The sequence below is a fragment of the Urocitellus parryii genome, chromosome 12 (genome assembly GCF_045843805.1).
Source record: "Urocitellus parryii isolate mUroPar1 chromosome 12, mUroPar1.hap1, whole genome shotgun sequence".
Taxonomy (NCBI): domain Eukaryota; kingdom Metazoa; phylum Chordata; class Mammalia; order Rodentia; family Sciuridae; genus Urocitellus; species Urocitellus parryii.
This window is the reverse complement of record NC_135542.1, coordinates 84169028-84229975: the sequence shown is the minus strand read 5'-3', so window position 1 is coordinate 84229975 and position 60948 is coordinate 84169028. Positions and strand designations below refer to the sequence as shown.

Below are 60948 nucleotides of genomic sequence, written 5' to 3'. Positions count from 1 at the left end.
TGCCCAGAGTCACACAGCAAGCGAGTGGCAGAGCTGGGACTGGAGCCCTATGCTCCTCCTGGCTGCATGGCTTATGCTGCTCCTGGAGGTAAGTGAAAGTTCCTTTGAGAAGGATCCTGATCCAACAGACCAGCGCACTTCCTGGTCACCTAGGCAGAGGCAGCTGAGTGTGTGGAACTGCTGCTTTTGATTTGGCTATTTAAAACAAAACAAAACAAAACTCCATCAGTAGGCACTAACCCAGCCTTCAAGCACTCTCCACAGGAGAGAATCAAGGCAACCACAGGCCAGGGTAGGAATGCAAATTAATATTTGTCAAAGGCCACACTAGGCCTTTGATCTGTGCAAAGTCTCTCTCCTCATCCTTTGTGCCTTTCCCAGAAATTAAAATTGGTTTCCATATTCTATGACAAGCTGGAAGTATCCAGGTTGGAACAGGCATCTGTTTCTTCAGAGCAGAGGAATGGAGGGCTTCCAGTATGAGCTTGCAGGATAATCCTTTTATTAGAGGCTTCTAGAATTCCTAATTGTGCTGGAATGTGGTGTCACTGAAAACAAGATACAAAAGAACGGCTGGGTGTGGTGGGGACCATGGTAGAGGCATGGGCAACTAACTGCCCACCCTTAGGGACTGTCTCAGTAGTTCTATGGCCTGGGGCATTCTTCTTTGTTGTTCCTGGCTTGGCGCTTGGCTAACTGTAGATGCTCAGTTAAGGCCTGCAACCTAGTTGTCCTGACAAGACTTAATTTTATGGAGGTATGTGGCAAACAACACACTTTTTTTTTTTTTTTGGTACCCGGATTGAACTCAGGGGCACTTGACCACTGAGCCACATCCCCAGCCCTATTTTGTATTTTATTTAGAGACAGGGTCTCACTGAGTTGCTTAATACCTTGTTTTTCAGAGGCTGGCTTTTGAACTGGTGATCCTCCTGCCTCAGCCTCCCAAGCCGTTGGGATTACAGGCATGAGCCACCACACCTGGCTAACAACACACTTTTTTGCATGAACCCTGATAGTGTAGATGGGAGGCCCCAGGCAGCTTGATGTTCACCCATGTAAGCTGGTGGCAACAGAAGGATCAGTGGCAACTGTCTCTGAAGCTTTGCCCACCGGAGCCAGCCTATCCTGCTTCAGGGGCTCATGCTGGCTGAAAGGAGCAGGGAAAAAATTCCACTCCGTCCTCCCAAGCCACCCCTAGAACAAATGCCTTTTCAAACACAAGACAGGAACAAAGGACTCGTAGACACCAGTAGAAATGCTGTATTCATTTTTGAGGACTGTGCTACTTTTAAGGCAAGTGTCACACATACAAAACAGAGATGAACAGTTTTTATGACATGTTAGAAAGAGAGTGGTGGGGGGAGACATTTCAGACAGGGTGTAGTGGGATTTTCCCTGGTCGGTGACCCCTGGTCCACTGTTGCCTCTGCAGACTGAGAAACAGGAGACATGGCCCCTTCTTTGTTCTCTTCCAGTCTCCAAGGGGAGGGTCGTCTGCCCATCACATGGAAGCAGGCTTCTCCAGGTGGCAGCAGCAGAACTGTCCTTATGGCAGGGCTACGTTAGGACATGAGTGTTCAACCAATGGGCCTCACCGTAACCTGTGCACTTTGTAAGATTCATCTTTAGAAATGGAAAAGCAGGAAGCCAAAGACATATACTTTTAAGTTAGTTCTCTATCCAAATTTAAACTACCTTGGATTGGAGGTAAAACTAACACACAGGTACACGTGCATACACAAATGCGCGCACACACACACATAGTATATATACATACTAGTATATATACCTGCACACATTTGTACACGGAAGTCTGTAAAGTGGTGGATATTCATTTACAGTATGGAATCCCACAATGCAATTGTCCCCCCCCCACCCCCTTTGAAAACAGAAGGCATTGGCAACCAGCTCTAGCCACAGGCTAGAAGTTTCCAGGTACCTCTTCTCAGTTCCTGGTCACTCCTGGATTCACAGGATACTGGAGTGGTTTAGCTGGTTTCGAGAGAGCAGGCTTTCCCACAGAGCAGGTCATCTCTGAGCCCCATGGCTTCCCCCTACCCCATCCACTCAGGCACAGACACCCTATTCTAAAATGGAGGGGTATTTCTCTGTCTGTCCTTCTCATGGTAATGGCAGATGCATCATAAAGATGTTTACCTGTAAGACCTGGTGACACAAACAGGGAAACCAAGAGTGAACGAGACTGAGCATTTGGGGACTTTAATGGCCTGATGTGTGTATTGGGGAGGTGGCCCAAACAGTGGCTGGGCCTGGGGATCACACAGAAGACAGGCACCCAGAAATGTGGTGGGAGGTGGGGAGTAAATTCATCCCAGCCTAAAGGACCTCAGGAGAGGCTGCATGGGATGTTACCAAATAACAACTCAGAGAACAGGTCAGAGGCAGGATAGAGGATCTCCTGCTCAGGAGAACTGTCTCCACCAGAAGGTGGCCTCCACAGAAGGAAGCTGTCACTTAGGTAGATAAGAAGTACACATGGGTTAGCATTTGCTCTCCAAAACCCCCAAATGATGAAATGGTCATTTTCACGGATTTCATTCGCCTCACCAGATCCCTCTGAGGTAGGTTAAGAGGCAGGTGACATTAGCCCCATTTTATAAATGGGGTAAAGTGAGGCCCAGGACTTGTCACATCAACAGCCATGGTAAAGGAGCAGACTCAGGTCTTCCCTCCAACCAGCAACACCCTCTCTTCTAAGAGAACCCTTCCCTGGACTAAAACTGGGGCACAGTATCTGGAGGAATGTGGACCACTTTGCTGGTAATTTTAAACTTTGATGCGCCAGCAGGAAAGGAGTTCTCATCTATGGAAATCAGCCAAAGCTTGGGGACCGGGGAGTAGGGGCATCCCACCCCAATTAGAGCATGGATTTATTGGTGGGGGGCAGGTGGTTTTTGTAGTTTTGTTTTTTTCTGCTGTGTGACATTTTAGGGTCTAGTTAAAAATTAAAATTAGATTAATAAACCAACATGGATTGTGAATGTGATGACCACATCTCACCTCCCCAGAGAAAGAGGCCCCTCTGGCCCATTGTCAAATCAGAGTGGATGGAGATAAAGCTGAAGTATTGTCAGAGGCTCAGGCCTCAGAAGCAGAAAGGTACCTCAGCCTGGGATGGGAACAGGGCAGATGTGTTTGCCCTGTCCTTAGCAGGGTCCCCACCCTCACCCCCAGGGTGTACTCCCTTGCCTTTCTTTGATCTGGGAAATTAGAGTTCCTTAGTGATACTGACCAGGCACCCCAGCAGTGCTAACACCACCTAGAGTATTTTTCTTTCTTTCTTTTTTTTTTGTGGTACTGGGAATTGAAACCAGGGTCGTGTGCATGCTACGCAAGCACTGTACCACTGAGCTACATCCCCAGCCCCGACTTGGAGTATTTCTAACTTGACACTGGGCAGTACCTCGGGTCCCCTAGAAGCCACCCACACTTAGTTGGAGCATAAACTCTTGAAACACCTGAGTTGCAGCTCAGCAAATTCCAGCCAAGGTTAAGAATTTGGGAATTTTTCCAATTACTACTGTCCATAAGGCAACGTGACAGGTGACCACAAAGGCCCTTGGTTTGCCCAGAGAGCATCTGATGACCCCTGACCGGGGGCAATGAAGAATACATCCACATTTTTCCAGGCTTTACCCAGAGGCCCCCGAGAGCCCACGATCTTCCCAAGCCTGGCAGCTTGAGGGGGTGTTTCCAAACAGAGTCCTGGTGCCAAATGTCCGTGTCCTGGTCCTTGGGAACCCGTTCTCACTGGGGAGCCCAACGCCTGTGCTGAGGTAATTCCTCTAACTAGTGACTAGGCCAAAGCATTGCTTGGAAATTAAAAGTCCATGAGGGCTGTGACTGTGTCAAACAGGGTGGGAGCAGGGCGGGGTGAAGGCCCAGCCCCCTCACAGAACCGACTCCTTGGATTCCAGTTCTGGGGCGCTGGCTACAGGGCCTACAGGGTTCTGGTGTGTCACCAGAGGTGATGTCTCCTCCTCAGACTTGGAGTTGGCAACAGCTTCCACTTTCACCTCGCTCAGTTCCTGCTCCCCTTTCTTCATGGCCTTCTGATTCAGGTGGTGGAGGATGCCCGCACCCAGGGCGTCCCCTTCCACGTTCACCACGGTGGTGGTCCGGTCCCTGGTAGGAAAAGCAAAGGGCAAGAGTCACATCCAGTATCACCACTGGTAGCTAGCAGGGAGCTGGCCCTGTCCCAGGCAGGCTGGACAGCCCTGGGGAAGTAATGAGGAGGGCTGCCTTGTTATTTCCTGAAGGGTATGCTACTAAGGGTCTTGCTCGAAGTTGATCTTACATCCCAGCAAATCAGGAGGCTGAGGTAAGAGTCTTGCAAATTCAAGGCTCAGAAACTTAGTGAAACCCTGTCTCAAAATAAAAAATAAAAAGGACCAGGGGGGCCAGGAGCAGTGTTGCATGCCTGTAACCCCAGTGACTCGGGAGGCCGAAGCAGGAGAATCGCAAACTCAAAGCTAACCTCAGCAACTAAGTGAGGCCCTAAGCAACCTAATGAGACCCTGTCTCAAAAAATAGAAAGGGCTGGGGCTGGGGATGGAGCTCAGTAAAGCACTCCTGGGTTCAATCCACAATACCAAAAAAAAAAAAAAAAAAAAAAAAAAAAGGAAAAGAAAAGAAAAAGAAGTATAAAGAAGCAAACAAGTTACCCATATTCCAAACTCTGAATGAGTCCAGAGTAACGCTGCGATCTAGCTCCTTCCAGACATCTTTCTATAAATGTCGTTTATATGTAATAGACACCATCGTATAAAATTCCATAAAGTTGGGAGAGTAGAGTAGACATGGCTTTGTGTTCAGCTCTTCTCCCCTCAGTGTCACACTGAGCTGTTCTCATTTTGGCCCAGCTTCACTAATGGGACCTTCCTGTGCATTCCATGGCTGTTGGCAAACGCCCTCTCACAGAACGACAGCACTATCCTTTCTAGCTTATCTACCACAGGTGAGTCCAATATCTATCTTCGTTCAAAGAAGGAACTGTGTCCATATTGAAGAGAGGGGAGAAAATGTGATCTTCTCAGGGGGCACGAGAGGACACAAGCCATGGGTGCAGGATCATAGGGCATGGGTGGCTGGAGGGCTTGGTGGGTCAGCTGGCATGGGCCCTATTTCTTCCCTGGCTAAGTACCACTGATGTCCTTTCTCCTTGCACCAGAGGCAGCTGCATGAGCTCTGATATGACTCTGGTTCTATCCAAGTTGCCAGCTTGGGGACAGAATTCCTTTTGATGGAGGATCTGGACAACAGGCATCTACAGGACATTTTACCCTCATTTCACTAAGGGTGTTAAGTTGGAAAAACTGATCCCGACCATCCAACCACCCAACCACCATGGGTAGATCTGAGAGCTCAGTGCCAGGTTCCTGTATTCAGGTCTTCTCACGCCTGGCTATGACTAGCCTGGCAGGAATGTCTTCACTGTATCTATCAAATGCTTTCCCATGTGCCCAGTGTTCTGTGTGCTTTGCATGTGTGGATTTATTTAACCCTCACTGCAGCTGCGATGGAGCTTCTGTTATGATTCCCATTTTACAGATGAGCAGACCAAAGCACAGAGGAGCTCACGTTACTCAACTGCTACACGGTGAAGCCAGGACTTGAACCCAAGTGCCTGGGCTTCTGGATGCTACAAGCAAGTTCTCAGTGTTGGCATCTCATGGTCATTCATTGATGTTCATGTGCATTTGACTCTAATATTTTCACTTTTCTAGTTCAGTTTCTTGCCCATGTGCTCTCCTATCTCAACATCAGCATCTCAGCTGACCCTCCCTACACAGTGGGATATTATTTACAGCTGCAAAAGGTATCACAAGATTCAAGAAATCGACATTTAGAAACTCTCGCATTCACAGAGTTCACTTTCTTTCCTGCCACAGAAATTGATCCTTAGACATTTCCAGGTGAAGGACAACCATTCCTGAAGGATCACCGCTCCGACTACTTATCTCTCATCTGCAGCCAACAACCTCCATGGCCCCTGTGCCCCCTGGGCCTGTGCTGGGAGCCTTGGCCCTGAATCCTCACTGTATTGGATGCTACAAGCAAGTTCTCAGTACTAGCATCTCATGGTTGTTCATGGATGATCCTGGGCATTGGGTCTCATATTGTTTAACTTTTCCTAGCTCTAAATCTGGACTTGCCAGGTTTACTGTAGGCTACTTCACAAGGCAGGGAGTGTGTTTTAGGTTTCTTTGCATGCCCCAGGCCTAGCAGAGAGTCAAGCTCCCAAGGAACTACACAAAAGACTTTTCTGGTTTTGGTGTCCTTAGGACTTGCTACTTACACAATCCAGTCCACAGCCAGGATCAGAGAGAGGTCATGGGTGGGCAGCCCAATGGCCTCCAGGATAATGGCGATGGTGAGGACCCCTCCAGCTGGCACGCCCGCTGCTCCAACACTGGACGCGGTGGCAGTCACTCTAGGGGATGGCAAAGCAGGGTCAGCCCTTAACATAGATATGCAGAATATGGCAGTCATAGTGGAGAAACTGAAAACCACACCACCGTGGATTCTGGGGCCTGAAGAGAAGAGCCATTCTGCAAGTGCAGTCAGCTACCTTAGGCCCAGGTTCTACCTCCATGGATTCAACCAACCACGGATCAAAATGTAAATTCTTAAAGATTTCTTCTTTACTGAACATGGAGACTTTTCCTTGTCATGATTCCCTGAACACTACAGTCTAACAACCAGTTACACAGTATTTACATTGTATCAAGGACTGAGAGTATTCTAGATGATTTAAAGTATATGGGAAGCCCGGCATGTTGCTGGATACCTGCAATTCCAACAACACAGGAGGCTGAGGCAGAAGGATAATAAATTTGAGAACAGCCTTGGCAACTTGGCAAGATTCTGTCTCAAAATAAAAAAAAAAATAAAAAAAAAAAAAGGCTTTGGCTACTTAGTGGTAGAGCACCCCTGGGTTAAACTGAGTATCACAAAAAAAAAAAAAAAATTGGAAAATTGCTTAGGTTAGGTGCAAATACTACACCATTTTATGTAAGAGACTTGAGTTTGATGGAATTTGGTATCTGTGATTGGCAGGGGGTTGTGGGGATTATAGGGGAGTGGTCCTAGAACTAATGCCCCCCAAGATTACTGAAGGATGACTCTAACGAATCCAAACTGTCCACACTTTGCAAATGAGATGTTGAGTTGCAATAAACTTTTTTGAAGGAAATCACAAGAAAAACCTCAGGTTTTAATCTAGACCCCAAATGAGGGAAAGAATACTGAGCTTACAGGATTGTGAAGATCTGTCCTGCATTCAGCTCCACGTTGTTGAGCTGGGCGATGAACACCGTGGCCACACACTGGAAGATGGCAGCTCCATCCATGTTCACAGTGGCCCCGATGGGGAGAATAAACCTGCTGATCCTCTTGTCTACACCATTGTTTTCTTCAATGCACTTCATCATAGAAGGAAGGGTCGCTGAACTAGAAATGGAAAAACAACCAACGAACTAAGACCAGGCTAATACATCACTCATCTCAGACCCTGGAACACAGCAATGAGTACTGTCTTAGTTTCTGACTTTCCTTCCTTGAAATAAGAAAAAAAACAGAATTGTTTCAAAGTTTCTGGCATAACACAGGCTTTCTCACCTCCCGACTCCCAGTTACTTCCTGCATTTACCTGTGATATTATTTTCTTGGATTCACCTGTTCCAAATTTTCTCAAGGATCACATATTGCCTTGTAGTACAAAATGTGCACAAGAAGAAAAAGAACTGGTTGTGTATCTGTCTCCCTGATCTCACCTGGTTCCATACTGATATGGCTGGAGCAGCCAAAGCCCTCCAAGCCTACTCACCTGGAGCAGGTAGCAAATGCTGTTGCGAATGGTGTGAGGAGGCCCAGAAGGAATTTGAATGGGTTTTTTCGTGTGAGAACAAAATAAACAAGTGGCAGAACAATTCCTCCATGAATAACATGGCCTAATATAGATGCGAAGATGTATTTCCCAAGGCTGGTCACCAGCACGACAATGTCCTTCATTTCCACAATCTTGCTTCCGACCAGGAACATGATGCCCAGAGGTACATACCTAGGGGATAAGCACAAGGTACTCATCAGGAAGGTGATAAGGAGGGGCTGGGAGATGACGGCCCTTCCTAATCCTAATACAGAATGCAGGAACTTTGAACCAGGACATCATCATCTTGCTCTGGGATAACTCTGAGCACAGAAGAGCATGGGGGTAGATCATGCTCATCTTACTGGTCGAGACTGAGTAAAACAAAGTTGATCACTTACCGTAGGGATTGGAGTCAGCACCAGAGCCCAGACTTCTTTTCTCTTGGAGACATATGGTTTGTGTGTTTGTGTGTGTGTGGTGCTGGGGATTGAACCCAGGGCCTTGTGTATATGAAAAGCACTCTACTAACTGAGCTATATCCCCAGGCCAAGACAGGTGCTCTTAACAGATGGATACTACTAACCACAGGGGCTCCCAAGCAGAAAGCCAGGGACTCAAGATCAAAGCCTCTGGGACTGTGAGCTTGACTTTCAGCTTTTGTTCCGCCTCCTTCTGAGAACTTAGAAACATGGAGGGCTAACATTTATTTCACAGAATTGCTGTGATACAAAATCGAGCCAGATTTTCCCTTCTGTGAAATTTTACATTCTTTGTGGTTTGGCAAACATGATCCCGTGGGAAAAAGTCAGTAACAATGACACTCTGGGAACACTTCTAGAACGTGAAGATTTTTTTAAAGGCAAAAAGGGAAGGAATGACTTATGGGAGCTGCAAAGAACAAACGTCAGTTTTTAAAATTTTAATAGCAATTCAGGAAGAACTTGTTTGTTTTCTTTTTATTATTTATTCTTTTTAGTTATACATGTCAGTAGAATGCATTGTGACATACACACATGGAGTATTCATGGTAGGACTGTTGATTTTTTAAAAAAATTTTAATTATATATGTAATAATGTTTCAGAGTTCAAATTTCAAGGAGTACAAAAGGGTCAACAGTATGAAATCTCTCATTTCTATCCCTTAAGTACCCACTGAGGACAGTCAATGCAGAGATTTCTTTTTAGAGATATTGTAAGTAGTGTTATTAATTTTAAATCCTTGTTGTAATACATGAACACATTTTCCCTTCAAAAAACTAAAACATTATAAATTAGACTAAAATCCTCTGTAGATACAATTCCCAAGCCAGACTCCACTTCAGATAGTTGTGCTAACTTCCTATGCATTAAGGTATATAGGAATGGATTTAAATCTGTACATTTATTGACTTTTCACCCTGCATTATGCCTTTGAGATCCTCTCATGTCAGGACTTAGAAATCTACCTCATTTCTTTTTTTTTTTAGTTCCCTAATTTCTTTTTTTTTAATATGTCTTTTAGTTATTGATGGACCTTTATGTTATTCATTTATATGTGGTGCTGAGAATTGAACCCAGTGTCTCACATATGCTAGGTAAGTGCTCTACCACTGAGCCACAACCCCAGTCCTTAGTTTCCTGATTTCTAATGAGGTTGGGCCTCCCTTAAAATGTTTACTAGTGGGCTGGGGTTGTAGCTTAGTGATAAGAGCGCTCGCCTAGCATGTGAGAGTCATTCATTGGATTCGATCCTCACTATATATAAATAAAATAAAGGTATTGTGTTCATCTACAATTAAAACTATTTTAAAAAATGTTTACTGGTCATTCAGCTCTCCTCTGTGATAAACTGCCTGCTTAAATATTTTGTCCATTTTCTAATAGTGTCTTCAGTCTTTTTCTTTTTCAGTAACAGAACTCTTTATTTCTCTATACACGGTATGTAATATGTTATTATTATTTTTTTCCAATAAGGGTCTTGACTTTTAACTTTGTTCAAAGTATCTTTTGCATGCAAACTCTTTGGATTCTGACATGTTCAAGTTTAGAAGCTTTTAAAAATGCTTTTGCTTTTTATATGTTGCTTAGGTAGGCTTTCCCTATTCATATATTTTCCTTCAAATATTTTTAGAGGATTCTTCTTTTATTTTTCTTCTTCCTGATTAGTTTTATCCAAGAGTTGGCAGCGTAAATGTTTGTAAATAAAGTTTTATTGAAACACATTCACCACCATTTATTATAAGTTACTTTTGGCTTCTTTCACTTTACAATGAAAGAGTTGGGTTATTGCAACAGAAACTGTATGGCTTGCAAAGGTTGCTGACTGTGTGTATGGTTGGTTCATCTAGAAGTTATTTCTGTGAATACATAGGGTGAGTAGGCAGCTGCTGTGGTTTTAGAGTGGGCTTCTATTGAAGATCCCTCTCATGTGTGCTTGAGATCCTTGACCATCTGAGGTCATAAGATACTCCAGTGCTATGTGACCTGTGCTTCCTGGGCAGCTGATCTCCCTCTGCAGCTAGATACCCTGCAAGATCTGCCTCACCGAAAACCTACTTACATAACTGGCACATCAAACTGAAGGAATGACTCAAAGAGTTTCCAGACTAAAAACAAATGTTCTAAACTGGGAATAATACTTTCTTGCATAGGGTTTTCTTAAGTCCAAACTTTGGAAGAATTTTAGAGTCAAAAAATAAGCCGAGAAAAGAACTTGACATCTGATGAAAGAAAAGTTTCCTTTCTGAAAATACCAGTGTCTCCCCGAGACAACTGCAGTCATATGAAGTGGAGTGTTTGCAATGAACAGAGGCAGGCTCTGGGGTCCTTGGATGGAGCAAGAGAAACACCACTGTTGTTGTGGGGGAAGGGGGTGCTTTAGATTTGGCCTCTATGTTTCAAACATCTCTGAAAACCAGTCCAGTTTGAAAACCAGTCCAGTTATCACCCAGTCTCATTTGATTGAGAAAGAGTTCTGGGATTTTTTTAAGGGTTTGACAATAAGGACATTATGCAAGAAAGGATAAACTAGTTTTTAACAACTAATGGGTAAAAGCTAAAAGCCACAGAGGTCTGGCTTGGGGGAAATTCCAAGTAAAGCTTCTGAGGTCTCTCTCTCTCTCATTATTTATTTATTTATTTTGGTACCAGAGCCACATCCCATTCCTTTTTATTTTTTATTTTGAGACAGGGTCTCACTTAGTTGCTTAGGGCCTTGTGAAGCTATGAGGCTGAGACTGGCCTCAACGGTGCAATCCTCTTGCCTCTGCCTCTGGAGCTGCTGGGATTACAGGCATGTCCCACCATACCCAGCTAACTTATGAGGCCTGAGCATTGGAATTGACATGATTCCTGAGTTGTTTTGAGTGAGCTGGTCAAACTTTTTACTTTTTTTAGCCAGGAATCAATCTATTGTTCTTTTTACTCAATAATCATTCTTCCTTTGATATTCTCACAAAAAGTAATCTATGAAATAAAAACTTATGAACAAAAGATCATTCCAAGTTTTACATGGTTTTTCATGCCTGGGGTGAAGTTGGGCTGGTCCTCCATGTTGTGAAATACTATAGTGAAAGGTCTCTTGGAAATTAGAAGTCTATTATTTTGAGATAAATCAGGCTTATTTTATGTGATAGATGACAAATTCAAAGCTCTATAAGATGATATGGACAGAGCACATGGCATGGGTCAATGGTGGAAACTCCTAAATAGATCATAGTGACAAAGTCATCAAGGGTCAGTGGGGGCACTGCAGGGGTGACTGGTAACTATGGTGCACACCTAATTCCCTAGGTCCTGGATAAGGGGAGAAGCCATCTCCACATGCATCCCTTCCTGTATCAAGACTGGCCCGAGGTCCACCAACCACAAAAGATCTCTGGGCCAGGTAGCCCTATGGGAAAACTAGAATAGCAAAGTTGGATTCTTTCCTGGATGTCAGGGGAAACGAGATAAGAGGAAGTGGCAGGGTGACACTCACCACATAATCCACGACACCAGCACCATTGTCGCCTCATTGAAGGAGTTGAAGAATCGGATGAGCTCTTCTCCCTCGGAGCCTAGTTTCTTTAGGGCCACTCCTAACACCAGGGCAAAGAGAACCAATCCTAAAATGTTCATTCCTTCAATCTCAGTGGCATAGGGAATCTGCAGGATCAGAGGAGACAGAATGGTCTAAGTTCACATCACAACAGAAGAGAGAATTTAGGGTGTATTTGCTTGACATTTCCATCAGACTATCCCGAGTGATAAAAGGCTCATTATTTTCTTGAATGGTTTTTCTTTAGTGGTTTTATGAATAAAAAAACCTGAGGGGAGATAGTATTTGAGGATGCAGAAAATGAACAAGTAAAAATTTTACCTCTTTAACTCTGAAGAGTTCAAATACACATGGCACAGATTCAATTATAAAGTAGTGAGCTTCCTGTCACTGGATGTGTTCAAGGATGGTTGGACAACCACCTTGATGGGTTGCTTTTATTTATTCTCTTTTTCTCTCTTTCCTTTTTTGTGGAACTGGGGAGACAGAACCCAGGGCCTTGTGCATGCTGGGCACGTGTTCTACCACTGAGCTATATCCCCAGCCCTTTTTATTTTGAGGCAAGGTCTCACTAAGTTGCCTAGGCTGGCCTCAAACTTAACAATCCTCCTGTTTCAGCCTGTTGAGTAGCTAGGATTGCAGGTGTGTGCTAATATGCCTGGCATTCTTCCAAATTTTCATCACAAAACATTTCAAAATTAATAGAAAAGTTGAAATATAGGATGATGATCACCATATCCAGTGCTTTTGTCTATAGTGAAATATATCAGTGACATCTATATGACTTATAGAGTAACAGTAGAAATAATAATTACAGAGCATTGGCTTTGGAGCCTGACTTACATTACAATTGCTAGTTGTGAGTGTAAGTAAGTCAACTCTCTCTGTGCCTCGGTGCCCCATCTACAAAATGGGGACAATCATAGTAGCTAGCATAGAAGACTGAAGATTCAGTATATTAATAAATGTAAAGCACCTAGACTGTGTTTGACAAATGAAAACTAACAAGAATTTGCCATTATTATTTTTTTTAATGGGATATTTTGTTGGAGATCATTCTAGGTTCATTTATCTAGACAGGGTTCTTCTTACAAATGGTGTTATGATACCAAAGACAATAAGAATATCTGAATATCTTCTGAATAGCACTATTTTCTCCTGGGGACTTGGTCTATTAAAGTTGCCAGGCTACAGGTTAAAGAGCTGGGGAGGAAGAAAGCTTGGGTTGTAGTATGTGCTCTACTGATAACTTGTATGTGTGTGGGGGGGTGGCGGAGGCATCTCTAGAGAAGTGAACGCTTCCAGGATTTTATGAGCTGCAGGGCTAACATTTGGTAGTGACCTCAGGGCTATCAACCCACATTTTTTTTATCCATGTCCCAAATCTTAACTGGAATCAAGGATTGAGAATCAATGCAACCAGAGAATTCATCTGCTAATCCAAAGTTAGTTTTAGTAGACCTGCCATTCCTAGATATGGTGTTTGAGGTCAGGTAATTCCAGATAAGGAATTGGATTTCTGAACTTGAGGGCAATAACAACAATTTTTCTAAAGAAATGACTCCCATCTTTAAAGCAGGTGTTTTGCAGCAAGATGTTTGCACACACCTTGGCAAACAGCATTGGGTGGGGATAGAAGAGTAGACATAGGCAGAGATACAGCCAGAGTTGCACCCAGAGCTATGCCTCTTGCTGGTATGCCTTTGCATATTCTGTTCCTATTGACTATATGACCCTTCCCACCAGCCTCCCTATATCTCCTCCTTCTCATCAGGTCTCCCTGACCACTCTGGCTAAGATAGCACACCTCACCATCACCTGGTACACATAAACACACTTTCCCTGTATGTTTATGTGCCCTGCTTCATTTTCTAGTGGCCATATGTATTTTTTATATGGTTTCCTCCACTAGAGTGTTAGCTGTGAAAGAGCCTGGCTTTTCCTATGTTGAGCAATGCTTGTGGTCTAGTGCCCACAAATGGCACAGAGTGGCTGCCAACTAAATCACTGTTTAATGAATTAATGATTATTCAACAAAACCCTAGGAGGTATTTATAGCGAGTTGTTAATATGGGATCAGAGTAGGCAAGGAAGATAGGGCATGGGTCAGGGTAGGAGACTTTCCACAAGACCTTGTGTTTCTGAGTCCCCGACTTCTCACTCTGTCACCAACATCTCATCCTTGGGGGACAAAGATGACTTAATCTTTATACAATCTTTAATCACAGGGTTCCTGAAAGCCTTGAACTAGCGTGGACACACTGTTCCTGTCTCAAAGACTGACTCTTTTCATTACTGGATTAAATTTATAGTGAAAGTAAGGGGATGTCAGGTGGCAGGGGGTGCTTGAGAGTCACTAGCATTTCCAGGGGGAAATCTGAGCAGCCAGTGAATGCCTTCAAGGTTTGTAAAATTTGAAGACACTGCAGAGACAATGTTCTGGGATTCACACAGTGCTCTTGGTTATGAATAGTCTTGATCAACCTTAGAAGATCATCCTGTCAAGTAATTTATAGTGGGACTAATAAATCCTACCTCACCAGGTTGTCCTAAGACTCAAATGACATGTCAAAGGAGTTTATACACCATGAAGGTGGCATGCAGAGGTAAGCCCACCTAGAGAGCCCGTATCCTAATGAACCCGGCTGTGGCAATCAGGGATTGGCAGAGAGGTCCAACCACCCTCTCTGGCCTTTTTAATTAAGGACTGCTGATTAAATTATATTAATGAACCAGGGTAGTTTTATGGGGGGGTACTTTGATGATGTCCTACTAGGAAATAGTAGACAAGGATATTAAGAATGATAAATGTCCTGAAAGGCCTTCACATATTTTAAAACAAAGTGCAGACTCTTCTACACCCCACAGTTCTCTGAGCATCCCACCAGACATTCACACAGGGGGAGATGGGGAAATCCTATTTATGGATCTGAGCTCTAGCTAACTCCATTTTATACATACATAGCTTATTTTTTTTTCTGCACAGTTTTAACATACATGGGCTTCCAAAGAATATCAAGTTGATATAAACACAGGAAAACTGTTTTGTTGTAATGTTGTTTTTTATTTCAGAAAATTGTATCACCAGTGGTCAAAGTTCCACTATCCAAGTCTCTAGTACAACACAATGTCAATCTGATGTTGTTGCTGTTGATATTTAGGTGAATTCCATACATGGCTACAAAAATGTTTAGCACTTATTTCAAACTGCAACAATGTTTAGTTGAGTTCTGTCTCACTGCTTTTATTTATTTATTTATTTATTTTTTAGAGATGGGATCTCAATATGTTGCCCAGGCTATCCTGGGCAATTTTTGGGCTCAAGAGATTCTCCTGCCTTACCCTCCTGAGTAGTTTGCTGGCACTCTAGGAATCTGCTACCAGGCCCAGCTCCATCTCACATTTTAAAGCCAAATTTATTCATTTTTGAGTAGATGCAAATATCTGAAAACTTCATTATGTCTTATAATTGAGCATTTACATGGTGAAATATAGATTGCTTTCTCACACATTTTTTATTTCTTCCTTATGTTATTTTTAAAAAGTTTTATGTGTAGGAATCGGTTGAATCAGCTTTTCATTGTATTTCAGAATAGCAGAGGGGGTGTTATAAAGTACCTCACAGATCCTCCGAGGATTTAGTACCACAGGTACCACAAGTGCAGTTGGCCGTGTTCACAAATAACCAAAGAAGCAAACCTAACTTGTTAGCTTTAACTAGTCCATTCAGACCCCAAAGTTTTCAACCCTATTGAGAAAAAGACACATCTCAACTCTTCCTTAATTAAGAAACATTATTTGCTTTATGAATATTCTACACAAGTGACTTTGTAGGGAGCTTTACCTTTTCATGGGTCACATTTCCAAAGCTGGTGTTGTGAGTCACCATTTTATAATCAGTCGCGTACTATAAAAAAAAAAAAGGAACAAAAACTCTTGGTTAGTGCCCAGGCTGAGCCCCACCCAGAGGAACCCAGGGAGTGCCAGGTCTCTCTCTCCTCCAGCATGATTTGCACTGAGCACCGGGGACTTGGTTGGCTTGATGAAAATGCACAGAATTTACATTAAGACCAAGGCAGCATGTCCTTCAAGAGGCCTCTGGGTTACTTAGGGACCCAAGGAAACAGGGAGAATTTCCTTCTGTTCCTTGGGCAATGGGTTGGAGAAGATGTGCTCAATTTCCTGCTGATAGTTTGATATTTCCAACAGCTGAGACTTCATGTTATTTAAAGAATCTTGGCACTAATTCCATAAGGTCAAAGTTTACTTTTAAATGTGTCACTTTATTTTCACTAATTTATTTATGCCTCATTTTATTTCAGAACTTATTTGAGTGTGACTGCTCTTTAGCATCTGTTTCTAATCTAGCTTGAGCCTAGGCTTTCTAAAGCAAGGGGCTTTAGGCCAAATGATGTCTGCTGTTTTGAGTCTTTCAGGAGACTCACAATTTAGAAGTGAGATATCTCTGCAGGGTTGGTCCTATAGTTGGTTGACCTTGCACACCTCTGCATGGTGCCCACAGGAACCTCCCCATGGCAGTCCATACTGCTGAGTGGAATCTGTTAGAGCCTGTGCCTTTCTGACCCCTACCAAGGGTTCTTGGCTTCAGAACTGTCTGGAGGAGCCCATTCAGAGGTAAAGACCTGGCAACCTCCGATGAGTTCTGGATTCACCAGCTTTGATTTAATAAGGGCTCAGAGAGGCAAAGGTGTTCGGTTGTCCCATGGTTAAAACTGACCCCACCTACTCTGTGACAGGCACTGAAAGCTCCATAAATTTATTTTTTTTTCTGCTACCTCACATTATATATATAAGTTGCTTCTGTGCTTGTATGCAGATTAAAAAAACAACAAAAGTGAGAGGTTGTAAGTGGAAACAGGAAAGTCTTTGCTAAAAAAAGCAACGGATTAGACCACCTATTCTAACCTTTATGGTCCTTCTCTGTCAAGAATGGCCACAGGAGTGTATTTTGATGCTTTGCTAAAAATAGGGGAAAAACGAGTCACAACCTGAATGTCCATCAGCAGGGGACACATGGAGGGAAACTGCACTAACTAACAGCATATTCTATAGCCATTAGCATTATGCAGGGGGGATATTTATCTATATGGGAAAATGCTGATCATGTATTGTTTTAAAAAGAGCAAGTTTAAAAGAGCAGGGCTGGGAATGTAGCTCAGAGGTAGAGCGCTTGTCTAGGATGCATGAGGCACTGAGTTCCATCCCCAGCATTGAAAAAAAAAAGCATTAAAAAAAAAGAACAAGTTATGAAGCAGTATGTATAGTATATATATATCTACTAACAATAGGTACAGCATACTTAATTTTTTATAATACTCTTTCTGCCAATTTTTAATATATATTTTTAGCTATAGGTGGACATGTACCTTTATTTTATTTTTATGTGGTGCTGAGGATTGAACCCAGAGCCTCATGTGTGCTAGGCGAGGGCTTTACCACTGAGCCACAATCCCAGCCCCTATAGCATACTTATTTTTAAATGTGTACATGCATAGAAAAAAACATATCTGAAGGACAAATAACAAAATGTTAATAATGGATATTTCTAGTAGTAACTATGGGTGGTTTTTGTTTTCTTCCACATTTAAAAATTTTATTTATTTATTTTTGCAATGAGTACATATTACCTTTCCAATCAGAAAAATTTTTGTATTTTTAAAATTTTAAAATATTTAAGATCTCTCCAACATGTGATTTGGGTTATTTTTTTTAGCTATAAAAGATGTGGGTATCTTTGGGACATTGTAGAAAGTTTTTGTTGTTGTTATTCTTTATTTTTTTTTATTTCAGGTGCTCATCTATAAACTTGGGTCAATGTTACCAAGACTTGTTAACAACACTATCCCGCCCTGCTCTTACTTTACCTAACTCTAGAGCTGCGATTTATATTTCTCCTCCATCAAAGTTTCATATATTTGGCAAAGGATCAAACCTTACCGTACGGAATGTTGCAACCACAAGATTGGAAGGAAATAGGTTTCTGTAAGAAAAAGAAAGCATTTTGTCAGTATTCTTAAAATTCAGTGTGAAAAGAAAAAGATTCAGTGTGCAAAGTGTCTGTTTTGAGACGGCCATTTCTTTCTTTTGGTACTAGGGATTAAACCCAGGTGTGCTTAACCACTGAGCCATATCCCCAGCCCTTGTTAATATTTTATTTAGAGACAGGGTTTCACTAAGTTACTTAGGGCCTCACTAAGTTGCTTAGGCTGGTTTTGAACTTGTGATTCTCCTGCCTCAGCCTCTTGAACTGCTGGGATTACAGGTGAGTGCCACCTCATCTGGCTTAAGATGGCCATTTCTAACAGCCTAACTTGGTGTTGTTTCTCCTTCCACCCTCAGTAAGTACTTTAGTTCTTTCTAGACCCAAACACTCCAACCATGCCTCAGCTGCTTGACCACAATACTCAAGTGCTCCACCTCTAGGCAAGTGCTCTACCTCCGAGCTACATCCACAGCCTGAGTGCAACACTCCTTGATCTGTAGGTTTAACTGAGTCCAAACAAGTCTTGATAACTACATTACTTTGTAAAGTGGTTTACAATGGCAAGAGATCCTGCCTACTAGCAAAATCCTAGGGGTCTTTTGCTGTTGCAATAATGGACAGCCATTTCTGCAACTGGGGGGAGTGTGTGTTTGGGGAAATGCCAGGTCCCAGGCATTATCCTAGGTCCCAGGCATTTATCCTGATAAATGCAGTGCAGTCCTGTACAATAATTGTCTCAAGGCCCTTATAGTTTTCAATGTCCTGCATGATATACCTGTAGATAAAAACCTTATATATGGGCTGGGGATGTGGCTCAAGCGGTAGCGCGCTCGCCTGGCATGCGTGCGGCCCGGGTTCGATCCTCAGCACCACATACCAACAAAGATGTTGTGTCCGCCGAAAACTAAAAAAAAAAAAAAACCCTTATATATAATTATGTGAGCCTGGACTGGCTCCAAAAGAAGAGTTCATTTTTGGTGGGGTGGGAGGTTTATTTTTGCACACCTTGAACATACACTGAATTTTCCAGGAATGCAATTTCTGTAGAAATTATGGGATGATTTTTTTTGTTGTTGTTGTTGTTTTGTTCAGAAAGTTCCAAGAAATATCCATCTTCCTAGAAAATACACCACTAATGGTAAATTGTAGATCTGAGTCCCTAATACCATGCCCCAGAATTAAGTATCCGCTTGCATTCATAACTAACTCATTAGCAGCAATTATTAATCCAAAAGCAATCATCCAACCCCTTTGTTTTGGAGAATCTACATACTGAAACACATTTTTTTTAATCACAATTATTTTTCTTTCATCTTTTATATTAGTTAAGTCATTCTGAAGTTTTGAAATTTTTTGGGTGGGTAAATTCTATTTTTGGATTTCATTTTAGGGTTATCATAGGTTATTATAAAGTATTTGTTACAAAAGAAGATCAACAGAACTGATTGGGTCCAAAGTCTATTCATATAAACACATTTTATTGAGTGCCTCTGTTGGATTAGACTCAGTAAGTTACTGGTCTTGATATACAAGAAATTATATTCCAGCCGATAGTCCATTTGTTCTACCCACTTCCTGCAAGAATAATATGGGATTGTTGTTATTCTTTTTTTGTTGTTGTTGTTTATTTTCTGTAATTTCTGGTGCTCATCTACAAAAACTTGGATCAATGTTACCAAGATTTGTTAACACCACAATTCCTTCCTGCTCTTATTTTACCTAATTCTGGAGAAGAAGTCTAGAAGAGCAAAAGACTCAGACTCATCCTTTATAATTTGTGTCAGATTTATCCACTGATTCTTTTTTTTTTTTTTTTAAAGAGAGTGAGAGGAGAGAGAGAGAATTTTTAATATTTATTTTTTAGTTCTCGGCGGACACAACATCTTTGTTGGTATGTGGTGCTGGGGATCGAACCCGGGCCGCACGCATGCCAGGCGAGCGCGCTACCGCTGAGCCACATCTCCAGCCCTATCCACTGATTCTTATTTCTGTCATTAGAGTGTTTGCTGGGGTGCACTGGGTTTCAGTGGTTGACAGGTTTGGCTGCAACCCAATGGCAGGCAGAATCTAAGCTGGCTTCCTGGTAGTCACACCTTTAAGTAATCCTCTCTCCTTGAGTGTGGGTAGGGTTGGTGACCTGCTTCTAATCAACAGTATGCAGCCAAGGTGATGGAATGTTCATTCCATGATTTGATTACCTAAAATTTTAGCTTCCATCTTGCTATTGAGTTTCCTGATTGTCTTGTGGGATTGCATATTTTGAGAAAGCAAGCAGCTCTCAGAAAAGCCTACGTGACAAGAAACTGCTGATGGCCTCTAGCCAAAATCCAACTAGGAACCAAGGCAACCAGCCCAAACTTCAACTAACTGAATTCTGCCAACCAGCAGGTGACCTCTGAAATGAATCCTTCAGTCAAGCCTTTGGATGAGACACCAGCACTGTCCCAACCCTTGATTGTAGCCTTGTAAGAGACTGAAGCAGAATGGCAAGATTCCTGACCACAAATATTCTAGGATAATAAATGTGTGGGATTTTAAGCTGCTACATTTATGGTAATTATTCTGCAGTAATAGATAACTAATACACCAGCCCACAAGATTAATGAGATGCAAAACTACTTCATTAGAATACCCAGGGCCCTCTTACAGGATGGCGAGCATTTAGAGGCTGCAACATAGCATTTCCCAAACTTACCTATAAAACTTGAATTGCTTTTAACATACTTAGAGAAGACGAGCAAGTACATGCCTGCATTTAAGCTGAAAAAAGGTGATCTTTGGCTGAATTAATGGTTGCAAAATTGTGATCAGAAATTTGATTCTTATCATATGTATATTTACTTTAAAAAAAGGTGTGTGGGGGGAGACTAGCAACTTGCATTGGCTAGTCTTTGGTATATAGGTGAAGGGCAACATTTGCCTATTATTGCCATTACAAAACAACTCTCTAACCTATCTCAATCTTGTGGGCTAGGTTTGGTATAACATTTTTGTTTGCTCCTCTATTCAGAAGCATAAAGTGCTCCATGCCAAAGTTTCCTTGTTCTACATCCAACTCTCAGTAGTTCCCAGACTGAGCTGGTGACAGGGTTCTCTCTCTATGAGGACAGGTAAATTAAGGAAACAGCTAAGTTCAAAAACATCTATCTTTCCAAGGAGAACACTTTCCCCTGGAAATTCCTCACGTCCTTCAGGGATTGAGATGTTTCCTCAATCCCTGTGAGAGGGCCCTGAGTATTCTAATGAAGTAGTTTTGCATCTCATTAACTGTGTGGGCTAGTGTATTAGTTGTCTATTGCTACAAAACAAATTACCATTAGTAGCTTAAAATCCCACACATTTATTATCCTAGAGTACAGTCTTTCTCATAGCCTGGTAATGTACTCTTTTCCAAAAAGCACAACACTATTTGTTTAAATCCTTCTCTGTCCTGCCTGGTCCTTTTATTGTGTACCCTAACCCTGAACTTGTTTTCAGACCAAGACAAGATCTAATGGAAACAGAGGGATACAGGCAATACTTTAGGCAAAACAGCAGCTCGTGCCAAAAAAAATTAAATTCTTAAGAAGAATATAATGCATTTTGGCAGTTACTGATAAAGTTAAACATACGTTTACCATATGACCCAGAAATTCTACTCCTGGAATATTTACCCAAGAGAAATGAAAATAAATGTCTGCACAGAGAGTGCATACACATGATAGCATTATTCTTAAGAGCTCCAAATCCAAGTGTCCATCACAGATGAATGGATAAACAGACTAAGATAAATCCATACAATAGAATACCACTTGGCAATAAAAAGGAACCAACTATTGATATGCATAACAACATGGATAATTGCAACAGCATTGTGCCAAAGAGAGGTGTCATACTGAATGATCCCACTGATATGAAACTCTAGAAAAAGAAAACCTAATTGACAGTGATAAAAAGCCCATTAGTAACTCGAGGCTAGGGAAAAACTGAACTCAGGGGTGCTGTACCATTGAGCTACATCACCAGTCTGTTTTTTTTTTTTTTTTTAAGTTGACCAGGCTGGCCTCAAACTTTTGATCCTCCTGTCTTAGCCTCCTATAGTGATAGGCATGGGCTACCGCACCCAGCTCATTCAATATCTTGATTGTGGTATGGTTACGTGGGTTAACTATTTCTCAAAACCCACTGTACCTTGCATGGATGCCTTTTACAGTATACAAATCATACCTCAAAACTGCTTAAAAAGTAAAGAGAGCGAAAACTGAGGAGATTCCGCAACTTAAAAACACACTCCATGAGACAGCTGAACTGTTTTCAGATATCAATTTCTAGGAAGGACTTTCCTAGGGGCAGTGAGCCAAAGCCCAAACACCCACCAAAAAAGCACATTCCATTCACCTGACACCTGGGTTTATCGGGGATCAGGAGCAGCAGATAGGAGCCCGGGCGGCAGGAGGAAAGCACATCCTCTGATTTCTTCTTAGCCTCCTCTTTCCAACACAGACGCGGCTGTGACCTCTGGCTCTTCCTTCCCTTGAACTCTCCTGTACGAAATGATTAGCTGCTTGCCAGCCAAGCGTTCTGTTCCCCAGCGCTCTGTCTCCAGGGACTCCTCCCAACTGCTCATATTCACACAGTAACTTTATGGACTTTCAAAATTAGAGATATGGAGCTGGAAACAATTCTGGAGGCGATCCCTCATTCAGCACATGGGGACCCCCAAGCTTGGAGTCATGAAGTTGATCCGTCTCCCATCATGCTCCAGCATGGCCAATAGAGATGTTTGTAGTTGTGCTCTACCAAGTGGCAACTGAGCACTTCCAATGGGGCTATTGAGGAACTGAATTATTTTAATTTACATTTAAATTAATTAAATGTAAATAGCTTTGTGTGGCTAGTGTCTGTCCTGTGGGACGGCACAGACGTGCAGGAGACCCAGAGCCTGGAAGGTAGGAACAAATTGTCTTCCTAGGTTCCACTCTGCACATGGCTCCCTCTTCCTGGGTGTTAGGGGATTTCTAACTCTGGAGATCTTTGTCTTCTTCAAGATGGCAAATATTTCCTCTTTCTGTTGTTTGATCCTGAGGGATTTACTTGAATCATGTAATACCACATATGTGTTAGACCAAGGTTTCTCAAGTATGAGTAGATCACAAAATCAATTTATTTGCTTTAATTAGTATTTTATTTTGGTACCAGGGATTGAACCCAGGGGTGTTTAACCATTGAGCCACATCCCCACACCTTTTTTATATTTTACTTAGAGACAGGGTCTCACTGAATTGCTTAGGGGCTCAATAAGCTGCCGAGGCTGGCTTTGAACTGGTAATCCTCCTGCCTCAGCCTCCTGAGCTGCTGGGATTATAGGCGTGCGCCACTGTGCCCAGCTAACCAGTATTTTATAAAAGATGAAACACGTTAGACAGGATGGAAGTTAGTGGCATGTATCACACTGAAAATGTTGTTTGGTGAACCTGTTTCAGCTGCTGTATGTCAGGGTGGGGAATGTTATTATGTACGTGGATACAATGTAAAATATACTTTTTTTTTTAAAAAAAAATGCATCTGTTCTTCTGTATTTTTTTCATAACTTTTTTATTCTATTTATTTATTTTTATGTGGTGCTAAGGATGGAACACTGTGCCTCATCACTGCGCCCCACCCCCTGCTCCTAAAATGTACTTTTTACTGTGGGTCAAAGTGAGAAAATGTGTGTAAAGGCCAAGATGGTACTAGTAAAGCCAGAGATCCAAGTCAGAATGAATGGACAACTTTCCAGTGCTACAAGAATCATGGGATACTTTAAACAAATAGAAAAACAGGTAGGAGGCGGGGCTGAATTAGCAAATGCAGAGCTGCTATGGGGCTGCTGTACAGGCTCAGGCAGCTCAGCGTGAAAAACTTCAAAAATGTTCCTTCTTCATACATCTGGTGCCGTTTGTTCTTCGGGTCCTATTGTCAGGGGTGGTATGTGTTTTCCTGTTCTATATGAGAAGAATGTAAAATAGTTAACTTTTGCTTAGGTAAAAGTTTTTTGTTCCAGAAGTATTTCCTTTTATTTAAGTTCAAAAATTCTTTAAATCTATAAAAATTTCAAAGACTCCAAAACAGGATATGGCATGGTATGTATATTTGGTAAATATTTATTAGCCATAATGTTTGTTATTTCAGAACCAGTTAACAGGATTGTCCCCCTTCAGATCTTGGTACCCCCTACCAGTCGGGAAGCCAAAGGAAGGCTGGGAGAGTGGAATCACACTCTGATGGTGGCTGTATGTGTTTATGTGTGTGTCGATCTACCTTCTCTTTCAGGCCCACATCCAGTTTTAGATACCAGCCAGAAAGGCTAGGGCTGGACTCCTGGGGAGACTTTTGGGAAACAAGGCTGAGAACAGCATTCACTCTCTGTATCAAATAGCCCTGTCCCCAGAGTCTGGGATACATTAGAATACTAGCAAGGCACTCAAGTATTAACTCGTAGAATCCTCCAAGTAATTCTGGGGAGGAAGGATTACTATTAGCCTCATTTTGCAGGGAAGGAAACTGAGTCACTGGAGGCTAAATGGCTTGTCTGGGATTTAAACCCAGGTGGCTAGCTTTAGTGCCAGCTCTTAATCACGACCCAAACCATCTCCCTGGGTGTATGTTATTTTCATCCTTGTTCAAGTATTCTCCTGTGTTGATAGAAGAAATGGTCAAATTAAAACTTTTTTTTTCTTTTAAATTATGAGCTTCTATTTTTTTCCTCTCAGTATCTAGTTAGGCTGAGAAATCTGTTAATTTGGATCCTTGTTTCATTCTGTCTATAGGAAAAAAGTCAAAGGCATAGTTAAAGCAACCTGTGGGGTCAATACTTCAAAGAATTTATTCACAATTCACTCCCTTGACTGTGTAATTCCATGTGTGTGTGTGTGTGTGTGTGTGTGTGTGTGTGTGTGTATTTTTGGGTACTGGAGATTGAACCCAGGGGCACTCAACCACTGAGCCACATCCCCAGCCCCTTTTTTGTATTTTATTTAGAGACAGGGTGTCACTGAGTTGTTTAGGGGCTCACTAAGATGCTGAGGCTGGCTTTGAACTTGCAATCCTCCTGCCTCAGCTTCCCCCATACACTGGGATTATGGGTGTGCCCGTTCCAACCTAATATTGAATCCCAATCTCCAATAGGTTTCTCTGCACCTACTCAAGAGATGTCTTCTTGGCAGCTTGAGAGGTATCATAAATATTTGTGCCAATCCTTGGGAAGGCAAGAAAGTCCATCCTACCTATCTGTGAAGGGAAAGGCCTAAGCACTGTCCACTATTGGGAGAATGAGACTAGGGGAAAAAAAAAACTTAGAAAACCAGGTAACAGAAAAAAATTCTTACTGTCTACCAGGTACATGGCAGTATCCTTGCTGCCCAGGGCCTTTCTTTTGGCTACCAGTTCAGACAGAAGCCCTGGCTCAGTCCCTGTCACTACCTGCCTCCTTTGCAGTTAAACCTCTGGAACTCCTTTTGAAAATTACAAATTTTAGAGCCCAAAGGAATGTTTGAAGCCAGTTACCTCAATTGCTTCAATTTATAGCTCAAGAAAACTAAGGCCAGGCTGGAGATGTGGCTCAGTGGTAGAGTACCTCCCTGGCATGTGCAAAACATGCTGGAAAAAAACAAAAACAAAACACTGAAAACCCAGGTTGATTTTGGAGAGCATACACATGTAAGGCAGAGAAAAGAGTCAGAGAGGATCTGTGAGGATGTGCCCCATTTCAGAATTGAAGGCTCTTCTGTGTTTAGTTTTACTTTTCTTTATTTTTTTATTTCTTTTTTTTTAGAGAGAGAGAGAGAGAGAGAGAGAGAGAGAGAGAGAGAGAGAGAGAGAATTTTAATATTTATTTTTTAGTTATCGGCGGACACAACATCTTTTTTTTTTTTTTGTATGTGGTGCTGAGGATCGAACCCGGGCTGCACGCATGCCAGGCGAGTGTGCTACCGCTTGAGCCACATCCCCAACCCTTAGTTTTACTTTTCTCCATTTTCCAAATTTCCCATAGTTCTCCTCTAGATGCCACATGGTTTCCAAAATGCCTAAGGACTCCTTAGCTTCAAGTCATCTGGAACTCCCCTAAAAAGTTCTTTTCTTCCCATTTATCTCAGGCTATGGAAAGAAGGCCAACCATTTAGCCCATGTGAGCTGGAAAAACCCAACTCTCTATTGTATTGATCCAGTTGTAGCAAGTGCAAGCAGCCTTGTTGTAAGAGCAGTACAAACATAACTCATTTAACTCTCAAAACAATCCTATGAGGTAGGTAGTATCATGATTCCTCTTATAAAGATGAGGAAACCAAGGAATGGAGGAGTTACGGACATGACCCACAACCAGTAACCATTGCTGGGGATCAAGAAGTTCTACAATGACTAGTTTCTTGGCGATCTGTTTGTCTTTGGTGCCTAAACCACGTTGTTTTGGATGAGAAGTCACAAGTCAATCACTCGGGTCACACACAATTTTGAAAGTCCTGTACTATTCCAGGTTCCCAGGCAGTAGCCCTGGCTCAGTCCCTGTCACTACCTGCCTCCTCTGCAGTTTAACCTCTGGAACTCCTTTTGAAAATTACAAACTTTAGAGCCCAAAGGAATGTTTGAAGCCAGTTGCCTCAATCGCTTCAATTTATAGCTCAAGAAAACTAAGGCCAGGCTGGAGATGTGGCTCAGTGGTAGAGCACCTCCCTGGCATGCTCTACCACTCTACCTGGGCTGCTCAGAAGGAAACTGTCATTCTCCCACCTGCCAGTAGTTAACTGCCATCACTTCTCTGCGCTTCTAGCACCAGACTCCTCACTCCAACTTCTCATTTTACTTTGTTATCTCAAATCCATTGCATTGGGAAAACCAAACCAGTTACTCAAGAATCACATTCTGAATTAAAATGTTAAATCCTGCCTTTTAATATGATTATAATGTACTGATTAAATAAATAAATAGAAGGGAGATCAGTAGAGTAGAGCAAGCTGATGAGTGAGAAAGGGCAGGGAAAGGAGGGTAATAGGAGTGAGGTTGATCAGATTATACTATGTGCATGTATGACTATGGAATAATGAATCCCAACAGTAAGCAAAATAGGATGTACCCACAAAAAATATGTAGTAAGTATAATGATCATCCCTCCAAAGGGCTCAAGCATTTGGCGATGTGCTCACTGCACAAGATTGAAGCAAGATTCTCAACTAGGCCTGTCTGACTTCAAATCTTTTGTTCCCTGCACCACCTCCAAATGACCAGAAAAGTCCATTCTTATATCAATTCATTCATTAATGAAAAACATAAGAGATTTGCACATTCAATTCATATTATATATCTAGCTCCTGGGTCTACATTATGTAAACTCCCAAACAGGAGTTTGCAGTTTTCCATAAAACCTTATTTCTGAAGATGGAAAGCTTCCATTCATCTATTGATCCATGTACAGCCAGAGCAAACAGATATTGGGCCAGCCCTGTTCTAAGAGCTTTACAGACAACTCATTTAACTCTCAAAACAATCTTGTGAGGTAGGTACTCTCACGATTTCCCTTTGTTAAAAACTGTGTAGTCATTCTCCTGGTCACTAGACAATGAAAACTGTTCTTTGCACAGTACAGTTCCTGATCCCACACCTGATGCTTCAGACTTGGTGGTCTGACTACAGTTTGTGTGTGTGTGTGTGTGTGTGTCTGTATGATGTTATTGTTTGCTTAAATAAATTGATATCACTCAAAAAAAACTCCAAACCTCTCAAAATTATATATTTTCTTAGTATATATGATATCTATAGATAAGAATCGTAATAAAATTAAATGAAAATATGGTGAAACACACGTACACGCACATGCACGCACACTCACACATATGAATATCTATTTGCTTCATCCCTGACTTGTAGATCCATCTTTAAAATATAAGTTAAGAAATCACGACAGACCCCTTGGGAGTTCTGGGCAGTCCACTATCAGGACAGGCCATGAACTAGAGCACAAGACCTTGGTGGCAACTGTACCAACTCACCAGGGAATTTTCCTAGTCTTCCAGGTGTTTGAGTTCTGGACAGTTGCCAGGCAAGGGTATGCAGGATAACTGAGGTATTACCTGGCAGTCTTGTTTTATTTACCTGCCCACAGGCAGAAAGGACTGGGTCCTGCCTCTTTCTGCCAAAGAATAAGCCCAGAGTCATATCAAATCGGCATCCATATGGTTTGTGGAAGGAAGCAAATTTAAAAAATTGACCCAAGGAATCTCTAGGCCCAGGAAGCATTTCTAGGTGTCTCAGGCCTAGTTTCCTCCCCGGAGGCACTCAGCATGAAATCAAAACTGAGCATACCTTCCTTCAGTTTTTGCATACCTTCCTCCATTTAAGGGATTAATCCTTAACTCCTGGTTGGAGGAAGTGGGTATCTGACCTGGCCCAGTCAGAACTGACCTGGTTCCTCTTTTGGTCCAAAGCAGATCTTTCTGGGATGGTGACATTAAGCTACAAATGTGAAACATTACTATAACATGTTGACTTGGGGGAAGAGAGAGTATGATAAATACGGAGCCCTGCACTGTAGGACCGGAGACCCATAGGTTTCCTAATTCATCTTTTGATAAACCACTACATGACCTTGAACAAATTGCTTCATCTCTCTCTGTCTCAGGTTCCTCACCTGTAAAACAGGACCATACCACCTGCCCTTTCTTCATCCATGAGCTGCTAGATTAAATGAAATTGGCCTTTGGAAGTACTATAAAACACTACCTATTCTAACAAGCCAGGACAAAGCCTCCCTTAGCCCTCCCAGGCAGGTGTGGCCCAAGTTGTTGAGAAGTTGAACCTATACTGACTGCTAAGCTATGACACTGGGTTAATATTCACTTCAGAAGCAGGAGCTAAAGGGCTTAGATGGAAAACCATGACAGGAAATAATAAGTCCTTTCTGGGGCTAGTAGGAATAAGGTATCCTCCTTTATCTTGGCTCTTGCCCCCATTTTATGACCACCATTTATATTTTGGAGACAGAACACTATTGAGGCACCCTCTGAGTTACCACCAGCCCAGCAGAGCTGAACACCATACTTTCTCCCTGGGTCACAGAACCAAGAATCCCTGAACTCTTCCCTGCAAAAGCTGACTGATGGTCCTCCTCCTCATTTTTTTTTTCTTTCCCCAGTAGAAATGTCCTGGATTTTGGGTTGTTTTTGATGTTTTAGATGAACATTTTCTTTCTTAAGTAGCAGACAGTCATCACATTTTCCAGACTGAAAAATAAAAAAGCAAGTCACTTTGCCCAGAGTTTGCTGCTTTTTGTTTCAGCAATGAGGTTTGTCTCAATGACTCAAGACTAAACATACTTCCAACCCTCAGAATCTAGAATTAGCAGAAACTGGGAGGTCCCCAGCTGGATACCTCACTCAACCAAACCTGGTTAAATTAGTAAATGCTTGCCTGCTGCTGCTTCCCCATCTGTGAACTTTGGGTTATTGGAAAAACCAAAAGAGGTGAGGTTTTGGAAACTACATCATCTCAAGGGATGAAATATAACTACTATGAGTCACCAAAAGGATGCAAAATTAAGTGAAGATGCATCTTTGTTCCAATCCCTAGAACACACACCTTCTCACAAAGAAAGTCATTTGAAACTCACTATACTCTTCAGTTGTCTTGACTGGGTGGGCAGCAACATCCCAGGAAGGCATGTTTCTGGGCAAGGGCCCCACACAGCTCCAGTCCTGTTATCCTAGGGTCCACTGACAACTCTTCAGAAAACTGCCGGCTTCCTTCACAGCCCAAGGGCTTAATCAGAGAAGGCCCTAAAGTGCAGGTAGGATGGCCCAACAGGCACTTTACCCATAGCTCCCAGAAGCTTTTGGGCACTTTGGGGACAATATGGGGTGAAGATATTCGTCGTGGTGCAAACACTTTTTAACCAGTGAGGGCAGTCTGAGTGTAAGGAGTGAAGTACAGATGGAATGGCATACTCTTCCCTAACACATACACTCATCTAACGGTGATACTGGCTCTTGATAAAAGATGTGTCCCTGCTCCTTGATATTGGCCAGTGTACTCCAGCTGTTTTGCACAGGTGTGGTGAGCATGCAAAGGCTCCTCACACTATTTTGATATATATAAAAAAGTTATAGGCCACCAACAGCCAATTAACTTAGAATATATGTATACGTGTACCATCTGGATGGAGACACCCACTTCGCCTCTGGCTAAATGAGCAGTATTACCTGACCAGGTCAAGGAAAGAGTCCACCGTCTCTTTGGGGACCGGAGAAGGCCCAGCGTCTTCCAATCCCAGGTCACTGGACTGAAGGGTCTGCGCGCCGGATCCCGGCTTGATGATGAACGCCAAAGCGACAGCAAGCGCTGAGGCACTAAGCGTTGTGAGGCCAAAGTAGGCAACAGCTATGCCGCCCAGACGCCCCAGGGAGCTGGCATCCAGAGAAGCAGCGCCGGACACCAGGCTGCAGACCACCAGCGGCAGGATGATCATGCGCAGCATGCGGAGCAGCATCTCTCCGGGGAAGGCCAGGTAGGTGATCTGTGTGTGGGTGAGGTTTAACTCGCGTAGCGCGGCACCCAGGCCGGCGCCCGCCACCACCCCCGACACTGTCAGCAACACTTGCGCGTGGCGCCGCAGGAAGCCAGAGCAACGCCGCGAGCGTCCCACCGCGGTAACGGGTGCGCCAGGCCCCGCTGCAGGCCCTGTCTGGGCGCCGTCGAGGTAGCCGTTGGTCTCGCTGCTTTTCTCCATGGCGCGGCCGTGTGCCCCAAGCTGGAGGAGACAGGGAACTTGAGCTCTGTAAAGACGGGCTCCCAATGAATGGATCGGGCGGAGCAAGCGGCGTCTGCCAGCTACACCGGGCAGAGTCTGGGAGGCGGCCCTAGGGTCTTCGGTCTCGGCGGAGTAGCAGGTGCTGGAAGGGCGAACAGAGGCGTGGGTTGCGGGTTGCAGTCCCGAACAGAGCGGACCGCGCCGCGCCCAGCCTTTTACACAGCAGCCACGAGCTGGAGATGATGCAACGCTGGAGCTGAGCGGGAGGACGCAGACGGAGGAGGGAGTGAGCGGGGAGTGGCCAGAGCCCGCCCCGCCCTCTGCCCCGCCCCCCGAGGATACGGCCAATCGGAACCCGGGAGTCACCGCCGCCGCCAGCTCTTGGTCACCTTAGGGTTGTCCCGCGCGGGGTTGAGGGATGGCCGGCCCAGCTAACGGAAGCTGGTCCCGGACAAGCGCGGGAGGCGCGGCCTGGGGGATGGCCCGGGCTCGTTGGCACCCGCCGGGCCGCTCCGGGCCAGCCGGGGTCTGGACCCTCGGGATCAGAGGGCCAGGAGAACATGGAACGTCGCAGCGTTCTTTAACCAGGGGATGGGGGTGGGGAAGGCTTCTTGTCAGGGTCGAGAGCGCTCGTCTGCGTCCTCGGAGCGGGGTTGTGAGCGGAGAAGAGGATCCAGGGCGATCATTCCACTGCCTCCTCTTCTGGCGTAAAATCTTTTTTTTTTTTTCCCCCTGAGTCTTGTGGGGTTTGGGGCGGTAAAGCACGCTATGGTGCCCAGCACAGTCCCCGGCCCAGAGACAAAAGAGGGGTGGGTGGGTGGATGGGTGCGTGGATGGATGAAAGAAGCCTTACCACTTGCTCACTATGGGCTCTAGCAAAGCTTTACCCATAAATGAAAGGGTACTTGCGGTGGCGCCAAATGGAGCTCCCGGGGCGCCTGGCTGTGTGACTTGGGACCGCCCGGAGGTCCCCTGAATTGCTCTGCCGTTTTCTGCGGTATGCGGGCTGAAGGCGTAAAATTCTTCTAGAAGAAAGAGCTCGCGCGCCACCACTTGTGCGTTTCTGCCACGTAACCGCAGCTGAAACATAAGCCCCGTTAACCTCTTCATCCCGGAGCCCGCCGTGGCGCGTAAGCATTGCAGACAGCAGTTTGACCATCCTGAAATGTGGTTCCTTATTGCTCACGTCCAATTGATTTCCTTTTTATTTTATCCTTTATTTAACATTTGCTCAGGCCACCGCAGATATAAGGGAAATCTCTGCAGAGTCTGTTTACTGTGCTACGTTTGTATTTATATTTTCTCATTCTACTTTTGAAAAGAGTTATTCTTTTATGATGTCTATGAAAGTTTTAATATGTACCTCACTTGGGGAGGAAGGCTACTTACTCTCGATTTCTTGTGGAAAAGGAGTCATCTTAAAACATATCATGACATACTTGTGCAAATTAAGATGCCTTCATAAGGAACTTTTGGAGCTGTCCAAATTTTGGGACAGTTCCTGGTTCATTACTTGAAGCCGGTAAGCTGTTGGCTACAACTAGTAGGGGGTTTTGGTGGAAGGGAAGGGATGTGTCTGGTAAAGAGCTTACATATTTTTTATCTGGTTTACCAGAACCAATTTATTTTTCTGGGCCCTAAAAAAAGAGTAATTTCTACAGACACACGCTCTATTTTGCCCATCATCTTCTTCCTTTGACTACCCCCTTTATGCAAAAGTTCTCAAATTATGCTCTAGAAATAACTTTCCAACTGCCTACTTTAACATCTCCACCTGGATATCCTGTGTATCTCAACTGAACACACTCAAAACCAAATTTATGGTTGCCTTCCTCAAGCCTGCTTACCAATCTGATTTCCCTGTTTCTGTTACCAATATCATTGATGACCCAGTAACCTGTGTGTGAAATTTCAAAGACCTTTGATTTTCCCCCTCTGGTGTCTTCTCTCCTCTGATCGGTTGCCAAGTCCCACAGACATTCCTTTCGCAATATTTATCACATTCCTCCCTCCCATCCATTCCCTTTGCTATCATACTGGCTTAGTTCTTACTTCCTCACTTCCTATCTAGGCTATTGAGTTCTCCTAATCAGCCTTCCTTCCTCCAATGTTTCTCTTGTTTCAACCATTCTGTAATTTGCCTTGCCCAAGGGTAATCTTCTAGGGAAAAAAAAAAATGGACCAATGAGGGCATTCATTCTCCCTTTAAGAACACCTGTAATCTCAGCTACTCAGGAGGCTGAGGCAGGAGGATTCCAAGTTCTAGGCCAGCCAGGGCAACTTAGCGAGACACTGTCTCAAAATAAAAATAAACAAATAAAAGCAGGGTCTGTAGCCCAGTGGCAGAGCACACTTGCCTAGAACCTAGAATGTGTGAGGCCATGTGTTCTATTCCCCCAAAACCAAGGTAGCAGGGAGGCATGGTGACATGATACTTCCTAAAAGTTGTACACATTATTTCTCTCATATTTCTTAATGAAAATTTAGTAAAAATGACCATACCTAGCTGCAAGAGAAGATAGGAGATGTAATCATTTTATTTGCATAGGCATGCACTCAGTTAAAAGATGGGTTGATGTTTTTGAAGAAGCATAAAAGAATGCTACTGGAGGGCGGGGGCTGTAGCTCGGTGGCAGAGCGCTTGCCTAGCATGTGTGAGGCACTGGATTCGATCATCAGTACCACATAAAAATAAATAAAATAAGTGTATCCTGTCCATCTAAAACTACAAAAAAAAAAAAAAAGAACAATACTGGAGGACAACTCCTTCATATCACTTTTTGTTCAAAGGCTTTTATTGGCTCCCAAATAATTAAGAATGTGTTCTGGGCTCAGTGGATTACCTCTGTAATCTCAGTAATGTGGGAGGCTGAGACAGGAGGGTTCCAAGTTAAAAGCCAGCTTCAGCAACTTACTGAGAACTTGTCTCAATAAAAAAAAAAGAAAGAAAGAAAGAAAAAGGGCTGAGGATGTGGCTCTGTGGTTAAGTGCCCCTGGGTTCAATCCCTAGTACCAAAAAAAAAAAAAAAAAAAGAAGAAGAATGTGTTCCTCACCCTGTCATTCAAGCATTCAAGGTCTGCCATGATCTGGCTTCAGCTTACTGTCTAGACCTGTGTCCTCTACTTGTGAAACAAAAATAGGATTGTGTGCTGCGCCCACATTTGGGGGGAGGGGTGCTTTCTTACCAGTCCCAGTTCAAACACAATATCCTTCCCATACACTTTCTGATTTCCCCATTCTTCAGCTCTGCTTGCTGTATACATATATTTTTTTGTACTGGGGATTGAACCCAAGGGCGCTTAATCACTGAGTCACATCCCCAGCCCTTTTATATATATTATTAGAGACAGGCTCTCACTGAATTGTTTAATGCCTCACTAAATTGCTGAGGCTGGCTTTGAACTTGTGATCCTCCTGCCTCATCCTTCCTAGCCACTGTGATTACAGGCATGTGCTACCATGCTCAGCTCCATAATTTTGTGTGTGTCAGCATAAAATAACCACCATCCCTAAATAGAATGACATAAAATGACAATCCTTTTCTTATGCTCCTGACTTTGTGGGCCAGAAATTCAACAGGGCATGGCAGTGGATCTCATCTCTGCTCCCTGATGACTGAAACCTCAGCTGGGGTGCTTAATGGCTGGAGATAGCTGGGAACACATTAAGAATGTGTTCTGGGCACAGTGGATTACCTCTGTAATCTCAGTAATGCGAGAGGCTGAGACTGGAGGGTTCCAAGTTCTGGCTATCCACTAGGATCTTTGGTTCTTTCCCATTGTCACATCTACTGAAGCTGGAATCTTCAAAATGGCTCTTGCATTTACTCAAATGGCACCTGGGCTAGCTGTAGCTGGCTAGGCATTTTTCTCTGTCAGTGTAGCTAGCTTGGGCTTCCTTGTGGTCTGGTCATCTTAGACAGTCAAACCTGAGTAGTTGGCCTCTTTCAGAACGAGTAGTCTAAGAAACTAGGTAGAATCTGCAAGGCTTTTGATCTAGCCACAGAGTCCTAGAGTATCATTTCTTTCCCATTCTGTTGTCAAGCAAGTCACTAAAGCCAGCCCAAATTCTAAGGAGGAGAATTAAACACCACTCTAGGGGCGGAGTAGCAAAACATTTTCAGCCATCTTTGATCCCCAGTAACATTCCTACTAAGGTGTTTATATTTTGCAGGCCAGAGTAGCATATATAAATCAATATTTCCAAAAGTTTGTCAGCTCTGGAATCTCTTTGGACAAGTCTATTGGAAAGTTCCTTTGGCAGTCTTTTCAATTAATGATGCTGGGGAAATTACATATCCACTTGCAGAAGAATGAAATCACCCATGCCTCAGACCATATACAGAAATCTATTCAACCTGTAATCCCAGCGGCTCAGGAACCTGAGGCAGGAGGATAGCAAGTTCAAAGCCAGCCTCAGCAACATCGAGGCACTAAGCAATTCAGTGAGACCCTGTCTCTAAATAAAATACAAAATAGGGACAGGGATGTGGCTCATTGGTTGAGTGTCCCTGAGTTCAATCCCCAGTACCCACAAAAGAAAAAGAAAGAAAGAAATCTGCTCAAAATGGATTAATGATTTAAATGCAAAACGTGGAACCACAGAACTACTAGAAGAAAAAATGGGGGAGCCAGGCTCAATGATGCACGTCTGTAATCCCAGTGACTGGCGAGGCTGAGGCAGGAGGATCATGAGTTCAAAGCCATCTGCAGCACTTTAGCAAGAAGGCTCTGAGCAACTCAGGGAGATGCTGTCTGTCTCTAATAAAATATGAAAAAGGGCTGGGGATGTGGCTCAGCTGTTAAGTGACCATGGGTTCAATCCCCAATGCAAAAGGAAAAAAAAAAAATGAAAATATGCTGGAAAGCTCAGTGACATTGGTCTGGGCAATGGTTTTTTGAATATGATTCCAAAAACACTGTCAACAAAATAAAAAACAAATGAGATTACTTTTAGACCAAAAGCTTCTGCATATCAAAGGAAACAATCAACTGAGTGAAGAAAATAACCTAGAGAATGGGAGGGAATATTTTCAAACAATAATATGATAAGAGGTTAATTTCCAAAATATATAACAAATTTGAACAACTCAAGAGGAAGTCAAAAGCATAACTAAAAAATGGGTAAAGGGTGGAGGGGCTGGGGACATAGCTCCATTGGTAGAGTGCTTGCCTGGCATGCACAATACCCTGAGTTCAATCCCCATCACTGCAAAAAAAGAAGAAGAAAAAAAAAGGCAAAGGGCTTGAATAGATATTTTCAAAGACATACATGGCCAATGGGTATGTGAAAAATGCTCAAGATCACTAATAGTCTGGAAATGTGAATTAAAGCCGCAGTAAAATATAATCCCATGCCTGTCAGAATGACTACCATCAAAAAGAAGAAAAATACCAAGTATTGATGAGGAGGTGAAGAAAAAAAGTACTTATATATCATTGATGTGAAAATAAATTAGTACAGTCATTACAGAAAACAGTATGGAGGGTCCTCAAAAAATTAAAAATGGAACTACCATAAGATCCAACAATCCTAAATACTGGGTGTATATTCAAAGGAAATGAACTCAGTATATGTGTTCACGGAGAGAGAAGAGATATCTGCACTCTTGGGTTATTGCAGCACTATATATAGTAGACAAAATATGGGATCAATCTAATTGTCCCTCAGTGGGTCAGTGAATAAGGAAAATGTGGTGTATATACATGATAGAATACTATTTAGATTTAGTTTTTAAAAAGAAGGAAATCTTGTCATTTGCAACAACCTGGATGAACTTGGATGATATTATATTAAGTAAAATAGCCCAGACATAGAAAGACAAATGCTGCATGATTTCACCTGTATGTGCTCTGTAAAAAAGGTCTAACTCAGGTGCTGGGGTTGTAGCTCAGTGGTAGAGCGCTTGCCTAGCATGTGGGAGGCACTGGGTTTGAGTCTCAGCACCACAAATAAATAAAGTTCTATCAAAAACTAAAAAAAAAAAAAAAAAAAAAAGAGGGGGTGGTGGTGGTGGTGTGTGTCTAACTTATTGAAACAGAGTTGAATGGTAGCCAGACACTGGGAGTGATGGTGGGATTAGGGAGCTGTTGATCCAAGGACACAAAAGTTTAGTTAGATAGGAGGACAAGTTCCAGAGATTTATTATACATCGTGGCAACTAAAACTAATAACAATATATTTTATGCTGGAAAACTGCTAAGAGAGTAAATGTTAATTGTTCTCACCACATGCAAAATGGATTTGAGGTAATGCTTATATGAAATAGCTCGATCTAACCTTCCACAATATACACATATATTAAAATATGTTGTATACCATAAATATACTTAATTTTTACTTGTCCATTAAAAATTTAAAAATAGGTCTTTTTGGCACATTTAGTCATGCACTTGAAACCATCACATCATCATCCATCATGAAAATCAATTTTTCCTAATTTAAGCAATGGCTATAGGTTTTACTTGGTGTTATTCCTACCTTGTCAAAGTGATTGGTTGTCACTGCCAATTACTTATGTATCTGAGAATAGCTTGTGAGACACACCCACATGCTGGCTTCTGCTAGTAAGAGATTATCTCAGTTCTATTTTCACATGTGATAACCAGTTCAATTATTTTTTTCTTTCAGTACTGGGGATTGAACACAGGACCTTGCGCATGCTGGGCAAGTACTCTGCCATTGAGCTGTGTACACGGCCTTTTTGTTTTTATTTTGAGACAGGGTCTTGCTAAGTTGCCCAGGCTGGCCTTAAACTTGTGATTCTCCTTCCTCTGTGTTCCAAGTAGCTGGGATTACAGATGTGCATCACCACACTGGCTTGTTGTGTTTTTCCTACATTATTCACTAGGGTCACTAGAGTAATCAGTGGAATCACATAGTAGAAATTATCTTTTTTTGTCATTATAGAAAAAAAGAAAATTATATTCTGTATCTTGGGCAAATTTGGATTCTAGAGTACTTCTTTACTGAAAGACATCAGATAGTTTAACAATTGTATTTAAAAGTTAAATGTCAGTTTATGTTTTTGTATTTTTTCTATAAATATAGCTTTATAGAAATTACAATTCTATCTATATGTAATTTTTTATTTTGGTATTGGGGATTGAACCTAAGGACATGTAACACTAAGCCACATTCCCAGCCCTTTTTTTGTATTTTATTTAGAGACAGTCTCACTGAGTTGCTTAGCACTTCCCTAAATTGCTGAGGCTGGCTTTGATCCTCCTGCTTCAGCCTCCCGAGCCTCTGGGATTACAGGCATGTACCACTATGCCTGGCAGAATATTTGTTTTTAAAATACATTAGATTACTTAGCATTCAGAGTCAGCAAAGAGAAAATCCAAAATAATAAATGAGTTTTTTTTTTTTTTTTCCTAGTAAGGACAACTTAGTATACATTGGCATCAAAGTACTGGTGACTGTGTAATCTGTAGTCCTTCCTTTAGGGTCCTTCAGTGTCATCTCTACCCCAATTTTTTTTTTAAAAAAAGGAAGAGAGAGAAAAGTGAGGGGGGTTGTAAAGATGCTCCTAGAACCAAAAGGTCAGGCTCAGATTCAGATAAATAATTTGAATCAACACTAAACAGGGAATTTTGTCCGAGTAGTAGCAAAAAGCAGGATGCACCAGAAGTAATAGTTTGTGGTTTGTTCCTATGGTTTAGAGATTGGCTAAAATATGTCAACTAATGCTTTCTTCTTAGAGAAGCCAAGTGAAATAGGAATGCCCAAAAACACGACTTCAATATGGAAATGTAAATTAGTTGGGCTAGCATTTTCCAAGAGTAGGGATTTAATTCAACAATACAACCAAATGTTCGCAGAGTTGTTTACTAAGAAGACAAATCATTCTTCAAGGCTCACAGAGTTAATACAAAAAAAAAAAAAAGAGAAAAGCATTACTTTGATAGGGGGTTAAAATGCATATTCCTGAGCTTAGAGCAGAGCTGTCGATAAAACCTAGACACAAACTAATTTGCATTTCCATTATTGAAGGGGCATAGGGGCTAAGTATCATGGAGTCTGCATATGGCTCTCAAGAGGACTGCAAAGGGGAATGTGTAATTATAAAGAGGGTAATGTTAGCAGCAGAGGCCAGATGTTAGTAGCTGGTGAAACTGGATGAGGAGTGTATGGTTGTTCACTGTTTTGCTCTGGAAACTTTTCGGTGGGTTAAAAATTTTTTGAAATTATAAAACATTGTTTTTTGTTACAAGAACATATAAGTGGTGAGGAAAAGACTTTGTTTGATTTTGTGGCATGCACAGTTGAGTAACTTTGGCAAAGGTATAATTATAGAAGTTTGAAGCAGAGAGGTCACTACGGCCTCTGGCTTTGGTTCTCCACTTATTTTCACATGACAAATGATGCTTATACACAGTGCCCACAGCCACGGGCATTGGATATAATCTTGGCTAACCAGGATTAGATATAATTCTTAGCTACTGACCTAGAACACAACAGATTTTCCTCCTACTTAAGAAAGAATGTTGTCTTATGAGTAAGTGATGTTATCGAGGGACAACTTTGAATCTGATTGAATTTATATAAAAAAAAATTAATGTCCTAACTTTCTGCACTTTTGTGTGGAAGGAGTTTCAAGATTCTGATAATTCTTTGCTATTTGTGACTGATCTAATCTTTGTCACAGGCAGTCACGCACTGGGTCATTGCATGGAGGAGAAATTGACTTTAACTCACAAGTCACTACAACATAGTCTTTCCCAGTTTAAAGAATGAATACTCAGAATTTCAGACTAAAAACATTTTATAAATTTTTCTTATAAAAAAAGCGATGGTATAATGATGTGATTATAGAGAATTGTAAGGGTGGTAATAATGTTTGTAAAAATTGAAAAAGAATGGCACTTTTGGCGGGGGATACTGGGGATTCAACTCAGGAGCACTCAACCACTAAGCCATATCCCCAGCCCTATTTCGGATTTTATTTAGAGACAGGGTCTTGGTGAGTTGCTTAGTGCCTTGTTAAGTTGCTGAGGCTGGCTTTGAATTTGTGATCTTCCTGCCTCAGCCTCCTGAGCAGCTGGGATTACAGGCGTGCGCCACCGTGCCCAGGCAAGAATGGTACTTTACTTAAAAGAAAAATGTACAGACATTGCGGGGATTACAAAAGAGTCCAGTTCTTCAACACGCCCTGCATCCTGACCTTCTGTCATGTTCTGTGTCGGGGCCCTCTGGCTCCGAATCTGAGCTCAGCCATGTGATTTTCTCTGTAACTGACCTGAGAGGAGTGGAGGTTTGACTTGGGTTTATAGGGACATTAAGCTGCTCCCTTGTGCCTGTGCTGTCACCATGAGACCATGCCTGGCCCCACCTTCTGGAGCGTGAGGCACAGAGCACAGGTGCATCCCCCAGTCATCACAGTGGAGATTGTCCTAGTTCAAATACCAACCAGTCTCCTCCCAGCACTGTCTGGGTTCCACTCCCTCACCTCCAAAACAGGACATAAACATAAACACTGCTGTATGCCTGGAAGATTTTGTGGTCCTTTGTTACTATGTTGTTCCGTCTTCCAGGAGGCCAAGATGGAATAAAATGTGTAAGGATTTTCCTGGGGCAGATGCCTTACTGGAGAGAGAGAATGGGGAGGGAGCTGTGGGCTGGGAAAGCCATCAGAGGCAATGCTCCTGAAGAAAGTCCCCCTGAGTGAAGTTGCCCTATGGGAGTTCCCCCGAGGGAAGGAAGTTTGGGAGCAAACATCCTGGGCTGTCTTGCAGTCAAAGGAAGATGCAGCCCAGCTGTTGAGGAACCTCTAGGCAAAATCAGCTGCCCGCTGATAAGTCTGCAAGGTGCTTTCTTATGGCCCCTGAAATTCCACAGCATTTTTGTGGTTAAGACTTAACTGACAGAAACATGGAGACTACACCTGTAGAAGGGTCGTTCTTAATATAGGCAGTTCTGCCTTCTAGGGGGCATTTTGGGAATGCCCAAGAGCATATCTTGGCTGTCAATGATTGAAGAAGGCTACTGGCCTTTAGGGGGCATGAGTCAGGAACGCTCGAGATCCTGCAATGCCCAAGCCATCTTCCTGTGTCTTCCATGAGTTCCAATGCCATAGTTCCAAGGGGAATTATCTGTTTAAAGTTATCTGAACCAAGAACCTAATTCTGCTTTACCCAGAAACTTTAAATATTTTTTTTTGCCCAATGTAAATGGGCATAAAATTTCTAAGATTGCAATTGTCATGGACATTGAAGAAAGACCGCTTTGCTTCAGACTTTATTAAGTGTTGGTTACCCATTTGGGGAGCTCATGCCACCAAGCATAGTTGCTTGTGGTATTTGAACAGTAATATAACACTTCTGAGATTGTTGACCTTTGTGGGCACGGTCACCATGGGCAATAGGCAAATATCTGGTTATTTTGTTATAATTCCCCTGTGTGATCATTCCAAGGCACTTACAATGAAACATATCATTTGGTTACATGAATTTTCTTTAAATTATGTGGTGAGTAGGCAATATTACCTATGAATTTTATTTTGGGATGAAAGAAGATGATAGGTCGGACATGACAAAGGACGAAAGTCACCTATAAAAGGAGGGACAAAAGGGATTATAAAAGAGAAGAAAATATATATACTCATTGGTCTTAGTCCATTTTGCTTCTATAACAAAATATTCAAGACCACGTAATTTATAAAGAATAGAGCTTTATTTATCTCATGGTTCTGGAGGTTGGGAAGTCTAAGAGCTTGATGCCAGCATCAGGTTGGCCTTTATCCAGTATCACATCATGGCACAAAGCAACACATGGTGAGACAGAGAAAATGTGTTAGCTCAGGACACTCTTCCTTTACTTGTAAAGATACTAATGTCATTATGGGGACCCCACCTTCATGATCTCATGTAATCCTAATTACCTCCCAAAGGCCCATCGCCAAATAATATATACATTTGGGAAGTAAGGTTGCAACATGAACTTTTGGAGGAGACAGTCAATCCATAGCACCCATATTCATAGCAGCATTACTCCCAATAGTCAAAATGTAGAAGCAACTCAGATGTTCATTTATGAATGGATTAAAGAAAACGTGGTGTATTCATACACCTTCCCAACAGTTCAAACTCACATCCAGCTCCACCTCCTCATCAGAGGGCAGAGTACCACCTGTGCAGGGAGATGTCTAAGCATCAGCCCTGCAAAACTCTGTCCTCTGAAGTCCTGGTTCTACTAATACTGCCTCTTCCCTTTTCCTCCCCAGTCCTGGATGTGGTAGCTGCTGCCCTCTAACCTCTGGCTGGCTGCAGCATTTCCTTTTTTTTGTTTTTCCTCCCAGTTGCTTGACACCTTTGCAATCAATTACTTGTATTATATCTCTTCCATTGGAAATTCCTAGTGTGATTTCTATTTTCCCTGGCTAATGAAACCTCTGAAAAATATACATTCTGCCTGCTGGTAATCTTAGTTACTTGAGAGGCAGGAAGAGCAAAAATATGAGAACAGCCTAGGCAACTTAGCAAGACCCTGTCTCAAAACACAAAAATAAAAAAGGTTGGGGATGTAGCTTAGTGATAGAGTGCCCTGGGTTCAATCCCCAGTACCACCATGAAAAAAAATGGGTTTGATATGGCAATTATTTCTCTTTAGTGCCCTCTGAAACTTCATTTCTAGATGTCTGAGTGGAGATGTTGAATCAGCATTTGTGATCTTTTTCTAGAGTTGAGAAGACTGAGCAGATAAGTGTGATGTCCAAGGCTGCAGGAACAATTGCAAAATCTCATTGGATTAACACAAACATTTGTCACATGTAGGATTCCGTTCCATGTTATTTCCCCTCTGGGTCGCCGAATAAGAGAAGCTCAAATATCTGGACTACTGCTATGGCCAGAGGAAGGAAAAAATGGGAGTCTCATGCCAGCAATGAAATACATACATTCACTTTGAAATGACCCATTGCTTTTCCTTGGCTCAAGTCAATCACGTGGCCTTCAAGGGGGTGAGGAAGCACGATTCTACTTAATGTCTGGAAAAGGAAGATCAGGAATATGGGTGCTCAACATGCCTCCTGGATCTGGAGGTATGCAAAGGAAGCAGTCATCAGCACATAGATGGTATTTAAAGCCATAGGACTAAATAAGACGGCCAGGTGATAGGAAGTTCAAGGACTGAGCCCTGGGGACCTTCAGTATCTGGAGTTCATAAACTCAATTAATATGCTTAATATGGCAATTCTGTTCCCCTTGATTACATGAGTAATTTATAACTCCTAGATTAAGTAATGAATTAACAGCATTGACAACTTGGTGTAAATTGTGTTTATATAAGTATAATTACAAATTTTGAATTTTTATACTGCTCATATGGTTTTTTCCTTTATGATGCTCTTGGTGATTAAGATAATACGGTTTATTTGTTAAATTTGTAAATCTGCTTTCCAAGGTTTATGAGTCACTTGAATAATTAGGAAGATTTTACTTGCTAGATTTATAAGTCTGTTTTTGATGTTTGAAGCTCTTACGAGAATTCAGATATGCTATGTTTGTGACCGAGGTTTGAAATCTCTAAAGGAATTTAATTAATTGAGTTTGTAAATGTGTTAAATGTTTAGGGAGCAATTCATCTATAAAATGTATAAGCTTATTGAGAATAAATTAAAAAGAAAGCAAAAGTGAGTACTTTTTATTTTAATACAAGGAATTACTAGATCTATAAATATATAAAATTCATATGTTGAGCTTAAAGCCTTTTTAAAAAATTTAGGTTGATAGGTTTATAAGCTAGTTCATTGTTTTTTTTATTGGTTGTTCAAAACATTACAAAGCTCTTGACATATCATATTTCATACATTAGATTCAAGTGGGTTATGAACTCCCATTTTTACCCCAAATACAGATTGCAGAATCACGTCGGTGACACATCCACATTTTTACATAATGCCCTATTAGTAACTGTTGTATTCTGCTGCCTTTCCTATCCTCTACTATCCCCCCTCTAAGCTAGTTCATTGTTAATGGAAACATGAATAACATCTTTGTTCTTTTCTACACATAATAGCATCCCGTGGATGCTGAAACCCAAGCGGTCCTCCTCCTCCTAGTCCTTCTCATGATGGTGTAGGAAGGGTGCCTAAGTGACCATGTGATGGTACAGGGGTCCCTTGGGCACATGCTCCTCTATCTTTGGGGGCCATCTCAGGACTAATGCTCAGCCCACTCCTAGTTGTGTACAGCTATCACTATTCTGATTAGCCTGTCCATCTGATGGATGGATATTTTTTTTGTGATGGGTTGAGACTGAGTTAATTATTCAACATTCTGAATATTGTTGGCTATTTTGGATCATGGTTATGTTCCATGCCATTTCCTTTGGTCTCAAAGTCACTGCAGGCTGAATCCCATCCCCCACTCCCAGTATTGGGGATGGAACCCAGAGTTGCTTTACCTGAGCTATATCCCCAATCCTTTTTATTTTTGAAATAGGATATCTTGCTGAATTGCCCAGGCTGGCCTCAAAATTATGATCCTCCTGCCTCAGTCTCCCAAGTTACTGAGATTCTAGACATACACCACTACACTCGGCAATACTTCCAAATTTTAAGGCACAGTTTGATGTATATGCTCAGCCATTCCTCTCTCAGAGGCAGTCAAGTTTGTATCACCTGTTGGCCAGGGCTGAGTGAACTAGGGGAGGCCACCAGACTCAGGACATGCTAGTCAGTGTTCCTTCTTTGGGACTGTAGAATTGGGCTGAGACACTATGAACTACTATTAACATGGGAGTGTAACATCTCCAGAAGCTGCAGAGAGAAGAAGGCAGCAAGCCTGGTCCATCCAGTGGACCAGGGGCCAGAGAAACCAGACTGCAGGGGTGATGAGGATGCAACAGAATCACAGAGGAAAGCAGAGACAAGGCAGAACTCAGATGGCCCTTCAGTTCTTGATTCTAGTCCTTCTCAAGACCTCTTAGCATTCCTGCCCTTGGGTTCTGGGATACACTCCAGTCCCTTAATATATTCCCTATTTACTCCAAGTAGCTTCATTGCTTCTGTAATTTACAACCACAAAGTCTTAACTAACTCACCAGTAAAAACACATGTCAAACTAATAAAGCGGGTGATTCACCACATTCCTTTTCTTATATTGTAGTTAACTACACACAACACAACATATTACTATTTTAACAATTTTATCTCTATTGCTCTCTCTCTATTGATCCTATTGGTCCTCTGCAGAACCTGATTAATATGCCGTGTTCTACTAGTCCTTTCCATTTTGCCCATTTTTCTTCACAAACACAGTCAAATGAAATATTCAAATAGGGGTTTAATATCCCTAGCATTCAGGGTGCCTCACGATTTTCAACTTGACCTAAACAACATCAAGTTTATGAGATCTTTATTTTTTATCATCAGGTTGAACATTTTTATTTTTCTGCTTAACACTTACTTTATAAATCACTGAAAATGTAATAAAATATTAAATAATTGATTGGCATCCTAATAAAAGTGATGAAACTACAGACCAGCCACTGGCTGGCGAGCAACTCTGCTGTGAGATCCCTGGGAATATTCATTTTGCCAGCTGATGCGTGAGAGTCTGCATTTGGTAAATAACATGAGTGCAGGACAGTAAAAGGAAGTTTGGTTGTTTCAAAGCCCAGTTATCACAGCTGAAGACGAGCTATGCCAGGTAGTAATGAGGGATGAGAAGTGCACAGATGACTTTAAAGCCAGATGTTACAAGTACCTAAAAAGGAACCCAGGAAAAATAACAACGAGAGGTCAGGTCATGCCTACCTGGGAAGGAGGGACATCTGGGCTGGCATTTGCTCTGGGTCTCAAAGAACAAGGAGAAGATTTGAAGGATAGGCAGGAACTGTTGATGTCAAAGAAATTACATACCCTTCTCCTTCCCTTTTGAATTTTGAATTATTTGAGATGCAGACGCGGAAGTCTGGCAGCTGGAAATTTAATTATCACTTTTATTATCTATAAAGCTGCTAAGGGAACAGGGCTAAGGCCTACTGCCAAGAGGGCTGAAGTGACAATCCCCAGTCAGGGGATCTACTGGGCAAATGATTCATTTTTGTATGGCAGAGATGTCAACCAGGACCCAGGCCATCCCAAAAGCAGAGAAGAAGGGACTGGGATCAGCACGCCTAGATCTTTCTCTCAGACTTGCCAATCAGATGTCCCTTCTGAAAGGAATACTGAGAAAGGAGAGGGAGAGAGGCCAAGAGTGGGGCTCAGGTGGATGTTTCCACAGGAAATGTGAGGAGCAGGGGGAACAGGGTATCCAGCTATTTGTTCTTTCATTGCTTAGAGTTTATCAAGCGTGTCATCACCTGCCCAGAGTAGTAGCTCATGTCTGTAATCCCAGTGGCTTGGGAGGCAGAGGAAGGAGGATTGCAAGTTCAAAACCAGCCTCACCAACTTAGTGAGGCTCTAATAAAATATAAAAAGGGCTGGGATGTGGCTCAGTGGTTAACAGCCTAGAGGGTGCTGCTCCCACCTTCTGATATTGGAATGGACCTCTGAATGTCCTCTTAGTACCACTGCTGGCCAGTGTATATTTTATCTCAAGAAGGGATGAAGACAACCCAGAGAATGAAAGAGTCACATAAAAAAAATTAGTTAAATCATTTTTGTTCCAGTTATAATTGCTGCATCATAGACTCTTACAAATTTAGTGTTAGAAAACAACAATCCATTGTTATTCTCTTTACCAGTTCTGGGTTCAGAATACAGTTGCCTCTTAGACAGCAGCTGGGCTGGATTCTTTGCATGAATTGTATGCCTTTATGCCTGAGTCTCAGAATTCCCCCAGCATCCCGCCTGCAGTCCTCAGACTCTGTACAGAGACTCTAGCTCTTAATGGCAGAGTAGCAAGATGTGGGAAGAGCACATGTGACTGGAAACAGTATTGTGAGCCATTTTCCCCCTATTTAAAAAGAAATTGTGGCAAAACATACACAAACTTAAGTTTTTATATATATATATATATATTTTTTTTTCTTTTTTTCCTCTGCTGGGGATTGAAACCAGGTCCTTGCGCATCCTAGGCAAATACTCTACCATCGAGCTGTACCCCAACCCTAACTTAACCATTCTTTAGTGTACCCTTCAGTGGCATTAAGTGCATTCACATTGGTGTGCAGACATCACCACCATCCGACTCCAGAACTTTTTCACATGCCCATACTCAACCTCTCTACCCTTTAAACGCCAAATTCCTGTTCCCTCCTGTCCCCAGCCCCTGGCAATCCCATTCTACTTCCTTCTCTGTGGGTTTGACTACTTAGATAGACCTCATAAAAATCCAGTCATAAGCACCTGTCCTTTTGTGTCTGGCTCATTTCACTACGGGGCCTATTTTACGTTTTAGTTTGTTTTACCTGGGGCTGGGGATGGAACCCCGTGCTTCACACATGCTAGGCAAGCACCCTACCACTGAGTTACAGAGCTGGTGGGATCTATTTTATAAAATAAAACCTGCCACATGTTCTCAGATCAGGTTGGGACAAAGCTAATTCTATTTTTCTTTTTATTTATTTATTTATTTTAGTTATAGGTGGACACAATATCTTTATTTTATCTTTATATGGTGCTGAGGATCTAACCCAGGGCCTCCCACATGCAAGATGAGTGCTCTCCCTCTGAGCCACAATCCCAGCCCCTAATTCTACTTTTCTATCTAAAACTACATCCAGCCCCACTACTACTGTGCTTAACTGGTTTTGCAATGAGTTAAATAGTAAAAAGATGCTCTGATAATACAATTCTAACAGAGAGGACCCAAATTTGAACATAAAAATCTCTATAATTATCAAATTCCCATGGGAGTAGAGTCCTAGAATTAATTCATTTAATACAGTCTATTGAACTCAAATTCTAAAAGTTTTAAACTAAAGTCTAAAAGGAATTAAGGTTTAAAATAAAATGATCTTGTCCTATGAATTAAAGTTCAAATTTCTTAAAGTTCAAAAAAAATTTTTTTTTCTTTATTTTTCTTAAACCAACGCCTGACGCAAAGGCTCACTGCCGAAGAATGGAAACCCTTTTCTTCTTCATGCCTCAAACCAAACATTAAACTTATATGACAAGGCGAACAAGGTCTCTTTAATAATTAATGGTACACACATGAAAATCCTTTATGATGCATAAATATTTTGTTACCCAGAGTACAAAAACCCTTTTCACGTTTTGTTTGATTTTAAGGTTTGGAAAAAACAGGGAGCAGTGTTGGGGGCAGGGCGCCCTGTGGAGAGGTCAGCAAGATGGGCAGAGGAGAGGACTTTCTTATAGTTATTGGCCCATCTGAGAAGGAAGTAGAGGACTGTTTCCAAATGACAAGGCAAATGCCGTGTGGTGGTTGCTGAGCCTGGAAGTGTGTGTGGCACAGGGGTCCTCAGGGGAGAAGTGGCCACAGGGCTCAGGCCTCTATGAAGCCTGGGGGGGTGTAGGGGCGGGGTGTGGAGAGAGGGACCAGGCACCATAAGCTAGGACCTGTTGCTATGGAGACAGTGTGAGAACAAACTGTACACTCACATATACACAAGTTGAAGTGTCTGAATTCATGCCAGAAAACGTGCAAAATTAAATGCCTCTTTTCCTTGAGGGAGAGCTTAAGAAGCATGTTTGAGTGGGAGGTCAGGTCAGGGCTTGCTGGGTCACAGTGAGGCCTCCTAGCTGGGGCTGGGTGTTCCAGCAAGAAGGCCCTCAAATCCTCCAGGGAGGCCTGGGAGAAGGGTTGGGTTTGGGGTGGAACAAGCCTGAAGAAGAGGGAAAGGAACAGGAAGCCGTCCACTGAGTCAGGCTTAAGATTCACAGTCTCCCGAGAAGCAGCAGCTCTGCACAGGCCGCAGGGGGCAGTGGAAGCTCAGGGCCCTATTCTGGCCCCACCACATAGTTCTAGAACCAACAGAACTGGGATACTTCCATCCTTGCTGGGTGCCGTCGGAGGAGGGGTACCAGTGCACCTGAGCATGTAGGCCAGCAGCAGCAGCTGCAGTGGCATCTGGGTAGGTGAACGCAGCATGTGAGATGGCTGGGGTCAGCTCTGTGGTGCACAGAGGATAAGGGGCCCAGGCTTCTGGGGACACAGGGATCAGAGCAGCCCCCATCAGGTCATAGGGATCCCGGGGGATGAAATGTGCTCCTAGGGCAGGGTGAACACTGGTGGGATTTGGTGTTGCAATAAGCTTGCTCTTGGCCATCTTGGTGTTGGCTTTGGCAAACTCTAGCCTCAGGGTTTGTGGGTTCTCACGATCAAAGCGAATATGCTTCAGTGCATTCTTGGAGGCTTCTGCTCCTGCCTGGCTGTCAAAGATGACAAAACCAACAGGCTGTCTCCAGGTGAGCCTGATCAGGGACCCTTCATGTCCCTTGAATGGCCTGAAGAGCAGGTAGAGTTCTCTGGGTTTAATGTCCACAGGGAGACCACTGACAATGTCCGAACCTCCTCCTCCAGGATTGTGCTGGCTGTCAGGCTTCAAGTTGCTCATGGTGAAGGGGGAGTGGGTGGTTAGGGGAAGGGAACAAGGAGGGCGAGCCTGGCGCCTGGCCCGGCTGGGATGTATAAAGTTCAAAACTTTTAAAGTCTGGCGGGCATGGTGGTGCATGCCTGTAATCCCAGTGGCTCTGGAGGCTGAAGCAGGAGAATTACAAGTTCCAGTCCAGCCTAGCAAATCAGGGAGGCCCTAAGCAACTTAGTGAGACCCTTTTCCAAAATAAAAATAAAAAGAGCTGGGGATATAGCACAGGGTAAAGCATCTGTGGGTTCAATCCCCGGTACCTCCTCCCCCCCAAAAAAGGTACATTTGGCAGCCACCTTTTGGAATGAACTTTAAATCAATAAATGCCTCTAAGTCATTAGACATTTTCTAACTTGCCATTTTTACCCAATTTGGTGCAGTTTAGGAAACGAGATAATTTATCTTGGAATTGTATAAAAAACTGGCATAACAAGTATTTACACATGCTCACTAACTGCCAGGAACTGTTCCAAGTGACTCTGTGTGTCATTTCCAGTTTATTAGACCCATTTTACATACAAAGAAACTGAGGCTTAGAGAGGTGCTGCTATAGATGCTGTTTTTAACATCAACAACCAGAGCCAAAATAATTTTTAAAAATAACCTCCTAGTAATCCTATTTAAACCAAAACCAGAAACCATTATATAACTGGAATACCACTTGAGAGAACCATTTTATAACTGGAATACCACTTGAGAGAATCCTCAGTTCCCCAAAGTATATATAACCTGATAAAATTCTGGAAGCTGTCCTATCTTTTTTTTACCTCCCCAGTTCGGGTGATTTTTGAGTCCTGGCTTAGTCCCTTATGCATGCTAGGCAAGTGCTCTACCACTGTACTACATACCTAGTCCTATTAAAAAAAATTAAATTTTGAAACAGGGTATGGCTGAATTATTGCCCAATCTGACCTTGAACTTGAGAGATCCTCTTACCTTAGCCTCCAGACTAGCAGGGATTTACAGGTGTGCCCCACAGCTGTCTTATCTATCAGGCCATCCAATAGTGGCTTCTTACTCCCCTCACCTGACAGTTTCCTCCCTGCTGCTTGGCTGTTCCTCTTCCTCCAGTGGCCATATTGTGATGTTCTTTAAGGGAAGCAGGAGATGGCTCTTGATTCGCCTGAGCTTATAGTGACTGACACATTCATGGGTTTCTGAGTGATTGTTTAGATAAAGATACAGATATGATGGGGGCAAATAAGATTGGAGAATATCTGTAACATTTCTGGGAAGATTTTCCTCACTTTCAAAAAGTAATAGATGATAAGGACATTTCTTTTTTCTGTCTTGAGATGCCATTCCTTGATTGTGTGATGCTGCAGCTATTTTGTAGTCAAGGGGGAACAAACTTGGAAACAAAGCCCAATCACTGAACACGGAAAAACAGAAAGATGGAGAGAAACTATGTCCTGGATGACATCAACCAACTTCTGAGCTGAGCCCAGGATTTCCCTCACGTCTGGAATTCTTGTTTTGAGAAACAATAATAAAAATCCTTATCTTAAAGTCATTTGCAATGAGTTCTCTTTTCTTATGCTAAAATAATCCTAAAGGATACACATCCCCCTTTCCAAAAGAAATATGTCTTTCAAGGAATAGAACAAAATGTTCTTGATCTAATTGTTCCTGACAAAATTGGTTCATTCTTTTACTTTATTCTTCAACATTTGGTACAACTTGGATTCCAGCAAATTCATTTCAAGTTCGAAAGTCTGGAAACATCACTTGGAGTGAGATGCAGGACGGGCAATGCTTTTGTGGTGATGTCAGCAAATTCTGCTTTCAAATCCAAAGTTCATGAGGATAGAACAAATGAAGGGGAAATGGATGAGCAAGATTAAGATGGAAAGTACGAGACAGTTCTATTAAGAGAGGTTGATGAGTAAGCAGCATGTTAAAACATGAGGCGATGTCTCCAGGAGGTTTTTTTGTTTACTTATGGATTTATTTGCCTACTCAAAGATTACCATATTATAAAATCTTACAAGCAAAGAAAAAAAAAAGAGTTGCAAACCAAGTGTATGTAATGCTTCTTTTAAAACCAGAAGGGAGGGCTGGGGTGGTGGCTCAGTGGTAGCGCACTTGCCTGGTGTGTGTGAGGCACTGGGTTTGATCCTCAGCACCACATAAAAATAAATAAATAAAAATAAAGGTATTGTGTTCATTAGGGGGAGAAAAATACCCAGGAAGGAACAATGTAATTGTCAAAAAAAATAGGCTAGGTTATTTAAAACATTTATTAGTGGAACAATCCATCTAAAGGAATTCTACATAGTATCCAAATTAATAAAATGGAAGTGTTGTGTAAGGATTCATATGTTAGTATGGAAAGACATGCAAGATCTATTAAGTGAAAAAAATTGCCGAAGTATCTGTGACGTAGGGATAAACAATGGTCCAGGTTTTCAGGAACTGAGGCGATCCCTGGGATATGGGCCTTTCAGTCTTAAGGGGACAAAATGATCCACCTAGGTAATGAGATTCTATTTTTGAAACGATATATTCTATCAATTTAGATGTCTTCAGCTGCAAAATACAGGAAACCCTGGCTTATTTGACTTCTTAAGCCATGAGGATATTTGCCCTTATGAGAAGTTCACATTCAAAGTGTTAGTTTGATTTTCCAGTTCAGTCCCTCAGAGACAATTTGGGTTTTCTTTTCCTTTTTCTTTCTTTCTTTTTTTTTTTTTTTTTTGGTGGTGGGTACTGGGGATTTTTTTCCAGTTCCTGAGCCACGTCCCCAGCCCTATTTTTAATTTTATTTAGAGACAGGTTCTCACTGAGTTGCTTAGGGCCTTGCTAGGCTGCTGAGGCTGGCTTTGAACTCATGATCCTCCTGCCTCAGCCTCCCAAGCCGCTGGGATTACAAGCTCGAAACTGGCTCAGTTTTTTTTTTTTAATATTTTTTAATTATGCATGGACACAATATCTTTATTATGTTTATTTATTTTTATGTGGTGCTGAGGATCCAACCCAGTGCCTCACATGTGCGAGGCAAGCGTTCTGGCACTGAGCCGCAGCCGCAGCCCTCAGTTTGGGTTTTCTTAATGTAAAATATATCCATCACTCAGAAGAGATGATCTTAGCAACCAATTCAAATAAGGCAACATTAAGCAAAAAAGAGGGGCTGCCTCTTCCTGGGATATGAGGGGTCTTTCCAAGAAGCCCCCATCAGTTTAAAAGTAGTTGACAAATTCTGCTCCTGCCTCAAAGTTTGGAGCAAATATCCTTGAGGTATTGCCTCAGCGCTTTCTGTTTCAGACAGATTATTACATAACAAGATGGTAGTTGTTGAGTCTGTTGTTGTTGTCATTTTTTAAAAAAACATTTCTGCTTTTCCATAATGAAATCAGTAGTCCTAAGTAGGATATGATAAGTTTGGAACTGAGATCTATAACATCTTTTAAATCTAAAATTAAAGTTGTTTAAATATAAGAGTGTTATTTAAAAAAAAAACACCTGTGTTTCCTGGAAGTCCCGGGTGACTTGTCCTCAAGTCTCATTGGCCAGAATTGCAGCCTGTGCCCTTTAAACCAATCTGTGGCACAAGAAATAGCTTGAATTTCCTGATAAAAATGGGTTATTTAGAAAAGAACAAGGGTAGATGTTGCATAGAGAATCAACAATGTCTTCTGTGTATAAATTTTTACATATAAAAATATACGTACTTGGAACTGCAGGAATACAAATAAGGGGCTGGGGTTGTGGCTCAGTGGTAGAGTGTTCGCGTACATGTGCGAGGCCCTGGGTTTGATCCTCAGCACCACATAAAAATAAATGAAATAAAGGTATTGTGTCCAACAACAACTAAAAAATAAAAAAAAGAATATAAGTATAATAAATATAAATCAGGTTAGCTGTGTTTTTTTTTTTTTTGATACTGAGGATTGAACCCAGGTGCACTTAACCCCTGAGCCCTATCCCCAGCACCCCAACCCCTCTTTTAATATTTTATTTAGTGACAGGGCCTCACTCAGTGGCTTAGGGCCTTGCTAAACTGATGGGGCTGGCTTTGAACACACAATCCTCCTGCCTCAGCCTCCTGAGCTGCTGGGCTTGCAGGTGTGTACCACCAGGCACTGGCAGGTCAGCTGTTTTTTTATGAGAGTGGATTTGTGCTAAGAAATAAATGTTTCTGATTTTTGTTTTGTTTTTATAATAAGTTTTTTTTTCAGTAACGAGCATTATTTTTACATTTTAAAATGGAATCATTTAGAAATGAGTGCAGGAAAAGAGGATTAATTTCACCCAGGATGTGGACCCATGCAGATAAAAAGAATAAAAACGTTCATGATTGTGGAAGGAGAGACCTTCAGCTATAAACCCAATTCCATCCTGAGGGAGAGAATGATTTCCCAAGAGGCCTTTATTTGTTGTTATCAGGGCAGATTCTATGCTATTTAAAACACCTGAGAATGCCAAAGTAGATATAGGCAGTATAACTCAAATTAACAAGTTTCATCATTATTTTTGTAAGAGTCACCCAGGGGGGCTGGGGTTATGGTTCAGAGGTAGAGTGCTTGCCTAGCATGTGTGGGACACTGGGTTTGATCCTCAGCACCACATAAAAATAAAATAAAGATATTGTGTACACCTATAACTGGAAAAATAATAAATATATTGTTTTTTAAAAAGGACTTACCCAGGAAGTATACAATGGGTTACTATTTATTCATTTCAAACTTGGAAGCAAAAATTAGTTGTCCTAAATAGGGCATGGTAGATTTGGAACTGAGATATATAAGTAGATTTTATACACACACACACTCACACACACACACACACACACACACACACACACACATATATATTAGTTGTCAATGGACCTTTATTTTATTTATTTGTATGTGGTGCTGAGAATTGAACCCAGTGCCTCACATATGCTAGGCAAGTTCTCTACCAATGAACCCCCTACTGCAGCTCATAAGAAGATTTTTATATAAAATTTAGAAAAAAAATGCTAGTTCAAGTGCGCATTAAAACAAACAAACAAACAAACAAAAAACACCTTTAAGGAAGTTTGGAGTTTTTTTTTTTTTTTTTTTTTTTCTTTCTCTGAGCTATACCCCCAGCCCTTTTTATTTGGAGACAGGGTCTGGCTAAGTTACCTAGGATGGCCTTGAATTTGTAATCTTCCTGCCTCAGCTTCCTGAGTCACTGTGATTACACATGTGGGTCACCACGCCTGGCATTGATCCATTATTATAATTAACCAGAGTCCACACTTTATTCAGAATTTTCTTAGTTTTTACCTAATATCCTTTTCTGTTCAAGGATCCCAGGATATTGCAGAATATCTGTTCATTTTGTTCTCAAGGCTCCTAGGTTCCCCTTAGCTGTGACAGTTCCTTGTTTTTGATGACCTTGACAGTTTGGGGTCTGAACATATGTTTTATAGGCTGCCTCTCCATTGGGATTTTTCTGCAGTTTCATTCATGACTAGGCAGGAATTATAGGTGTGGCAGAGGAAAACCATTGAAGCGTCATTCTTATCATATTGTGTCAGAGGTGCACAGCATCATCATGACTCAGCACTATCGATGTTGATGTAGATTTAGCCATTCTTCATATACTGCTTTTCATGTTGAGATAAGAACCTGGGGGCTGGAAGTGCAGAGCATATGGTTAGCATGCACAAGACCCTGGATTCAATCCCCAGCACCAAAAAAAAAAAAAAAAAAAAAAAAAAGCTCAATAAACAAATAAGTACCTGGTCCTAGTTCATAACTGCCAGTCTCCAGTTAGCAAGGACTTAGAGAGTCTAAACACAGGTATTATGATTTAAGAGGGACAGATGACCTTCCCATTGGCCCCGGGTATGGGAGAAGGGTGTGGGGCAGAGAGGAGTCAGGAGGACCTGCCCACTTTTGCCACATGCCAAACCCACAAGGGATGCTTGCCAAAGGCCAAGGTCAGCTGCCAAGCAGGGCCGAATGCCCAGTCCTCTTCCTGTTGACTAGTAATGACCTTTCATGGTGCAGCTTCAAGTGTTCAACTCCCTCTCTTCTGCAAGTGCCTTCCTGTGGATGATGACTCACTCTCCAGGGCAGATCAGCAATAGTAAGGATCCAGGCAAGCTGGCCTCGAGTCAAGGGAGGGAAAAGGGAAACTAGGAATTAGATCTGAAAAATGCACCAGAAAAATGTCTAACTTTCTCCCCGTCGCACGGCAAGGTTTTGCTTGGATTGTTCCTTGCATTATTTGAACATGAACAAGTATTCAAATTCTTTGTCCTTGGAAGGAATTTTTTTCTTTCTTCTGACACATTAACCAGTTTATGCAACTGAAGTAGATCACACAAAAATAATATAATTATTTTAGTTAACATTTATTAAGCATTTTATAATGTATCAGGAAATGTGATAATTATTGTACGTTCCAAGCTCATTTGATTTTCAGCAATACTGCAAGGTTACTAGCCATGTTTTATAGAGGATAAAATGAGGCACAGAAAGGTTAAGGAGCTTGTCCAACTGAGATCACATAGCTAATATGTGGCAGAGGAGGGTTTAAATATGTCTGATTCTTCACTCCACACCCCTGCACTGTTCTACCAACCACACTGCTAAGTTCTTCAATAAACCACTAAGCCACCCGGCTGCACCAATCACACTCCACACCGCTGGGTCATTCCACAAACCACTACTTTTTCCGATACCTCCTTCAAAAAGCAACTTTGCACTATTCAACAAACCACCACCACCACATAAGCTACACTCAGCAACAGACCAGTATGATCAGTACAATATCCATATCCAGGATTGTGTGGAGGGTTAGTACAGTTAACCATGACATCATAGCACTACACTGTCCAACGTGCCTCTACATCAGTCAGCAGTGTCACAATGCTCCCAGAAACACGAAAAGTTCTGATAGTAAGAGGATGAATGAACTGGGTTCCAGTACAAAGGGTATTACTGTTGGTTCACTTAACCCTAGAAGTGCAGGGGATCCAGAAGTTCCCATGTGACAGTGCAAGACTCAGGGCTGCTGGAGAGTTGGCTGTGTAGAAGAGACCTTCAGACATGATAAAGAATTAGCAGAGTATGGTGGTGCATGCCTATAATCCCAGCAACTCAGTAGGCTAAGGCAGGAGGATCACAAGCTTGAGGCCAGCCTAGGCAATTTAATAAAACCCTACACATCTTAGTGAGACCCTGTCACAAAAGAAAAACAAAATACACTGAAAGGGGGCTGGGGAAGTGTCTCAAGCGGTAGCGTGCTCACCTGGCATGTGAGAGGCGCTGCATTCCATCCTCAGCACCACATAAAAATAAAATAAAGATGTTGTGTCCACCGAAAACTAAAATAAATAAATAAATATTTTAAAAAATTCTCTCTCTCTCTCTCAAAATACACTGAAAGGGCTGGGGATGTAGCTAGACTATATGCACCTCTGGGTTCTGTCCCCAGTACTGCAAAGATAGATAGATAGATAGATAGATAGATAGATAGAAAGATAGATAGATAGATAGATAGATAATAGAGCTCCTTGGTGGATCATTATGTAAGTGTTTGAGTGTCTCACTGATTGAGAGGGTATTGGCTGGGGCTTTATGGATAGGTTGGGACTGCATTAATATTTTCCCCATTGTAACTCATGAAATATGGACACTTGCTATCCTAAAATTTGTTATCCAGCATTTTTTAAAGAAAGCAATTTGATTCAGATAATTCATTATGCCTGGGATGCCAATTCAAGGCCATCTGGGGAGACTTTTTGGGGATCTTCTAAATCACCGTGGAAGCCACCTCCTGGCTCAGCAGGCCCATTCACAGGATCTGAATACCTTCTGATGGATGGGTAGTGCTGGGTGGAGACAGCAGCCTGAAAGGGACTTCACAGCTCTGCAAGAAAAGGAGCAAAAAGGTCCTGCATTTGACAGCAACACTGAACAGCCCTTTCATTACTATTGAAGAGGGTTTGGGGAAGGTTGGCCAGGATCCTGGACTGGGAGTTAAGGGCAAGTTATTAAAGACCTATAAAGACCTCACTGGGAAGTTTAAGGGATTTCTGGCTCTGATATTAATGGCATTGAAAGAAAGGACCAAATGGCCCTCCAGCCTCAAGAGGGGTCCTCCTGGATGGAGGCTGCAGGTTGCTGCCATCAGGTTCAACACCAAGCCAGGGAAAAGGAGAGGAAGGAAAAAAAATAATCTAAGAAAGATCAATATTCAGCTTTAAGGATGCTGTAGGGGTAGGAAAGGGGGGTGATTACTTCCTGCGCATCATACAGGGTCATGGCTGACACCTCTATAACAAAGGACAAGTTAAAAGAGAAAAGTATTAACAAATATATTTGTTCATGGTTTTACCTGATATAGGAGCCTTCAGAATGAAGACCCAAGACCCAGGGTGAATGCTCCATCTTTATGCTTAGCTTAGCTAAAGCACACACAGTTATATAGAAATGTGATTGGATTAAAAGGGGGTGACCTAATAGTGAGAGGTTGAGTGGGGAAACCCAGCAAGGTGTGTCTGTGTGACATTCTCTCCTTCTGGGTCTGGGGCAGGACCCTTTTTGGATTGAGGGTCTTAGGATCTACCATAATTTCTTTATGGCCAGCTCATATGCAGAAAGTTAGGAAAAAGAAAGAGTAGCAACTTTAGATTTCATGGTTGACTTTGGGGAAAAGGAAGTCTAGTTTCTTTGACCTGGGTGGGGGAAGCAGAATTCTAATTTCTATGGCTTGTGTCGAGGAGAATGGGGGGTGAGAGATAGGAGGGAGAGGAAGGTCAAAGAGAAAATTCGCTCACTAGGCCTTCACTTTGGGGTATTGCTTTTCTGAGCCCCAACAATGCTAAATGGGTATTCACGCTCTTTGGAAAAATGAAGCCAGGTAGAGAGCACTTGTTTGCTCAAGGAATCAAGACTCCTTGCTTCTCTTACCTCGGTAACCTTTACCAGACTTCATCACCTGCTTCTTGAGTTAGGTCTGGAGACTCAGTTTTCTTTCTGTTATTCAATATGAAGACATGCACGTTCAAGTTTTCCCATCCCATGAGATGGGCTAGACAGAGGTTCGACAAAGAGAGAGTTGTCCCTTTCCACCTTTTTCTGTCTCCTTAAAGACTCGTTATTTATCCCAATGTTCCTTTCTCACATTTATCCATTCTTGGTCTGCCCATTAGGAAAACAGGGCTGGAAACACCTGTTCTATCCATCAGCATGAGGATGTCATGGGGCTCCACACACTTTGAAAAATGCATGGATGATCATTGAAATATTGACAAAGAGTAGAAGTCTTTGGGTTTTTAAAAATTTTTGTATGTATATATATGTGTGTGTGTGTGTGTGTGTGTGTGTGTGTGTGTATCATATATGTATTGTTGATGGGCTTTTATTTTATTCATTTATTTTGTATTTGGTGCTAAGAATCAAACCCAGTGCCTCATACATGGGAGGCAAGCGCTCTACTACTGAGCTACAACCTCAGCTCCAGTCTTTGTGTTTTAATATTGTTAAAAGTTCTTAATTCCATGAGGGTGGTGGGGGTTTGTCTGGTTTTTCTCTGATTTCCCCAGTTCTTAGGACAGTGACAGACACATAGTCAGTGTGATGGCAAAACCAGACCTGATTGTAAAATGAAATTATAAAAATGTTATGGTAAGAATCAATGCCTAGAAAAAGAGTCAGTTCCCCTCCCCTTCTAATCAGCCTTTCTTCAGGAAACCTAATCATCCATGGGTCTCTACTTTTGGATTGTACATAACTGTCTCTAGGAGTCTGAGTTCTCCCTCTTGAAATGTAAACACTCCTGTGCCAGGCTTTCCAGGCTAGAGATTTAACAGATGCTGGGGAAAAGAGCCATTTCTTCTTATCTGTTTCTGTAAGTGCTTTATGTTAGAAACCCTGCACAAGGCCTCCAGTCATTTTTTAAAGAAAAAAAAATGATGGATGGGTCTAAGATGATGCCAAATAACCTATAAATGTTAAAACATATACAATGTGGATCAGGACTCAGAATTTGGAGTTTCTTCTCTGGGCCTGCCTGCATAAAATGAAGTTTGGCATTCTCTTCCTCTCCGAGTGCTGCTTGCTGCTTCTCATCCAGTCTGATTCCCACAATAATCAGCTCTCAAATAAAGTTGTTGATTGCATGGGAAAAGAGGAAAAAAGAATCATAGAATTTAACATCTGGAGGTTCCTTAGAGATCATCTCAACTCCCAGCAAGTTGGGACCTCTCAAGATATCATGGCCTCAGGGGTTGAAAAATTGAACACGTCTCCCAGATGACGTGAGGCCCAAGTTTCACATTCAGTTTCTCTTCCCACTTTGCAGTAACCTGAAAGCAATTTTGAAAAACAAAAAACAAGACAAAACAAAACTTTAGGTCTACTTATTGACTTTGTGTGTGTGTGTGTGTGTGTGTGTGTGTGTATGTGTGGCAAGGAAAGGGAAATCATTTCCATCCAGCTTGGAACACTACATGTCTAGTCTTATTCCAGACAGAATACCAATGCTGGGAGATTTTCTTGGCATTCCATGTTCTCATTCCTGGGTCACAGCACGGTCAGCATACGCATACCACCACGAACTTCTTCTCTGTCATACCAAAGTCACACTGTGGGCTAGGTCAGTGTGGCCTCCCAAGAGCGTCCCCACACTTAGACCCACCAGCAGATTTTTCTGTTGGAACAATTGGGTTGATCATGGTCAAAAGGATTTCGGAAGTCTGGAGTCTTTTTACCATGGTTACCTGGCTGGCCAGTGGCACATCTTCCCCAGCTTAGAGACATTTAATGAAGGAATGCTACTTGTCAACTGATCCTGGTCCCTCTTCAGACCACAGGACCTGTTATTGTGAGTGGGGAAACCCACATTCTGTGGGTTAACGACAGGGGAAGTTGCACATCTTCCATGCGGCCTCTAGTTGCGCTATAGCACGAGGGAGACCATGTTTATGCATGTTGCTATCCCTGGATTCTTTAGCCTTTCCTGAACTTTCCCTGGATCTTTCCTCAGCACTGAGGCCCTATGTCTGTTTATGCAAGCAAAAGAAAAGGTGCAGAAAGATGTTTGTCAAACTGTTACCAGTGGTTGTGTTGGGTGGTAGGATTGGAGTCAGGCAGAAGGAGATAATTAACTTTTCCCTTCTCCACCTTTGCTCATTACTACCAGCATGTATCACACCTACAGTTTTAAAATCCCAATAAAATAAAAAAGCAAGTTGCAAAAGGATGCATACGGTATGATTTCATGCACATAAAATCCAAAATGTTTCTGACTTCTCCCCACAGGCTGATTCTCCACACAGGTCTGGTTGAACAACAGGATGTATTGTCATGGGGTTCGTACCTAGGGATCTAGTAACAGCCTAAACCCTGTTGGAAGACTACACACCCCCTGGGAAGGGCTGATAGAGAAGGGAGGTGGAATGAGGTTGAGGCAGGCAACTCCAGCTGGACCCGTGACCTTCTGTTTCCTAAAAAAACAAAACCCTCAAAGCAAATATGGCAAAAAGGTCAATGTTCATCCCAGCAAGTGATGTGCCCTTGGGTGACTGTAACAGTATTCTCTATACTTTCCCATATGTTTGAAATCTTTATAAGCTAAAAAAATCAACTATAATAAAAGGGAGAAAATAATTGAGTTTATCTCCTGTATAGTTCATCATCTTTAAGGAACACTCTACTAAGTACTCCAGGCAGAAGAAAGGAGCGGAGAGAGGAAGGAAGAAAGAATGAAAGTAGAAGCTGGTTTGCTTTTCTGACTCCCCCTCCCCCCAGGTTCTATTCAACAGCAAACATGAGAAAGAGGCAAAGTTAATGTC

The 60948-nt window shown here is 42.3% G+C and overlaps 1 protein-coding gene and 1 pseudogene across 1 annotated transcript; both read right to left on the bottom strand.

Annotated features, from left to right (window-relative positions):
• Window positions 1-1903: 1903 nt before the first annotated feature.
• Slc1a4 (solute carrier family 1 member 4) lies at window positions 1904-30900 on the bottom strand. The gene is made up of 8 exons (XM_026387205.2): window positions 30126-30900; window positions 17874-17916; window positions 15760-15822; window positions 11856-12022; window positions 7853-8086; window positions 7282-7476; window positions 6323-6457; window positions 1904-4149 (listed from the first exon to the last, which is right to left on the bottom strand). The coding sequence occupies exons 1-8, from the start codon at window positions 30650-30652 to the stop codon at window positions 3915-3917; spliced, it is 1599 nt and encodes a 532-aa protein (XP_026242990.2). The 5' UTR covers window positions 30653-30900; the 3' UTR covers window positions 1904-3914.
• A 17552-nt stretch (window positions 30901-48452) lies between these two features.
• LOC113181597 (RNA-binding protein with multiple splicing 2 pseudogene) lies at window positions 48453-49139 on the bottom strand (annotated as a pseudogene).
• Between the last annotated feature and the right edge of the window lie 11809 nt (window positions 49140-60948).

Excerpts from the sequence above, each read along its gene's own strand:
- Slc1a4 (XM_026387205.2), bottom strand. The coding sequence starts at position 30,652 with ATGGAGAAAAGCAGCGAGACCAACGGCTACCTCGACGGCGCCCAGACA. Across the intron at positions 15,823-17,873 it reads TGGTTGCAACATTCCGTACG|TACGCGACTGATTATAAAAT; the intron begins GTAAGGTTTGAT and ends TTTTTTTTATAG. Across the intron at positions 8,087-11,855 it reads CTGGTGTCGTGGATTATGTG|GTATGTACCTCTGGGCATCA; the intron begins GTGAGTGTCACC and ends CTTATCCCCTAG.